A 72,089-nucleotide genomic window follows, 5' to 3' on the forward strand; every position below is an offset into this window, starting at 1 on the left:
GCATGTTTGTTAGCGTAGAGTGTGATAACAGTGCCAGCACTCGTGGCATCGCTGAAACCAAAATCTCACTGCTCCTGGGTCGGCAAGTCTGTGTAGCTCGAGGAATTATTCAATTGAACAGTGGGCGGACCAAACTTTTGTTGACCAATTTTGGTTCTGAACCACAGTTTTTGCCTGGCAAAACAGCTATAGCGTACCTCGAAGAACTTAGCGAATTCGAGGGACAGCACGCGCTGTCCGAAATCCCGGTATCAGTGGAGGCACCGACCACTCCCGTAAAAACCGCCGTGAATCCGAACCTTCCGTCTAATCAGAAACGCTGTCTCGAGAGGATTATTTAATCATTCCGCGACTGTTTTGCCTCGACCTCCAAGGTTGGGCAGACTCCGCTCACAAAGCATCACATTATAGTTGACGCCAACCAGCGACCGTTATGCCAACCGCCTTATCAAACATCTTCGCAGGAACGGGATGCCATTCGCCGAGAAGTTCAAGAAATGCTCCAAGACAACGTGATACAGCTGTCGACGAGCCCGTGCGCATCGTCTGTTGTTCTTGTGGCGAAGAAAGATGGAACCCTACGGTTCTGTGTTGATTACAGACGTCTAAACAAAGTCACCAAAAAAGACGTTTATCCTCTTCCACGCACTGATGACTCCCTGGACCGGCTACGCCACACCACGTACTTCGCGTCATTAGATCTACGCAGTGGCTATTGGCAAATTGAGGTGGAAGAACGCGACCGGGAAAAGACCGTCTTTAGTACACCGGATGGTCTGTACGAATTCCTGGTCATTCCTTTCGGCCTGTGCTCGGCTCTTTCCACCTTCCAGCGGATGATGGACACTATGCTTACCGATCTAAAATGGCAGTCCTGCCTAGTGTACCTGGATGACGTAGTCATCATCGCCGCTACGTTCGAAGAACACTTGAGGCGCCTGCGCGCTGTGTTCGCAGAAATTCGTTCGGCCGGTCTTTCCCTCAATCCCGAAAAGTGTCACTTTGCTTTCCAGGGAATGAAGTTTCTCGGCCACATTGTCAGCGCTAAGGGAATCAGCCCTGACCCCGATAAGACAGCCGCCATCGCTGCTTTTACCGTGCCAACCGAGAAGCCAGTGTGCGCCGCTTTCTGGGTCTCCGCGCCTATTATCGGCGTTTTGTGCCGAACTTCTCTCAGATCGCAGAGGCCCTGACCCGCCTCACGAGGAAGATGCCGAACCGTTCCTCTGGGGCCAGGAGCAACAACAGGCCTTCGAAGACCTCCGCACTCTTCTCCATAGTACGCCCATCCTTGGCCACTTCGATGAGTCAGCCGACACTGGACTGCACACCGACACCAGCAACATTGGCCTCGGTGCGGTCCTTGTGCAGTGGTAGGATGGTATCGAACGTGTCATCGCATACGCAAACCGTACCTTGTCACGCTCGGAGGCGACCTATTCCACAACTGAAAAGGAATGCCTGGCAATTCTGTGGGCAGTGACCAAATTTCGCCCGTATTTATACGGCCGCTCTTTTAGAGTCGTCAGTGATCAGCATTCGCTTTGTTGGCTGGCGAACACCTCTAAGATCCCTCTGGGCGGCTTGCACGCTGGAGCCTTCGCCTTGAAGAGTTCGATGTCACAATCGTTTATAAGTCCGGTAGGAAGCACAATGATGCCGGTTGTCTGTCTCGTGCTCTTACTGAGGACAACCGAGCTGATCCCGACGACGATTCTATTTTTCTCGGCGCCATCTCCATGTCCGTCCTCACTCAACACCAAAGGGATGACAGTGAACTACGGCCTCTCATAGAGTACTTGAAGGAAGCGCGGCGTCGGCCCGGCGAATCTTCTCACGTGGACTGTCGTCATTCTTTTTGCGCGATGGCGTTATGTATAAGAAAAACTACAACCCGACGGAAGCTGCCTATCTGCTCGTCATACCTGCGGCCTTACGCGGCGAAGTTCTGCAGGCATGCCATGATGACCCATCTTCTGGGCACCTGGGTTTTCCCGCACTTTGGCGCAGATACGCCAGAAGTACTACTGGCCCAGGGTTGCTGCGATTGTCCAGCGTTACGTCAGAACTTGCCTCGAGTGCCAACGTCGTAAGACGCCGCCGAATAAGCCAGCCGGACTACTGCAGCCTATTGATCCACCACAAGTCCCCTTTCACCAAGTTGGCATGGACTCGGCCCAGTTCCTGAGTCCTCGCTGGGTAACCGCTACATTGTGGTCGCCACCGACTACCTCAGCCTGTACTGTGGAAATAAAGCTCTCCCTTGTTGTACCGCTGAATAAATTGCGAAATTTTGCGTTCAAAATATTGTGCTTCGTCACGGTGCACCCATTATAGTTTTAACTGACAGGGGAACGGCGTTCACCTCGGCCCTTACGCAGGAAGGTATGCGCCTGAGCGGCACAAGTCACCGCAAAACAACAGCTTACCACCCTCAAACGAACGGACTCACCGAACGGCTCCACAAGACGATCGCCTACATGATTTCCATGTATGTTGGCGCAGACCACCGCAACTGGGACGCCATACTCCCTTACGTCACATTTGCCGACAACACTGCTCTACAAGTAACGACACGATTCACTCCATTTCGTTTAGTGCATGGTCGCGAAGCCACAACCATGCTGGACGCCATGTTGCTTCCGATTAGTAGTACCTCATCTGTTATGGGTGCTGCCCAATTCGTTCGTCACGCCGAGGCCGCCCGCCAACTCCCTCGACAGCGCATCCGGCACCAGCAAGCCCTCGCCGCTCGCCGCTATAACCTCCGCCACCGAGCTGTTAGTTACCAGCCCGGCGAAGAAGTCTGGTTTGGAGCCCAATCCTCATTCGTGGGCGCTCCGAAAAGCTTCTGCGCCGATATTTTCGCCACTGCGAGGTGCTCCGCCAAGTCAGTGAGGGGAACTATGAAGTTCTTCCTATAGGAACTGTTCGCTCCTCTAGACGGCCGACCCCCGAAATCGTCCATGTCGCACGGATGAAGCCTTACCACGCCCGCTAGCGCTTCAGGCGTGTCTACACCTGCCGCCGGACACATGTGCCGTCCCTCATCTTCGTGCTTCACATTGTGCTTCGTGCTTCACATTCACAGTAATGCCACACTGCAAATCATTCCAGTGGCGCCACACCGCGGCCGAACTGTTTTAGATGGGACTTGAAATGCCTTGCGCACTCGAGGGGATAGAAGTTTCGTCGTCTTCCTTGCTCGAGTTCCCTGCTGGCTTGCACGCCCAGCACGTCTAATTAAACCTGGTTTTGAGTGCTTTGACCGTTTATCGGTGACAATATTTTCCAGTGGCACTGTACGTAATAATTATCCCAGTTATGTTCCTGTAGCATTTTTGGTTCGTTATGCAAACGCATTTGTTCAGTTATGCAAACTTATGTTAACTGACACCTGCCACAGTGGGCAGTTTGATCGCAAACCAGTGGGCAGGGTGCGAAGTCGTCATAAGGTCACGAGGTGGCCTACCTAGGTTGCTTCTCTGGAAATTTTGCACTCACGCCGCCGCCGACAACGACGCCGGGTTTTTGCTTGAGCCGGACGCTTAAAGCAATCGCGTTAATACTCGTTCTTCATTCATTCTTCCTGAATAGATTAGATTACTTAATTTCCCGCCCTCCGTAACTGGAAACGAACGGTCAAATTCCGAGCTTCCCGAAGATAGTTTAGGATTTCACTAATCACAAAACCTTTAGCGTCCATTACGAGTGCCGCAGATTCTCCATTGGATTCAAAAATATTTATTGTCAGCACAGAACCCTAGGGGGCAGTATACTAGATAGCTACGAGCCCGTGGCTCTCGGCGACCTTTTGAGCCCACTCAGTGGCCCGGACTTGCGTCAACGGGTGTAAGCTGGTTAGCATAGCCTCCCACCGCTCTAGTGAATTTCTGTTAGTTTTCTCCCGATTTCTTTTCTCAAAAAAACATTTGCGACTGGTTTTGAGGAAAGTAAATGTGCGTTAAGGCCCAGTAACACTTGCGAGTCGCAGATGCTGTAGCGACCCGTTTGATCGAACAGCGACGGTGACAAAGGGCCACATATTTCGAAAAGATGCGGACCAAAGGCGGTCCCACGCTGCTCGATTTCCCTGCTTTCAAGCCGCGGGCTGCAAACGTTGCAATAAGCGGCACCTCTGAATTGAATGGAACCTTGTTCTACATCTGACATGTCGTTGCAGGCAACAGCGAAAAACAGCGAAAGCGTTGAAGGTAACACCTCTCATTCCTAACTGAATGATTCGGGAAAGCGATCCGCTGATAACTGATGTGAGCACCAACATTTCACGCCCGCTCCTTTGTAGAAATTATTGGTTATCAGGAAATGAAAGTCGCATTAACTATCTCACTTCTTGTTGGACGCCTCAACCGCGCTGTGAGGGAAGGGAGGAAGGAGGGAGTGAAATAAGAAAAAAAAGTGCTGTATAGTGGAGGGCCGTGGAATCATCTCCCGTACCTGGAGATCTTTAACATCACTCACATCGCTCAGCACACGAGCCCATTTAGCGTTTCACCTCCACCGAAACGCGGCCATGACAGCCAGGTTCGAACCCGAGCATTACAGATCAGTGGCGGCGCGACCTAACCACTGAAACACCTCGGAGGGTTTCCTGGCATTAATTTTAGTGGTTTTAGGAAAGGAAATGGCGCAGTAACCATCTCGCTACTTCGTAGAGACCTCAACCACACTGTGAGGGAAGAGAAGAAAGTGGGAGTGAAAGGAGGAGAGAAATAAATGTCATTATAGAGGACTCCGAAAATAACTTCAACCACCTGGGGATATTTAACGTTCAAATTGCCATCGCACAGTATACGGGTGCCTTTTGCGTTTCGCGTTCACTGAAACACGGTTGCCGCGGTCGGGTTAGAACTATGGTACCCCGGCTCTGTGGCCGAGCGCCTTAACCACTGAGCCGCCGTGGCGGGTAAAAACTAGTTCCTTGGTGGGAAGTCGCTGCCGGCCGCAGGCACTTCGAAGAGAAGTGAAAGAATCTAGAGATATTGGAGCAGTAGTCGTGAGTTTTGCATTAATTTCAACCACTTGGGGTTCTTTACCATCAACACATAGGCTACGGGCACTTTTTCATTTAGACTCCAGTGAAATAATTTGAAAGCGTTCATCATAGCGGACGGAAGCCTCTACGAATATGGGGGGGGGGGGGGGGGGGGAATGGAATTGTTGTAGACCGTCGTGCCACATGGACATGGCACCTTTTCGAAACAACAATGGCGCCATGGAGGGAAATTACTTCAGACAAGACTATTCTCGACTATGGTAATAAGAACCCTCAGCAACTTAATTGGTTATTTTTAGAGTTTTTGTTGCCCGCGCACGGACAGCATATGCGAGCTCCTCTTTTGAAGAGCACGAAGTGCCAACGCAGAAGGTGCTCCGCGTGCCAGTAGGAAGAAAGAAGACGCAGTTCATGTCGACGGTGGCCGGCCGTGATCCGAATAGCCTCATGCCAGAGGTGCCAAAATTGGTGAGCTGATATCTTTTACGACACCGCTTACAGCTCGGCAGTGCGCCATTGACGCGGTCCAACTCGTAGTAGGCTTTCGTTCAGACAAAACGGCTGACAGTTTAGCATTGCTTTGGGTGGAGAGCTCTTTATGCAAGCGAGTTTGGAACGTCCAAGGGCTCACAACCACCGCACAAACCTCACGCATGTGTCCAGGCCATGTAGAGCCATTGCACTGGCACCCCGATTCACCCAGCGAATTTTCGTGTCCGGGTCCTGAGATGCAAGTACGGCCTCCCATTCCTCCCATGATTCGATGGCGGGCTGTCCCTGCGGAACAGGTTCGGCAGAGCAGCGGAGAGGATGTGATCTAGGCTGGTGTGCGATAGTCCTCAGGGAGCGCACTCTGGGGAAACGGGACGGAAGTAGGATAGAAGCTGAGGGGTTGGAAGACTTCGGGTCTGCAGTCGCCTCAAAAGGGTTTGTTGGGGGTGGGATCGGCGGTGGTGGTGAGGGGGTAGAGTCGACGGGCAAGGCGCGCTTGTTGTTTTAGTTCTGAGAACGTGTGTGTCCGTTCCTTGGAGAAATTCCGGCTGGGGTCTCCATTTGCACAAGGAATAAGTCATTGCTAAGCACAAAATATTGTGCGAAAGCACGGTTTTTTGCAGGTGGAGACCACCGCCACATACCCCGCAGCGCAATTGAGGTGTCCACTGACCCAGGGATACAGTTATGCGCACTTCCTTTCCTCAAAATCAATGAAGTCTAAACCTTCCGCTAGATTTGAGAAAAGGAAGGCGCATAATTGCCTTAATTTGAAGGTGGACGCCGCCGCCCACTCAATGCGTGATTGAGGTGTCCACTAATTCAGTGACCAAGTTACACTTGCCATTCAGGCTTCACACAGACACCGCTGAAATCCGGGGAGTGCGAGTAGAAGTGCTTTCGCACTAAAATTGAGTTGAGAGTTCATTATTGTGTATGCAAAGTGCATAGCCGTGGGAGGGGGTAATGAGGAGTGACAGCGTGTGCAGTTTTCACGGTCGTCAGTCACTCCATATTGCTCTGAACAGGGAGCCATATCTTGCAACCACCATTTGAACATCAGAATCGGCTGCTGGAAAACAGCGGTAGCTCAGTAAGTAGGGTCGTATCTCGGAACGCCCAGTGAAGAAGCTAGGGCAGTCCCATTGAAGGTTGGATATGTCGCCGCGCGTTAGCATCGTGCATTGAAGGTACATATTAATTTCCTCTGTGTAGGGACGCCAGCGAGCCTAAATAGGGGGCGTATACGCTGCATGGGCGTGGAGCTTTTTCAAAAAGACCTCCTGGCATGGGTTGAAGGGGGTATTCCGCGTAAAAAATGAGGCGGGTGTGGCCGCTGGCATTCTACGCCGACTGAGGCTGCGAAGACAAATAAGTGTGCAGTTTGGTTTAGTTTGGTTGATGGCGGTTTAACATTCAAAAACGACTCATGCTATGAGGGATGCGGTACGGAAGGGCTGCGGAAATTTCGGCCACCTGGGGTTCTTCAACGTGCACTGACATCGCACAGTACACGAGTCTTTAGCATTTCGCCTCCACCGAAATGCGACCACCACAGCCGACATCGAAACCGCGTCTTCCGGGTCAGCAGCCGAGCATCATAACCACTTAGCCACCGCGGCGGGTTTCAAGTAAGGATGACTCAAGTGAGGTAGGATCTCTTAGATCATGAATGGCAGTTTACCAATATCCCAGAAGAGAAAAGTATGCAACAGCTGTATCTTACCGGAACTCACCTACGAGGCAGACACGTGGAGGCTAAAGAAATGGGTTCAGCTCAGGTGAAGAACAACGCAGCGAGCAATGGAAAGAAAAATGGTAGGTGTAACTTGTAACGTTAGGAGAACTGAAGCGACCAGAGTTGGGGAGAGAACAAACGCGGGTTAATGACATTCTAGTCGAAATCAAGAAGAACAAATTGGCTTGGGCAGAGCAGGTAATTGGAAACCATGATAACCGCTGGTCCTTAGTGTAACGGAGTGGATTGCAAGAGAAGGCAAGGGTAGCAGGGAGCGGCAGAAGGTTAGGTGGGCGGATGAGATTAAGAAGTTTGCAGGCATACGGTGGGCGCAGCTAGCAAAGGACAGGCAACCGCCGCGGTAGCGCAGTGGTTAGCGCACTCGGCTACTGATCCGGAGTTGCCGAGTTCGAACCCGACCGCGGCGGCTGCACTTTTATGCAGGCAAAACGCCAAGGCGCCCGTGTGCTGTGCGATGTCCGTGCAAGTTAAAGATCCCCAGGTGGTCGAAATTACTCCTGAGCGCTGCCCTGCGGCACCGCTTTTTTCCTTTTTCTTTCACTCCCTCCTTTATTCTTTCTTTTCCGGCGTGGTTAAGGTGTCCGCCGATATATGAGACAGACTGCGCCGTTTCCTTTCCCCAAAAAAACGATTATTATTATTATTAATATTATTATTAAACGACTGGGTTTATTGGAGAGAAATAGGATAGGCCTTTTCCCTGCAGTGGGCATAGTCAGGCTGATGATGATGATTAAGGAGAAGGGGATGTAAACGTTGGCATCCCTCCTGCAGCGTGTGCCGCCGCATTGCGCCCTGACTCGTTCGTGTGACCAGGAGTCCATTCAATGGCGACGGTTTTGGTGGCGCGTTCATAGTGTTGAACGATGCGCTGGATGGCCGCAGCAGCGGCATCTGCCGAACCCCGGAGTAGCAATCTCGTTGTACTGAAAGGCATCTTCGACAAGGCTCCACAGATCACGAGGAGTTCCGCATGGAGAGGTGTACCCTGTTGTAGGTTGCAGGCATAAGCGCCTGAGAATGAAGCGTTGTTTTCACATGCCCATTCCCTCCCCCCCCCCCCCCCACACCGGCGACTTCGTTTGCGATTAAACCGTCAGTATAAATGTCAGTTGTATTAGGGAGTCGTCGTCGTTGATGGGCAGCGAGGAGCTACCGAGGCGTGTCAAACTCATGGTGTATAGGTCGGCGATGGAGGCATGTGACCACTGGCATCTCACAAGGCGGAAGGGACGCGTACAAAACCAGGGCGGCGTCGTTGCGCTGTTGGTGCCAGGACGCTGCCCTTGGAAAGTTTTCTTGCCTTATTCGACGACGCATATGGGATTCTGAAACAATGCAAGGGATTCTAGGAAGATCGGCCAAAAGCTGAAGTTCAGGTATACTAGTGTGCTTGTGCAGAGCGGTACCAGTGCGTAGCGTTGCGTGATGAAGGCGTTCGAGATTATACAAGTCAGTCTCGTATAGTTGGAGCACGGGTGTGTCATATACAAGATCCTTCCGACGGCCGCTGCTTGGGCCAACGTACGCAGGCAAGCTGTTGCGCCGAATAGTGTGAAGAGGGGACGAATAGTGTGAAGCATTGGTGGCCAAATGCGTTGTAGCTGACGGACACATTTTAATGCCGCTAGCAATGGGCAGGCCAAGGGTGCAGATTTCTTTATTTTTTTTCTTAGACATTTGTCTAAGAGAGGGCTGATACTAAAGGCTTGGTATCGCCTGACGAGGCCTCAGCCCCCTGTGCATATATATATATATATATATATATATATATATATATATATATATATATATATATATATATATATATATATATATATATATATATATATATATATATATATATACGTATAAGAGTGCGGCTGGGCGGCACACAAACAATATCATTGGTCAAAAGTCAAAACACAAACGCATACAGTCCATACAAGAAACACAAAGATACATCTGTAAAAGGAAAGGGCACTCAGCATGAAAATTGCACTATAAATGTAGAACTGTTACAACATAAAAATGATAACAATCATGATAGATATGCAACATAATACACAAAATCAGAGATTTTCCTCTTTTTCCCCTTTCCTCTCTCCTTCTAGCACAGAAAGAAAATATGTCCATGAGCAAATATCCGCGCATATACGAACAGTACAGGCATCGCAAGTAAGAAAAATGGGAGTTGGCAAAGGGAACATGATTAATTGCAAAAGAGACAAAACATGTATACACTGCACTTCCACGAAAAAGATATTAGTGAGAAGAGTAGACAACATCACTGAACAAAAGAGCCCTCTTACAATCCTTTTTGAAGGCAGGGAACGGTTTATTGTAATTAACGGGAATATCTCTTCTATTCAGCATTTTGGTAACCTGAAAGGGTAGTGTTTGCCGGCCATAGTTTGTTCTAACTATTGGCATTCTTATTTTCGGATCTCTGATCTCGTACGGGCTTACACTCTCCGTAGGTACGTTATGCAGTCTGTTCTTATGTATCCATTACAGCATCTTGAAGTAGTATACCTGGTCTACCCTCAGAATATTGTACTTACTAAAAAGTGGGTGAGTTCTTAGTTTCCGTTTATCCTCATAGTAAGTTTCGGATATGCGTAGCACTTTCTTGTGCAAAGTAATTAATTTGTTGTAATTTGAGTCAGTTGTGGTGATACAAACTAGTGTACTATAGCTTATACTAGAGTAGAACAGAGAATATTATAATGTCAGCTTCAACCAAGATGGAGCTGTGTTGAATTCGGTAGAGGCAGCCTGTAAACCTTGATAATTCGGACTTAAGGCTATCTACGTGGGTGTTCGATGAGAAATCACCACTGAACCATACACCCAAGAACTTTTGCTCGGACACCTCCGCCAGCGGGTTGCCGTCGTACCTGATGTTGATGGGACTGTCATCTGACTTGCTTGTTGGTTTGAAAATTACGCATTTAGATTTTGTTATATTTAGGCTTATACGATTGGCTTGTAGCCATGTAGATAATTTAGTAAGTATTCATTTACAGATTTTCTATGCATGCTTTTGTTGTTCCCGCAAAAAATATATGTGTCATCTGCATACATGATTAATTGAGGAGTTCTTGGTATCATAGTTATATCTTTCACTTATATAACAAATAGTAAAGGCCCCAGAATGGATCCTTGAGGAACGCCGTACTGTAACTCTATTTTACTAGACATGCAGTTGTTTATAATTACATACTGGGACCTACCATTCAGATATGGTTCAAGTAGTCTGAGCGCTACACCCGTAATGCCACAGATATCTAGCTTCGTTAAAATATATAGTGTTGTACAGTATCAAACGCTTTCCTAAGATCTGTAAAGAGACACAGTGTTAGGAGCTTCTTTTATGTGTTTTCAATAATTTTATCTTTTATATGCAGAAGAGCCTGTTCTGTAGATATTTTAGCTTGAAAGCCATACTGAGCGTCAGCTATTAATCCATGTTTCTGAAAAAAAATCTAGTGAGTCTGTCATTGACAACGCGCTCAAATATTTTAGAGAAAATAGTCAAGATGAAAATGGGCCTATAGTTATTAATATTTGCCGGACCGCCGCCTTTTTACATGGGAACTACTTTTTCTATCTCCAGATCTGCAGGAAAATCTCCAGTAAGAAGCTTCAGATTTACCATATATGACAACACGTGACTTATGTGGCTTGCGATATGTTTAATTGGCAAAGATTTTATCCCGCCATCTCCAGATGCTACATCGTTTTCACACTCTTGATTATTCTGTAAATTTCTGATGGACTGCTAGGAGAAAGCGAGATGGAGCTCATTGGACCATTGGTATGTGTCGGCTCGTACGTACTAGCAAGTGGACCAGTCAGCTTTCCAAAGCTAATGAAACTAAGATTCATTTCTTCCGCTAGCTGCGCATCAGGGAGACGATCCTCATTCACTATAATAGCTGTTACGCAGGGATTCGGTCATTTTTTGTCTATAAATTATTAACCATCTCCCATAACCTTTTATTGTCCATTAGAGGGGGCTATGGGGTTGCCTTCGATATGGCGATTAATCTGCGTACGGAGGGTTGTTCCGTTTTTCACCTGTGTTGATCAGTTCTGTCTCATACAGGGCCAGTTGTAGGCCAATTTTGGTCACAGTGCCTAAAAGGCTAAGAAGGTCCGCCTGGAGTTTAGTCTGTGTAGAATATTTGTGCGCATAATCAGCTGCCTTAGTCGGAACAGTAACGTCACCTGCATATATGACGAATCAGGCGGTTGTATCGCGTTCATGGTTCTCGGCTACGCGTGTCATGTCCAAGTTAAACAGCATGGGTCCTAGAATGGAGTCCTAGTAAAATATTTTCATGCATATCATCATAAAGCGTTCCGTAAATTTCAACCACCTGGGGTTAAAGAACTCCAGGGGGTTGAAATTTCTGGAGCCCTTCACTACGGCGTCCCCGTAACCTCAGTTGCTTTTGGTACTTTTAACTCCCAAAAACTAAGGTAAGCACCACCATAAAGTGCGCTGAGAATGGTAGAGGCAGTTTTTCCCATACATACGGCTTTCATATATTCTATGGGGAGAAAGTGTTGAGATACCCGTTTGATAAGTGGCCTTCAATAGAGGATTTGGGAAATAATAGTGAGACGCGTGTCCTAGTTGCAATGAGTCATGGCTGCTATCACTCACGTTTACAAGCATGCCGCCCCAACTTGGTGGCGTGAAGGTAGTTTCTACGGGAGATACTTTATTGACAAATTGTTGACAGATTATTTTGTATTCTCGTCAGTTGCGAAAGAGGCCTAGCGATCCACGCTATTTTCGCGAATTCAGGCTTCTGACTGCGCTCACGTCATACTGACGGTTGTCCGTGGACGTAGTGGTCACCACGCGTTTGTCCCAAACGCGCTGCCAAGCGTGCATGACTTTCGTGTCCTCGAGCCATCTTGTCACTCCTCTTGTAATGATCCGAGTTTACCGATCGCCATTGCATTCTTGGTCTTTGAATGGAGAGCAGTCTCCATGCCACCCACACCATTCAGAATCTCATGACCACCAGAAACCAGATAGCTAGCATAATCAGCCGCATTACCAAGCATCGCCAAGGAATGCGAGAAGGAGGTACTCTTCGGCGAGTGCAAGCACTGGTACTTAGCCGAATCACATACGGGTACCCTTGGAGGTTTAGGTTTATGAAGGTTTAACGTCCCAAAGCAACTCAGGCTACGAGAGACGCAGTAGTGATGGCCTCCGGAAATTTCGACCACCCGGGGTTCTTTAACGTGCACTGACATCGCGCAGTACACGGGCCTCTAGAATTTCGCCTCCATCGAAATTCGACCGCCGCGGCCGGGATCGAACACTCGTCATTTGGGCAGCAGCCGAGCGCCGTAACCGCTCTGCCACCGCGGCGCCTAGGGGTACCCTTTGACAAGGTGACAAAAGGAGAAGGGCAACAAGCTGACACCATCATAAGAGGGGTATAGAAGACGGCGCTAAAGATTCCCCAATATACCTCGAAGGAGCTTGACCACCCTATAAATTTTAACACCTTTACAGAACTAACAGAAGCCATCCGTGTATCTCAAACACGCAGAAATGAGACCGCCTAAGCTGGACACGGTCTCCTACACTGAGTAGACGCAGTGGCGGACATCCGTGCACTGGATGCTCAATTCTCCCTAAAGAAACAACACAAGAACTATATCAACGTCATTCCGATAGCTTAAATACGTTCACAGAGGCAGACGACGAGCGCGAGTATGCTACCTAGACCGATGACGAGCCAGTTTCATGAAGGTGGCTTGCGTGGACGCCACAGCATACCCGGACGATAACAACTACACAGTGACAGCAGTGTGCCACCGCTTCTTCATTCTGTTCATTCCTTCTTTAAAGGGCGCCATGAATGAACAACACACGACAAAACAGCATGTCTCGAAACAGCGCGCAAAAGGCAGCACATCGACAAAACAACAGAGGGAAAAAACGGCACAGCGACAAAAAAGCAAAGGGGAAAGAACTGCATGGCGAAAAAACAGCCCAAGGAAGAAACAGCATGCCGGACAATACGGCACAGCGACAAAAGCGCACAGCGAAAAATCAACACGACGAAAGAAGAGCGGAGGAAAAAAAAACGGCACGACGACAAAAGAGCACATCGGAGTAAGGTGCAGCGCTTCTAAAGGGATCAAAAATCAGAGCAATAAACGAACGCTAAATCACAACACATACGGCAACGGCCTTTGGAGTTAGCCAGTGCTCGTTTTACAGACTCAGTAAGGAACAGAGTAGGCAAAAATATGTGATCTCAAATATCCACCATTTTTTTTTTCTGAGATGTAATGGAATGAACAACTCTGAAGAAGTTGTTCTGGAACCATTGCTTCTGCAGGTTCACCATCATGGTGCTGAATCCGAGCAAATTCGCCCGCCCTAGGGCTCCGGGTGCACCAAAAATTCTTATCCTTCAAAACTCTCGCTGTAAGCAATTGAATATTCAGCAATATTGTTTGGAGCAACCTACGGGGCCTTCAACTACTGAGAATATTCAGTATGCGATGCTTACTTTTAAAGTTGGCAGGATTGCACAAGCGGATATTTTCAGGTTTATGGTGTTTAACCAGGAAGCTGCACAGTGGATGTCTGAGGCTGACCGGCGGTTACTGTACTTTGCGAAATGGGCTATACAAAAGGCGTAACAATTCATGCGTCTGCAATACAGCAGTTTCAATTCGAACCAGAGACGTGTTAAGCTTTTCTATGCCTTGAAGCACTCGGCCATCGCAGCAGCCTCTCGCGGTCCTTGTTCTGTCGTCGCCGCGAATGTTAGCTGTAGCCGCCGAAGAACGGGCGATTGCTATGACACGTCAAAGGGCGAAATAATGCGAGAGACGCCGTGCATGCTGCCTAAAGCCCCAACTCCACACACTTGCGCCGCGCTTCACCACGCGCCAAGCGTCCCGCGCTTCAGCCAGAACCAGTCTGCGCACGCGCTCGGCGCCGGACGCGAGCAGCGCCAACGCTGACGCTCCCATCTGTCCCTGTCACATATTTCGCGCGCGCTAATAGCTCTACGGCGCGCGCGCGCTGCACACGTAGTTTCCGGCGCACCGACGGTTCGTCCGACTTCCGGTGCGAGAAAAGCAGTGTTCTGGCAACCTGCCCGCTCATTCGGCTTGTTGTTCACCAGTGTAGCTGAACGAAGATGGAGGCGATGCTGGACAAATAATTGTTGCTTTCTGAAGTAGAAAAGCGGTCGTCTCTATGGCTGGCGAGCAATACGATGCGATGCGCGGATGCGGGCACAGAGTGAAAGAGTGTCGATGTCGCGCAGGTTATTCAAGTGCTGGGATACGGGACCACAGTTAAAGGCGTGCTTCCCACATTCCAAACACATTCCACATATTTTAAAGTTCCCCGGCCATTTCATCTCTCAGTTGCCGAGATTCTCCTTACATAACACATTAAGAAACTAGATCATTGAAACCAAGTAAGCAAGAAGTACATAACCACTGCTTCTGCCATATGCACCGTTCAAGCAACGGTGTTGCTCGATGAATGTGGCAGCCCTGTCTTTTCATGAACCAGCTAAACCAGCACTCGCTAACTCCAAAGGTCACTACTGCATGTGTTGTGATTTACCGTTTGCGGTTATGGCTGTGATTGCTCACCTTTACAGCAGCGCTGCATCGTACAGCGCAGTGATGTTTTGTCGTCATGCTGTCTTTTCCTGCGCTCTTCTGTCATCGTGCTCTTTTTTCACTGTGCCGTTTTGCCTGCGTGCTGTTTTGACGCCCGCTGTTTTTCCCGAGTGTTGTTTTGTTCCCAAGCTGTGTTTTCTCCTTGTGCAGTTTTTTCCTTGTACCGTTTTTTCCCTGTGCAGTTTTGAGGCGAAACGCTGAGGCGCCCGTGTGTTGTGCGATGTCAGTGACGTTAAAGATAATAATAATAATAATAATGATTGGTTTTTCGTGGAAAGGAAATGGCGCAGTATCTGTCTCATATATCTTTGGACACCTGAACCGCGCCGTAAGGGAAGGGATAAAGGAGGGAGTGAAAGAAGAAAGGAAGAATAGGTGCCGTAGTGGAGGGCTCCGGAATAATTTCGACCACCTGGGGATCTTTAACGTGCACTGACATCGCACAGCACACGGGCGCCTTAGCGTTTTTCCTCCATAAAAACGCAGCCGCCGCGGTCGGGTTCGAACCCGGGAACTCCGGATCAGTAGTCGAGCGCTCTTACCACTGAGCCACCGCGGCGGGGTCGTTAAAGATCTCCACGTGGTCGAAATTATTCCGGAGTCCTCCACTGCGGCACCTCTTTCTTCTTTTCTTTTCTTAGTCCGTCCTTTATCCCTTCCCATACGGCGCGGTTCAGGTGTCCCCCAATATGTGAGACAGATGCTGCGCCAATTCCTTTCCCCAAAAACCAATGTTTTTTTGTCGCTGTGATGCTTTTGTGCGCTGGTTTGGCGCATGCTGTTTTGACGTGTGCTGTTCCTTTGTGTCTCCCTTTCCCCCACCTCATAGTAAATTAGACACCCCAGAAGCCTTCTTTTCTTGGCCGATACAGACGAACACATTTTCAAAGCTCCATAGACTACATCTCATGCACCTATTGTGTATAACCACCGACACATGTCCCTGGTGCCGGGCCAGCCCCACACTCTTCCACTTTTTGTAAAGATGTGGAGCGAAACCAAACAATTTGCAGACGCGAAACATGTCTTTGGAGCTCGGAGGCGCCGCTGACCAGCGATAACCTGGAGGACCAACGGGCCCTCAGACAACAGGTCCGCAGAGTAGCTCAAGCCAGTGGAGCCCTGAAATAACGACCTCACTCAAACTCGAAGAACTCTTTTTTTTCGTTAAATTTTTCCTCCCTCTTCTCCACTGCGGATTCCCCTCCGGCCTACAACCCGCCGTGGTGGCTCAGAGGTTAGAGCGCTCGGCTACTGAGCCGCAGTACCTGGGATCGAACTCGGCCTCGGCGGCTGCGTTTCGATGGAGGTGAAACACATGGCACACGTGTACTGTGCAATGCCAGTGCACCTTAACGTTCCCCCGGTGGTCGAAATTATTTCAGAGCCCTCCACTACGCACCTCTTGCTCTTATATCTTTCATTCCCACCTACGCCCGAACGGCGCGGTTGCGAAGTCCACCGAGATGTGAGGCACTAACCACGCCTTTCATTTCCTGATAACCAATCACAAAGTTTAGACGAGGACAACGCCAAGAATGGGATGGGACTGTAAAATGGAAACAGTGAACAGCGCTGGTTTGCCACCCACTATCCTCACTGTAAGAGCGGATATAAAAAGACGATGTCTACCACTTTCTTTCCCTTATCCACAAGTTGCATTTGAGCAGGATGCTACGAGCACAAGCGGCGGCTTCTACGACATACACCATCATCGCCCGTTTGCGCGCCATTTGCACACTGCTGGAAACTGTCGCCTTGCGTTCGTAGACTGCAGTGCAGTACACGGATATGCGAGTGAGAACAAACTAACCGGCCCCACACAGTCGCAGCTTTCAAGCATCTTCTGTGATACTTTTCTAGCCCGAAAATTGGAACGCATGGGCTTGCAATTTGTGTGAGGTTGTAAATCAATATTTAGATTGTTCTGCTCGTATGGCAACGGAACGTGTTTAACAGGAGGCGCTGAGGATCCATACTGCTCCCTAACTAGGAGCGACTAAATACTGCGCAGCTGGTAGCAGTGAAGACTCCGAATTTTCAGCTAGCCACATGCCGAATGAGCTCTGAAATATTCTGAGGGCACTAAAGTCTGCTTACGTGAAGGAATGCGAAAATATGTGTTTTGAGGAAAGTAAGTGTTTTTCACGAAAGGAAAGGGCGCAGCAGCTCTCAGATCTCGACATTTCGCTGGACACCTCAACGCCGCGAAAGCATGAGTTTTGGGGAATGCAAACGTTTTTACGAAGGAAAGGGCGCAGCAGCTCTCAGATGTAGACATTTCGGTGGACACCTCAACCCCCGAAAGCATGTGTTTTGAGGAAAGATTTTGACAAAAGGAAAGGGCGCAGTAGCTCTTACATCTCAATATCTCGCTGGACACCTCAACCCCGCGAGAGCATGTGCTTCGAGGAATGGAAACGTTTTTGACGAAAGGAAAGGGCGCAGCAGCTCTCATGTCTCGACATCTCGGTGGACACCTCAACCCCGCGAAATCATGTGTTTTGAGGAGTGGAAACGTTTTTAGACAAAAATAAAGGGCGCAGTAGCTTTCAGATCTCAACATCTCGGTCGACACTTCATCCACGGGAAAGCATGTGTTTTCAGGAATGGAAACGTTTTTGACGAAAGGAAAGGACGCAGCAGCTCTCAGATCTTGACATCTCGGTGGACGCCCCAACCCCGCGAAAGCATGTGTATTGAGGAAAAGTTTTTACAAAAGGAAAGGGCGTAGTAGCTCTCAAATCTCAACATTTCGCTGGACACTTCAACCCTGCTTTTTCTTGGGAATGGAAACGTTTTTGACTAGAGGAAAGGGCGCAGCAGCTCTCAGATCTCGCATCTCGGTGTACACCGAAACCCCGCGATGTCATGTGTTTTGAGGAGTGCAAACGTTTTTAGACAAAAAGAAAGGGCGCAGTAGCTCTCAGATCTCAACATCTCGGTCAACACTTCAACCCCGCCCTTACATTTTGCTTCCACATTTTGCGGACACCTTTTCTCCGACATAGCCTAGGAGTGCTTTGGCATTAATAACTTTGTATGTTTGTTGTAATGAGCTCCCCAGCGATGCTCGTAGCATATCAAAATTGTCATGCAAAGGAAATGGAGCAGCAGGCATTTTCACGTAGCTATTCAATTGCAGGACAAAAACGACGAGAATTACATCAAAAGCATTCTGAATTATCAACATGGCACACATTGCAAGAAAAACTACTGTTTGGCCTCATTTTTTTACGGCAGTGTCTATTACGTTTATCATTTCGGCCGTTTTTAAAAAAGGGAGAAGTTTTCATAAATGTTTTGGATACTGTAGAATAATGCAGAGCTGGCTAGCTATAATAGTCGTGCAGTCCTAATCAGTCGTCGAGGTCCAGGCACCTATGGTCGTATACAGCGGAAGTCTGCAGTGAAGATCCGCCCACATTCAGCCGCCGCGCACATAATTCCTCCGCGATGAAAAAGTAGTCCGCTGCTGAAGTGTTTCTCGTTACCTAAGCAAGAAGCTTATCACAACAAAAAATTATGAGCTCTAGAATTCTGATATTTGAATTGTTTGATACAGGCAAACATTAAAAAGTTGATTTCGTTCACTGCTGCGATTGGCCAGCGGAGTTATACAAGACGCAGCGGACGGCGGCCCAGTGTTACGAACTGCTGTTATTTTAAGTTGCCTCCTACTATTGTTTCTTTTCAGATTATTAGTGCATAAAAATTGTATTTTGTTTATTCATACCGCCTCCTTTTGCGCGTGTGCTGTTAGGTAAAGCCTTTCTTTACTGTAAGCACACTTGTATCAGAAAACTAGCAATAAGCATTTCAGTAATTGTGGTCTTTAAAGAACAAAACAGAAACCGTCAATGGCGGAAATCTTAATTCAGCTCCCCTTGCACAAACGATGAGACCCAATGAGATGCCGAACTCCCTTGAACGTCCGTCGGACGTCCTGAACTTCCACAGGACGTCCATGGGAGTTTTATGTACATTGGGGAGCGCTTCCTTCAGAATCCATGAAGACATTCTCTTGTAAAGAAACTTTTTGTCGATGCATTTTTGCATTATGTGCTGAAAATATGTTAAAAATTCAAGAACAGCATAATGATGTCGGTTTGTAATATCTGTGACATGATTCTTATTTGTAAACATAATCCTGTGAGATGCAAGCCACTCGCCGCCTGGAGCAGCCAAGCTCCGAAGCTGTCCGGAAAACCTGACGGGGTCCGCGGTTTCCTTGGCGCTTTCCTTCGGCAGAAGCACGGGGCGGGAAGAGAGCATTCGGCCGCGAGCTTGGAGGCAGCCAACCACTTTTCGAGCCCTTTGTAACTAAGTGGTTGAACATCTAAAATAAATGAATGCGTGCTCACATATGGCACATTCGACGCTCCGAACTACGGTGTAACCTGCCCATTCGTAGCCGCAAGCCACTTGACCGAAAGCCAGCCAAAATGGGTCGAGCACCAGCCGCCAAAGCCCGCCACCGCCGTCTCCGCCATGCCGCTCATTAACTAGGAAGAAGCCACGACATCGGGCCTTGCTGGTTTTACAGTAGACTTCTTGCGAGATGAACTAGTGCCACTCAGTTTGGACAATACATGTTCCAAGGACGAAATTATTCTCGCATCCTTGCTGACACTGACGCAAAACGAGCCCCGCCACCGGAATCAACTGCACCAGCCATCGAGACACAGCCCGCTCCTACTCAAGGTGACCAGTTCTTCCAACCTATGCCAGTGTTCAGCGCCGACCCCGTACATAATAGGCAAATTTTGACCATCTACCTTCAAAATAAAGTAGCTTTGACACTGTCACATGCCTCTACGAGAGCAGCGCACGTCACAACCATGTCGTACCTGTCATCAACGCTTCCGACGTTCGGTGGCGACGGAGGGTTATCCGAAACCCGATGGATAGGCGATCTCGAGCGCACCCAACAGCCTGCCTCGTGAGAACCCGCTACTCTGCTAGCCATCTCCTTATCAAAACTTCGTGGCCTGCCGCTGACTGGAAGGAAGCCACTGGCCACCAGCTAAAAACTTGGTTGCAGTGGAAGCACGCGCTTATAGCGCAGTTCGCCGAGCGACTGTCCTTTATACATTGGCAGGAACTTGTCGCTGCGCGTGAGAAAACCCGCGGTGAAAGCCTCGTTACCTATACTCTCGTCAAACTCAAGATTATTGCAAGGTGTCCACTTTCATTGACTGACAAAGAGCGCATAGAGTAGTTAATTCAGGGCATCCGTGATGAGCAAGTGGCTGCAGCGATAGTTGTTCTATGCCCGAAGACTGTCCAGGATTTCGTCAGCAATGCTTCAGAAGTTGATCGTGCCATGGGACACTCTCGCATGACTAGAATGACAAAACCATCCGAGCCAATTCCGAGTTGACAGCTCAGTCCTATCACCTCCAGTGCTACAGGCACGACCGAGAGCACTGCAGACATCCGCCAGCCTTCGCGACCTATATATAGCAGCTACCAACGACCAAACCGTACAAGCCTGCCGCCCCAGAGAATATTCAACCTCCCACCTGCTGACCAAGAACATCGGTACGAGGCAATTTCTACCAAGTATGGTGCACCTATCTACAGACGGGGGCAAGACCTAAGTGAAGTGGTATGTTATAGCTGCAAGAAAAAGGGCCATCTGGCTTGCAACTGCACTGAGAATGGACAGCCCTCCCGAGACAAGACGCAAACAATCTCTAGAGCGCCAACTGTATGTGTCGGCCACACTGAGCACCCTTTGCTTGGATCCATGCTCAGGTGTGCGGTGATAACTGCTCACGTCAAGGGCCTTGGAGAGATCAGTGCCTTTCCAGACAGTGGCTCGAACGTCACTATCCCCGCTGCCAGCCTAGCTGAAAATTAAGCGTAGAGCCGTGGACGAAGCCACCCCTTCTCGTTGTAGGACGAGGTTCCGTCGTGCCTCAGGGATCTGTTTTCTTGCGATTACGCGTAGGCCCCCTCTCTGCGATTATGTAAGCCTCTGTCCTTCAGAGGAATGCCCTTCCCCTTATCCTGGGAGAGGACTAGTTTTAGGTTGCTCAAGTGGAACATCATTTCAAGCCGCCACACATTCCTGTTATCAGCCAACCCTCTACAAACATTGTCGTGCTGTCCAAAGAGGAACTATTACCACGAATGTCGAATGCAGTGATACAGCACTAACCTTGTCTCGCTTCGACCCACCGCATACTACCAGCGAACCACTACAAGTGGATTTTGAACCTGACGAACAGGTGCCATTGTGGAGCAAGCTCAATAAGGCAGACAAGTCACAAGCTCAGCCAGCATACTACTAGAGCCCAGCCCAGCCAGCCTCATGCAGCGTATTCCCTTCTGAGCCATGTTCATCCACGCCCAACAAGTTTCCCGGTATCGCCATTGGGACCCAACTGAATCCCGAAGAACAGCAAGCAATGAAGCAAATAGTGCACCGCCACTCATGTCTCTTCGCTACCAGCCCTGCTCATGACATTGGTCAGTACGAAGGCATCGTGCACGAGATCACACAGCCAGCATACTACTAGAGCCCAGCCCAGCCAGCCTCATGCAGCGTATTCCCTTCTGAGCCATGTTCATCCACGCCCAACAACAGTTTCCCGGTATCGCCATCGGGACCCAACTGAATCCCGAAGAACAGCAAGCAATGAAGCAAGTAGTGCACCGCCACTCATGTCTCTTCGCTACCAGCCCTGCTCATGACATTGGTCAGTACGAAGGCATCGTGCACGAGATCAACTTATTGCCGGACGCAAAGCCTTATGGACGGCAACCATACTGCTTCACAGGTAGTTACCGGAAGTTCTTCGAAGCCCAAACCGCATCTCTTCTTCAGAATGACATCATCCGTCTTTCATCTGGACCTTGGGGATTTCCCGCCATTGTCGTGACGCAGAAGAAAAAGAGGTTATGCGTCAACTTCATACCTTTTAATACGATGACAATGAATGTTCTCCAACCACTGCCTCTCGCCGATAACATTTTGACAACCTTGCAGAAAGCTCTATCTTCGCAGTGCTTGACCTTTACTGTGCTTATGGGCAGATTAAAGTAAAAGATGAAGATAAAAACTACCTTCATCAGCGACTAGGGAACTTCCAAGTGGAGAATAATGCCATTTGGGTTGAAAAACGCACCAGCTACTTTCCGTGCACAAAGCGATGCATCAAATATTTTCTCGACTCAAAGCCCGACAGTCAAAATGTGGTGTACACACATATCTTGACGACAACATCGTATTCTGTGATAATATTTCAGAGTTGCTCGATCTCCTAGACGAGACTGTCACTCTCCTTCTACAAGCAGGCTTCAAGGTTTCTTTGAAAAAATGCAAGTTTCCTGTCCCCAGTGTGAAGTTTCTGGAATATATGATCTCGGAACATGGGAAACAGCCAGACCCGTCAAAGATTGCCGCAATCATGTGTAAGCCGACGCCACACTTGTCAAAGCATTTGTTATCTTGGCTTCAGACAGCTAACATTTGCAGGCACTTCTTTCCAAATTTCTAGAAAGTTTCCGCACCTCTGCAAGCCGCCATCTGAAAGGCTGACTTCGAGTGGACAGTTGAGTATCAACAAGCCTTCGAAGCCCTTCGCGCCGTACTTAAAACAGCACCTATACTGGGATAATTCAACAATGAGGCACCTACAACAGTCACCACAGACGCATGATCAACAGCCCTCGGAGCGATACTCACGCAGCACCAAAACGAAAATGATGTGGTGATCGAATACACAAGTAGGTCACTCAATGAGCCTGAAAGAAAACTTCACAGCAATGTTTGAGAGGCTTTGATGGTACACAGGGCCATTACTGACAAGTTTCGACACTATCGGCTGGGCCGCCGGTTTTATTTATTGACCGACAATTGGTCAGTGGCCTGCCTAACAACCAACTTCAAGCATTCACGGCGGTTCACTAGAATGCTGCTCGACCTTTCCGAGTTTGACTTTTCGGTTCAACACAGAGCAGGACGCCAGAAATTCGTGGCCGACATACTATGCCGGTACTCGTGTGGTACGGTCCCCCACAGAGCTAATCTTTCTACCATGCAAGCAGACGATGAAACTTGCAAGGCCATCCGCGTCAGGCTTGCTTAAGCAAAGACACGCATGACTTTTTCGTTTCTGACGACATTCTGTGCAAAGGTCTGACCCCGGAACTACGAACCATCGTCCTTCCCGCCAATATGCAGCAGCAGGTTCTCGAGCTCGTACACAACGCCAGTGGCCACATGGATGCCTCACGTACGTTGGCAAATCTGCAAGAGCGTTATTGGTGGCCGCGCATGGCAGCCACAACGCGGGTCTGCGTTCAGGCCTGCCAACTATGTCAAGTTTACACGCGCCTTACCACACGATCAGTTGTTCCTGTGTGTTTTAGGCCAACAACAGAACTTCCTTTCAGTGCAATAGCATTATAGCACATCACAATGACCCCAGCTGAGGAAAAATATATACTTGATGTCATTGACTTCTCGACGAGATATATTGTTTTCAGCTGTTGTGCCTACAACCTCTGCAAAAGAGGCGTTGAAACATCTCCACTCAATGTTTTACAGCTTCAGTGCACCTGATTGTTTGCGCGACCACGGCAATTCATTTCAATCACACCAATTCATAAACTTTATGCCTATGCATGGTGTGAACATAGACTTCTCAGTCGCTTACAGGGCAGCTAGCAATGGACTGGTGGTACGTGCCAATGCCACACTTGTGACTGTCCTCCGAAAACTGTGCAACAATGACCAGGCACTGTGGGTCTCCAAGCTCGACGAAGCAGCTTTCGCTGTCAATGTAACCCACCACAGAAGTACAGGATTGTCGCCATTCTAGCTTCTATTTGGATTTCTGCCGAAACACCTATGTCGCCGCACAGCGCAAGCCGCCGACATTCGTTACAGGCTTATGGACTTGCCAGACCTTCGCAACGGAAGCTGTGGGTAACTCCCAGGAAGCTCAAAGAAACCACAGAGAGTCTACGACCGCACCCACCGCAGCGCCTCATTTGATGTTGGAGACTGTGTGGGTGCGAAGGCAAGAGCCAGTACTTTGCGGAATTTTCGCGGAAGCAACGGCGGGAGCACGGGGCGGGAAGAGAGCCTTCGGCCGCGAGCGGAGAAGCAGCCAACCGTTTTTCGAGCTCTTTGTAACTCAGTGGTTGAACGTCGAAAATAACTCCATCCGTGCCCACAATCCATCGCGCTATTAACCTTCAACACGATCTGGTGGAGATTTTTTTTCCCAAATTCAGGACAGATCTTTATTTTTAATTAAAGGATTCCTGCAGCGGCCCATGCCATACACGCAACAAAAACACAAACACACTCGCGTACATTGAATTATGCAGTCTTAGAAAAAACTGAATATATTTATAAATGCATGAAAGGCTGCAATAGATGTGCAGTCAACCATGTTTTATGTCTGCTCTTAGTACTTTTATACCACTTAGTACGGCAATTAGTACCTGCTCTTGGTATCCTGGAATTACCTGGACGCCCATAGTGTGCAAAAATTTAATCAGACATGGTATTGACATCCAGGAGACGTTCGTGGCTCACTAGTTTATATATTTTCCTTTTTCTTGGTATCCACTCGGTTAACATGGCATTATCTTCCTTAAGCTGCTGGTGATTTTTTTATGGCGCAAAGACAGCTTCGGCCATAGCGTCATGGCACAAGTTTTTTCCTTAACAAAAGATGAAATCAGAGACCTATTGCTCAAGCACTTCACCCAAAGTAAGCCGAACACCAAGGTCCATATTCTATCAGCTGTCCACTTTACATTGTCGTTTTCACATCCGTTTGATACTCTGTCCTTGTACACTCAAACATAGCCGCAGATCTCCATGGAAAACGATCCCATCATTGGGTGGCTGGCGACGGGACCTTATCATTGTCGGAAATTGCATGCAATATGCAGCCGACGGTGGTGTGATGTGCATCGGAGCGTTCTGTCGACAGATGACCGTGCCTGACCACTGGTTTCCATTGGCTACGATATGCAGTGGTCGGCAAACACCCAATGGCCTGATCACTTCCTATAGATGCTTGAAAGCCGCGGGTATATGTGAGTGACCAATGACAGAGGACCAAACAGACGCGAAATAGACAATCAAAAGTGGACAGCTTTTATAATACGGCCCCAGGCCAGGGGAAAGCTTTTACCAATTGGGAACTGGCGGGTACCCAGCGTCACTGGGGATCGAACCATGCATGCTTCCTTCAGCGGTGTCCATGAGTTCATAACGCCTTGTAACTTCTTCCGCAGCCTTGAAGGGGAATCTGCTCGGAACTCCAGTCGGGACCCTTCGGGAAGATCTCCAGTAGTCATCACTAAAGGCAGCATGGAATTTCCACCCCTGTTCATGCCCGCAAAACGCCCGCCACTGCTCCTGCCCTGCACGAGAAGCGAAGACGACCCAGTGTGTCAGCTGACTCAAAGCATCGTGGAGTACAACGAGATTTTGTGGCACGTGGGCCTTGAAATAAGAGAGGAAGATGGCGTCGGAGATCTGGGCATAGCCAGTCCACCGGGCATTCGGCTCACAGGGCTGTGGTTACAAGAGCAGAGTGAACGTGAAATCCTTGCTGTTAATATTTTCAATGACATAATCGCGCAACACCTCTGCATCGTGTCCATAGAGCTAAATTTCATGCTCGCGATTAATCCACTTGTTCTCGGCATACTTGAAAACAAACGCAGCGTCAGTAAGCTGGTAATCTCGTACATCCCGTGCATCCCCTACTGGGAGGCGAATGTGGTTGATGTCCTTAGGAAGCTTGCCAGTCCCTGGGACAAAAATGACGCAGCTTTCCCGCCAAAATGCACGTCCTTGGTGAATATGCCGCAGTTTGAGGCCCCTGTGCAACGAAACAGAACGATTCTTACTACCCTGGATGTTGGAGCTCTAAAGATGTGCAGTGACTTCGCCCAGCAGTTGTTCGACATGCTGCTGCAGAACAACACTATCAGCGAACTGACCGTCGGAGCGTCTGTTTTTACAGCAGACAGCTTGGTCCTCCTCGACTGCTTCACCGCCTACTTGGGTAAGGAAGGCTCTTCACTCACGAAGCTGACTATGATTACGCCCCTCATACCCATGAGAGGTCTACAGTCTCTGGTGACAGCCATCCTGACGGCGAAGGCACTGGAGGAGCTGGTCGTTCACACCGATATCTACTCTATCTCTTGTGCAGAGCAGAACGCCCTCTTCGCACAAATAGTCGCTCGAAACTGCACTATGCGTGACTTCAGAGTCACGTGCCCACGCCGCCGCGCTTTTCCCTCTATGCCCGACCTAATAAATATTTTCCCCGGTGACGCTGCCTCTAGGATTGATCCCTGGATATCAGCACTAGAAAACAATACCGCGCTCTCGACTCTTGCTCTAGACCTCGTGGGGCTTTCGAACAATGAGTGCTGCGCCTTCTTCCATTCCCTGGCGCTGAACAATGCTCTGAAAAACGTCCACATTGGCTACCTTCCAGGGTGGGCTGACATCAAGGACGTATGTCGCATCATTCGTGAATCCCGCTTTGCCAAGGCAGTTCACATTGAAGATTACGTCGTGAGTGCCAGAAGCCTTTCTATGCTGCCCGAATGCCCAGAACTCACATCACTAACGATCAGCTGCTTGAGCCCGAACGACATTGAGTTTTTCTGTGGAGCCTTCGCGGTGCTCTCGTCGTGCAAGCACGTGGTCTCACTACGCGTATGCGTGGAACGCCGTCTCCTCAGCCAGGCTCAAGCTGCCATGGCGGCCTACGTAGCGCAAGCGCACACGCTGAAGAACATTACAGTGGTGGTCTTCATCAACTTATTTGACAGAGAGCAACAGCAGCACCAAGACCCTTTCGTCGACGGGATTCTGGCCGACGCGCTGGCGTCGAACGTTAGCCTCGCCAGAATTGAAGTGAAAGACTTGGCACTGAGCGTAGAGAAGTCTCGGGTTCTGGCGAATGCCTTCATCAAAAGCCAAAACCTCGCCGAGCTATCGTTTGCTGCACGCGGCTGCGAAAGTAGTGACGCCTTTCTCACCGCGCTGGGGTTGGGCATCGAGAAAAATTACAGCCTTCTCCGCGTAGACATTCCTATGTATAAGTGGCGGTACCCCGAGGTACGGGTCATCCGGAACGTGACGGCACGGAACTGCAGTTTGGTCGCCCGAGCAGCTCGATTCGTAATGGGCGACCACAGTGATTACAATGCACAAGCCATCGAGCTCGTGTCCGGACATGCCAGCGTTCTGAACACTGTTCAGGAAAGCGCGGGTGTGGAAGCTGGTCAGGCGAAGGAGATGATCCGACGTGCCCTGCGCCTCCAATGCCTAACTGGTCTGGACGAGTACATGAAGTTAACAGGGGTAGTCAAGAGAAGGGTGGAATGTGTCCGCCGACCTTGCGACGCACGGCAACTTGACGAGCTGGACTACGAATGCTGGCTGCACATTCGCAAGTTCCTAATCGTGGCTGACGTTTTGAGAACCGACAGCCCATTGAAAATTTGATCCAGGCTTCATGGCACTATGAAATTAAGATTTCATTGTGGTTTGCGGTTCTAAGCACAAACATGAAAATTATTTTGAGACTGAAGCGTACTCTCGTAATAAAAAATTCTGGGCGACTCGCAGATAAAACCACATTTATTTATTGTAATGAGTTGAGCATCTATAATATTGGGGCCATAATGCATTCATCAGCTACCCCATTTTTTAGGAACGATTAAACGACCTCTCTCCGCACTGGCCAGAACCGCTTTTTGCCGTAACTACAGTAAAAAAACACATCGAAAAGCGTAGCCTATTACTATATAATTGTGATAATGTGGAAAACAACTTCCCCTGGGAACCAATTTTTATGTTTGTGCATATCGATATTCAGACGCTTTTCTGTAGCAAACAATTTAGTCATATGATGCATTTTCATGTGTGTTTTTCTTTTGACTTGTGTACGCCGTATGTTTATGAAAAAAATTGCTTCTGGATTTCCAATGAATGCTAAGCAATCCTGTTATTTTTTAGTTCTTGTAACTATTATGGATGCTTTGAATGTACTGATGCCGCCATTGGTATATTTGGGCTTTTCAGGTGTATGCATCTGCTGTTTTAACTTTTTGGATTAAATCTTGCAGGGGTTCTTGACCATATGTTCTTTTTTATTCCGCACACTTGACATAATGTCATAATTTTGGTTCGCTGTAAACTATATTAAATCACGTAAGATATTTTCGTTCAGGAACCAGAGAAGGCTCCTGCTTTTATTCTTATCGGTCAGCCACTTGGAGAAATCCTCCTCTCTTGTCGCCGTTAGTTCCACTTCCTGTGGAATCCATGTTCTTAAAGCACTTGTCTCTGCACAAGTTTACAGTAGGTAGCGAATATACACCTCTGCAGCTGGTGTGCAACACCTCGGGCAGGTGATGGGACATGCGTCTTCTTAAGAGCACCATCAGTATATGACCGACATGGTAAGGGCTGCCCCTGCCCTTATCCTTTTAAAGGCTGGTTCACATGCAAGCGACTGAGCGATTGAGCGGCTTGTCGCAGAGAAAATTTCCACCTTTTCGGAACCTCGCCGCTTATCGCAGCGAAGACTCGAAACATGTTTTTCCGCCGCGGCGGCAGGATTCGCTAGCATTTTCGCTTGCATGTGAAACAACCTCCTTCAACCTGGTTAAGTTATGAGGGAGTGGGAAAGTGCACAGGAGAATGAGGGCACGAGAACTTTTCCTTAAAAATGATACCAAGATGGGGAGAGTGGAGCAGGCATGAAAAGGTAGCCTGGTGGGGGTTACATTAGTGTCTGGATAATGGTGTGTAAGGCTATCTACTATTCTCTGCTCAGCATTCTCACCATTGTCTTGTGCCCGGTGTGTCTGGATGCGTATCTTTGATTTCATATTGAGTTCATCGTTTATGGCTTATGCGGGTTTAACATCCCAAAGCGCATCAGACTATGAGGGACGCCGTAGTGAAGGGCTCCCGAAATTTTGACCACCATGGAGTTGTTTACTGTGCACTGTCATCGCACACTACATGGACCTCCAGCATTTCGCCTCTATCGAAATGCGACCGCCTATAGCCGAGATTGAACCTCCGTCTTTCGGGTCAGCAGCCGCCAAAACTAATAAGCCACCATGGTGGCTATTGGGTGCGTGGATCTCCTGAGTTACACATAGTGTCCTTGCCAGCCTTTTCAGTTGTTTTATGGCGGCTAAGGAGTTTGTATAGATATAGGCTCCTGTTATTGACTGTTTTATTTATAGTCTTCATAGCATCACGAATTGCGTAAAGTTCCATCACAAGTGGGTCTAGGTGATCTGATACGTTCTAACATGTACGTTTAACTCTCTGTGTTTTGGGCTTGGACGAACTCGTGAGCTACTTGATAATGTATATCTATTTGACCACAGCGCACAATAAAAGAACAACTACAGACAAAGTAGACACCGCAAAGCACTGATTGCTACTCGTTTATTGCCGTGCAAAGCGCCTCTAATTATACAAATCAAAGCATATACGCACGCAGAAAAAATACCAAAAACGCAGCAAGGCTCACCTAAATAGCAGCAAAGAACCTCGTGCAAAAAAAAAGCCATGACAAAAGGAAACAAAAAGTTAAACCTGTACTGCACTCGAAATGGACTCAGCCAACCAAGTCAACATTGTTTCAACGTTGTTTCAATATTGCTGGTTCATGAGCTCACTTGGCCGGCTAAGTCCGTTCAGAGTGCGCATTGTTTCTATTTTTCTTGCGGCTTTGTTTTGCGCGAGATTCTTCGCGGCTATCGAGAAGAAGCTTGAGGTTTCCCATTGCTGTGGGTTTTTTTTGTGTGTGCGTGGATATGCATCGAATTGTATAGCGTATCTACAGGACTGTAAGTTGACCTCCCCATATTTCATTTCAGAAAAGAAAACTTGAACGTCGTTAAACTTTGCCTTTAATAAAAGAATGCACTAGCATTAACCTGCGGCCGCTGCTTATCGCCAGCCGCTATCGGCTGCCGCGCGCGGGCGTGCTCGTGGGCACACATTCCAGAACTAAAATGTATTAGTCACTGGACTACTCCTCCTCACTAGCGATGCCGTTCTCATCGCTGCTGCGGTCCCACAGCACGTCGTTCTAACGTCGTCGTGTAGCGAAATCTGGCGCTTCGCAAGCAGCCACATCACGATATCGCTTGGAAGAGATGAAAATTTTGCCTCGCAGCAGGCCTGTGTCACCCGATGCGAACGTCGAACTTGCGGCCCGGCGCGCAGCTGTTCGCTTCTTCCATCCCCAAGATTCCGGTCCATGTGCCTCCAACAACCGGTCGCGCCATCTCGTGACAGCCGGCGGCGCGGCAGCTCGCAACTCAAGGGCGATGAAAAATAAAAATTAATACCTCGTCGCGCATAAAACTTAGAGAATAGCTCTCTCGCCAAGATGTTAAACTCTTCTTAAAGTTTATTTTAGTAGAGTTTCATCAATGTAGCTTAAATGCTGCGTTTACGATCCGCAATAACCTGCGATATATTGGAGCCTACGGCGAGGCCCTGAAAAATACCCCACTTTACTTTATCGCTCACCACAGCACTAATTTACAATATATCGACAAGCTCTCGGAGCTTCTGGTAGCGTAATGTCCTACCGGTAAAGAAATAAAAAATATGTTACATTTCAATGAAGCTAAAGATTTTCTCCGCTTTTTTTCTATTGCTCATGCATTCTAAACATCGGCAAGAAGCGTGTGGCGACCTCTCTCGGTGTTTTGGCAAGGCGCACGTCTTTGCTGCAGTGTCCCTGTTTTGGTAGTTTGCTTTGGGAGGTTGAGCCGTGCCGTACGAATGCGCACTTTTATAAAAAGCGCCCCCATCGGAGTGAGGCTATGATGATGGGCTGCTACTTAAAATGCTACAAGAAAGCGCATGCCTTCAATGAGGAATATAGAGGAAACTATAAGGAGACTCTTTTGCTTGACAGGTACACTTTTAATTAGGAGCGTACAGTGACCACACGGGCATTGGTGATAATGGAATTTCGTGCGCATTAAGAGTGCAAAACAGTGAAACTCCGAAACTCTGGGGGATTGAAATTCCCGGACGCTTATACTTAGAGCTCACTCACCAATACTTGTATATAGGTCTTGCACTGTGCAATGAAAATATCAAAATCGTGTATTAATGACTACATTTGAACAATAATAATATACGGCTCATTAGCAGACAGCTCTTCGAAAGTTTTGTCGATTTGGAGAAAGTGCAGCACGGATGCCTTGAAGTGAATGTTGTAAGCGCCAGGCGGCAAACCTGATGATGCGTTTTATGGCAGTAGGTGATTTGTCCAATGTAAAAATTAGTACTGTGGTAGTTCACAAAATTTTTTCAAAGTTGGTAAAGTACATCCCATGGTTCGATTGTTCGTCGTCGATAAAGGCTTTACCATTGCTGTAATCGATGCTAGTTTCGGCAATTATATCAATGGTGTACGTAAACTATGAACCGCTAACGAAGACTTCATAGAATGGCATGCTGGGAAGTATTCTGAATACTGTGCCATTTGTTCGGCATGCAAGTAAATACGTTGTTATCCAGAGCAGCAATCAAGACTGCAACTTTAATTAAATGGTCTGATTACGATTTAAATTTGCTGAGAAATGAACGGAAGTTATTGTCGTATAACACGAGGTTTCCAAGTTTAGTGGGTTTCTCCAGCGTGGCGGCTTGGCTGTCCACCCAGGCCGCTTGTACAATGTGGCGGTCGCATGATTAATTAGTGACAGGACGCTACGTGCGCGCGGCCCTGAATATGCAGTGAATTTACCGTGTTGCGAATATGTGCAACAGCACTTATAGGTACTCTAGGGCGAGTGGCGCGAACATATTAATTTTTTTTTGCATATGGGGTGCAAGCCTACTCCCGCCTGTTTATTTTTTTTTTGGCTGTCGCTCTCCTATATACTTCTTGGTATCCTCTCTCTTTGCCTTTAATTCTGCCGGTTGCAGTTCGGGTACTTGAGAGATTAGATAGCAATCGCCGGGCCCGAAACATTTTTAGAGTACTTGTATTTTCGTGAGCTGTTGTCTATGAAGCGATTGGCAAACTATTACTTCTTCGAGGATCGGCTCCGTAGGAGTTGCCCCGACCGCAAGTGTAAGAAGAGGGTGCCATTTCCAGGGAACCATTAACATCCTTTCGCAACTTTTAAATTTGCCTTGATTGGTTTTCACAGCCTACGATACCAAGCACTCGAAGCAGGTTATTTTCCATACCACGCCTTAGGCCTTTTCTGTAGGATGACTGTCTTTGAAGGGGCAGAGGAGGCTTCCGATAACAGTGGCCGGCTTGTGTGTAGTTTGCATTCCTTCCTTTCTGAGAATACTGGCCAAGCTTTCGCTCACACCTTTCGCGTGCGAACTGCATGCACGTTTTTGCCACTGGCGTGTCCTTAGCGTAAGCATATAGAGTTGTTTGCGTTGCTTCCTTTTCGGTTTTGGATGATAAATCGAGTGAAGAATATTGGGTATTCATTTCTTAGAAATGTTTTTTTTTTGCTGATGATGAGTTTTAATAGTGCAATGGCAACCTCGCACCAAGCGCAATGGGATGAAGATTTTTCTTCAACACAAGGTTAGGTAAAAGAGCATTTTCCAAGCACTTTAACTCAAAGGAACCAAGCGCCAGGCTTCGAGAAAGCTTGTGCCCATTGGAAACCAGTTGGTACACGGCGGCACGGGGGAACGAATCACACACCGTCCTCGAGCAGCATGCTTAAAGCGATATGTCATTGCTGTTGTCGCGGATTTTGGAACAAATAAGAAAGAATTTGGAATCGTCTTAACCAGAACTTGCTTGAATTTCACCCTACCTTTCAGACACAATTTTTGGCAATGTTCCTCCCACAAAAGGTAGGAGAACAAGACCCACTGTTCGCTGCATCAAACGGATGAAGAAGGGTGAGGGGCGGTAACGTGAAGGGCCAAGGATGTGAGCAGGTACATAGGTAGGGGAACATTCCTTTTCCAGAGCTACACGGACAGCCGGTTGCAGGGTGGTAAGGGGGAGAAGAAAAGGACAGTGGGGAGGGGTCTTCTGCTGTACCTTTGCCTGCCTTTCTTTTTTTTCCTCCTTTTACTTTTCCTCGAATCGTGGACGCAGACCGTGATTGCTTGATGAATCAAAACTGAGCATTTTGACAGATTTGCCTATCTGGTTTGGTTTCATGACTTGTATAAAGTGTATGTCTCCAACCAAAAACTTTAATTTTAACGCAAACTTTCGAAGCTGACTCGGCTCCTTCATCAGGAGTGGCTGATACCTCTGTAATACGGGCAACGCAAAGGCCTTTAAGAATCAGGTCCTCATATCCAAAGGTCGAATTTCGATGGAGGCGAATACTTGAGGCCCGTGTACTGTGCGATGTCAGTGCATGTTAAAGAACCCCAGGTTGTCGAAATTTCCTGAGCCTTTCACTACGGCGTCCCTCATAGCCTTAGTCTATTTGAGACGTTAAACCCCCATAAACCAAACCTTATATTCAAAGGCTTAAGGTGTGCAGCTATATGCCACAAATGTTACGCCTTTGCCGCTGAGGGCCTTGGAGGCGAAGGCGCTCGTCAGAGACATTTGGAGCCCAAAGGCGCGGCCGTAGAGAACCTACGATCGCAATGTTATCCAACGTCAAAAGTAAAAGTGATAAAAAAAAATACAGCCAACAATGCTTGAAAATATTTTTTTAAATACGAAAGGTGTGCCTGGCTTTGCTTTTGGTGCGGGTGTTTATATTCTATGCGCAAATTTCAAGACAGTGAAAGTGTTGCAGCAAAACCTAGTGCTCTTGGTGGCCAAGGCAATACACAATACGTGCTGCTGATGATGAGAGTAGCTCTTGCAATACTTTTAAGGAAGCTATCAGAATAAAAAAAATTGTCTGAGCTCAACGAATGAAAAGAATACCCCACTTTAATTTTAAAACACTTACTTCAGCCGCCTCGAGCACAGCCGCGGGTGCTAAGCCTGAACGACGGATTCACCTTTGGGCTGCACAATGTAAATGCGTCGCTGCTGCTTTAAGCTTTCGCTCCTTTGGTGAAAAAAGGTGCCTTTGCTGGAAAGGCCTTCGAGGAATGCCGTGTGACAGGGGTATGAGGGAAGTCGCTAGCTTCTTTAAGTATGGAGGGGAGGAGGCGGTCAAATGAACGAAAGCTGTGATGTGAAAAGCGTGGGCGAGGGGGTGAAGGAGGTGTTAAGTCTGTGAGTGACGTTGTCGCACTGTGGCGAGGCGGTCAATGGCGACTTGTTTTCGTTGAGTTGAATAAAGAAGTCCCTGGGCCTATACTGGGGGCAGGTTTCCTTTTGCGCGGTTAATGTTCTTCGGGGTGGTTTGGATATGCCAGGATTCGAGAAGGAGCCTTTTTTGGTAGTTTGTTTCGGTTCCGAGCATGCTGGTTTCTTCGAAGTTGATTATATGGTCTGAGTCCGCGGAATGTTCGGCTACAGGAATACCCTCTCTTCCGAAGTTGTGGACGTCGTTTCTATGTTGCCGAATTCTTCCTTTGAGATTTTTGGTCGCGCCGATGTAGCTTGCGTCGCAGTCGGAGCAAGGAATTTTGTAGACAATGCCTTGGCCTTTTTCTCTCGGCGGCCGGTCTTTGGGAACAGGTAGGCAAAGCACAACAGTGTTTGTGTGCTTGTGCAAAACATGGAGACCCGCTTTTTTCAAGATTCAGGCCATGGTTTCGGTGATGCCTCCGACATAAGGTAGAGTGACGTATTTCAGTGGTGGCGCCGGTCCTTGTGCGTTGATTTCTTGGCCCATATTGTAGTGTTCTTGAAGTCGAATGGTTTTTTTCATTAAATTTTTTGGGTAGCCGTTCATGATGATTTCTTTGAATATCGTGCGTTGCTTCTGCGCTATGTTTCTCCTCCCTACGGTGTGAAGCACGACGAAGTCGGTGCCTTTGCGAAAACGGCGCGGAAAGGTCAGGGACACACTCTTGTCTTCAGATTGTCGAAAAAAAAATTTACACCCGCTAGTGTGTCAGTCCCGGCAAAGGGTCTCTCCACACACGTACAAAAATCTCCCAAAAATGACATCAGAGCTTGTGCAAAAGATCAGTTACATTCTTTAATGCTTTCCACCAACCTAAGGAATTCCACCAGCTTTGTTAAAACCGCAGCGCATCACACAGGTAAACAGTGGCACTAAAACAAACTTCGGCTGGTTTAGCGTGGTTTCGCCCAATACAACTAGGAGCGCTAGCACATCGGTTTTCAGTGCTGTTTCGGTGGTCGGTTCCGTTGAGCACGAATGCAGTTGTAGAAGACGACGATATCCAAAACACAGCGCAATAGACTGGAATTTAGGACGCAGAATGTGCGGCTGTGGCGGTGTTGCAGTTGTCTAATGCAGTAACCAGCAAAACTGATGTGTTCTCGCCGCCCCGGGTTCGAGACTCACTCACGGCCGTAAAATATTTCCGATTATTTTATTTCAGGTCAAGTAAACCTCAGACATACAGACATACCACGTCAAAATCCAAAATTGAAGCCTCAGTGCCAGAATAAAAAATGCGACCTTGTTAGCCCGCTGTTGTTCTGCCAGCTTGTGGAGGTAGCGGTTGGTACCAATGCGGCCGCTCGATGGAACCGCATCATCGAGTGGCCATGGTTCTCACCTGCTCACTCAATGAAAAAGACTGCACGCTGAAAGGCTTTTTCTTAGAGCCTTTACTTCGTTCCTTAACATGCAACGTGAGTGCACTGTGTAGTTATGGCCTGTGTACAGTACAAAATAAAGCCGACCCTTGTGAATGGGCGAGACCCTTCTGCGGCCACGTAATTGGCGACAGCTTCAAAAAGCACGTGTTCTAGCCTTGAGTGGCAAGAAATGAGTCGAATGGAGCAAACTGCCCATTTCACCAGAGATCATTTGACGACGAAAGGGGTCGAGCACGGTGCGTCGCGTCTCCAAATCCACTATATCAAAAACAAAAGAACACCGCTAAGTACAACATAAAAATCAGGAGACTCGGTCAAGAAAAAAATTAAACATTTTGATAGATTTGCCTGTCTTGTTTTGTTTCAAGACTTATAATAAACGGCACATCTCAGTCTCAACTGCAGAACAAGCACAGAACTTAACAGAAGGAAAGAGCAACGCACGATATTCTAAGAACTCTTCATGAACGCCTAGCCAAAAAACTTTATTCAAAAAACCATTCGACGTCAAAAACACGACAACATGCGCCAAGAAATCAACGCACGAAGACCAAAGCCACCACTAAAATACGTCACTGTACCTTATGTCGGAGGTGTCAGCGAAACCATCGCCCGATTCCTGAAGAAAGGGGGTCTCCAGGTGGCGCACAAGCCCACAAACACTGTCGCGCTTTGCCTACCTGCTCATAAAGTCCGGCCGCGGACAGAAAGAGCCCAAGGAATTGTCTACAAAATTCCTTGCGCCGACTGCGACGCAAGCTAGATCGGCGAAACCAAAAATCTCAAAGAAAGATTTCGGCAACATAAGAACGACGTCCGCAACTTCGCAAGAGAGAGAGAGCAATCCTGTAGCTGAGCATTCCGAGGACTCAGACCATAGAATCAAATTCGATGAAACCAGCATCCTCGTAACCGAAACAAATTACCACAAAACGCTCTTTCTCGACTCCTGGCGCATCCAAACCATCCCGAACAACATCAACCGCACAAAAGGGTGGACGCAAAGAAGGGTGGAAAACGTCCATCGTCGCGGCGCTATCACGAAGCACCCTGCACGGTTTCCCGTTAACGTGCAGCTCGTGCAGGTATGGCTTAAGGAGCTCTAGATTCTAGGCGTTATCCTCGACGCACGAGAACACCAAACGTTGCTTTGTACACTTGGCTGCAAAGTGCCTGACACCATTGCAGTTGTAGCAACGAAATGGCCTACTAGCCTCAAACTCTTTTTTCGCGGCTTTGTCTGCTCCCTGTCTCTTTGCCTGTTCTTCACGCTTTTCTGGCGCTACCTTCGTTGCCTCTGATTGCTCCGAACTTCTAGCACTTCGCGTCTTTCTGCTAGGCCCTTTATCTCGCATCGCGTTTCGAGCGTGTAACGCACCCTCTTCAGTGCTCAACCTTCTGCGCGAAACGTACTCCTCTGCTAGCTCAGCGGCCCTTTCAACTGTGTCGACTTTTTCCCTGTCCTGAACCCACAGTTTCACCACTTGGGGAATGCTTCGGTAAAATTGCTCAAGGCAAAAACAATCAATGATTTTGTCTCGGCTTTCATAAACCTCGGCTCCTTTTAGCCACTCTAGCCGATTCGTCTTTAGTCCATACGCGAAATCCGGATAGCCCTCGCTATCGTTTTTCATTGCGTTCCTGAAGCGCTGTCGGAAAGCTTCGGCTGACAGCCGGTACCTTTTTAGCAGGCTGGCTTTGACTACTTCGTAGTCAGCTGCGTCTTGTGTGCTAAGTCTCGCTATGACTTCAGCTACTTCACATGGCAAGAGTGTCAGAAGCCGTTGCGGCCATGTACTGCGAGCAAAGTTCTCCCTTTCGCAAGTTCTCTCGAAGTTTCCCAGGTACAATCCTATGTCCCTTCCACTTTCATAGGGCTGCATGAATCTGTTCATTCTATATGATTGTACATCACTTGCTCTTTCAGGAGACCCGGCTCTCGAACTGTCGCCTTTTTTTCGATTTTCGCTTTCAAGCTGCAATCGCTTTAGATTTCTTTCTTCTTTTCCGGCTTCCCACTTTTGCCGTTCTTTCTCTTTTTCCCATTCCGCTTCCCTTTTTCTTTTTTCTTCCTGTACCAAATTCCACGTATCTACCAGCTGATCGTCATCTACGTTCTTTTGAATTGTCTTGCATATTTCAAGTTTTGTAAATTTTCCCTGTACTTCTATTGAAAGTTCCTCGCATAACAACAGCAAGTCCGACTTTGACAATTTCATAAGGTCCATGACAATGCTTTTTTCCGCTTTGGCAATGCTATCTTCAAAATGTCGTGAGATTATCCTTTCTCAATTGACATACACTTCCCAATGATTCTAGATTATTCTCTCAAAATCTGAAGCCTGGCGAATCCTATAGCAAAATGCCGAAACGCTTACCGGTTGAGAAATCACGATGTCGCACGGTCCATCCCAGCTGCTGCCAACCAGTTGTTGAGCACGAGGGGTCCTTGAGTGAGCTGACTCTTTCAGCGCCGCAGGTCCCTTCTCCGAATGACGTTGTCGGACTTGGTTAAGAAGGAAACTGTACAGGGGGTTTATTTTACTTTATTTACAAGATTTTGGAACCCATTGGAGGGTGATGGGGGAAGGTCGGAGGATCTGAGAAGATCTGAGGGTGATCGAGGATTCTCTCTTCACGGCACTCGTCGTCCGGTTTAAAAAGGGTCCGGTCCCTAGGATTCCCCAGGTTCGAGGAAGTCTTCGCCAGGTTGGGCGTGGCCTAACTTGCGTTGTCGTACACACACACACACACACACACACACACACACACACACACACACACACACACACACACACACACACACACACACACACACACACACCACTTCACATAGGGACACGCCCCCGTCACATGCCTCGCCGGAGAAAGAGGGTGCCGCTGGACAATCGCCCGCACCAGAGAGAGCGTTGTCTTCGCGTCCGAACGACAGTTCTCACGCTCCAGCCGGACACGTCTTCCGGGAAGTCCGAATGGGCGAGGCGCCGGCGAGCAGGCATAGTTGAAGGGGTAAGTCACCCCTGCTCGGTTCTGGCGGTCGCTAACGGCCTCCGTGCCGCACGGTAGATCGTCCGGGAACAAGGTTTACAAACGGCAGTGGAATCCTCCGTCTCGAATCCAATAAACCACGTGAGGACCGGTCGTGGGAACCCAGATGCCTATCGCCGTGCAGGGACCCCGGCTGCAGGTGTCCTGGCAGAATACGCAGCTGAATCAGACCACCCGGCTGTCGCCAGAACCTTACACTATGCTAGACATCGGCGCCAGCTAACGCGCGCTCGCGCACGCGTTGGAAGCGGGGTCCGGTTTACGACAATATGAGTACTTTTCTTCATGGCTTGAAGCTCTTCCAGGTTCCCAGAACTTTTCTTCGCGGTTAAAGTTGTCCTTTCAATGACGCCTAACCTCTTTTCTTCACGGCTCGAAATTCTTTCGGTTCCCAGAAAGAAGCACAAGAGTAATAATTGGTTTTGGGGGATCGGACATGTCGCTGTATATGTCTCATATATCGTTGGGCACCTGAACTGCGCCGGAAGGGAAGGCATAAAGCAGGGATTGAAAGGAAGGAAGGAAGGAAGGAAGGAAGGAAGGAAGGAAGGAAGGAAGGAAGGAAGGAAGGAAGGAAGGAAGGAAGGAAGGAAGGAAGGAAGGAAGGAAGGAAGGAAGGAAGGAAGGAAGGAAGGAAGGAAGGAAGGAAGGAAGGAAGGAAGGAAGGAAGAAGTGCCGTAGTGGAGGACTTCAGGATAATTTCGACCACCTGGAGATCTTTAACGTGCACTGACATCGCACAGTACACGGGCGCCTTAGCGCTTTGCCTCCATAAAAACGCAGCCACCGCGGTCAGGTTCCAACCCCGGGAACTCCGGGTCAGTAGTCGAGCGCTTCGGAGTTCCCGGCTTCGAACCCGACCGCAGCGGATGCGATTTTATGGAGGAAAAACGCTAAGGCGCCCATGTGTTGTGCGATGTCAGTGGACGTTAATGATCCCCAGGTGGTTGACCATAGTTTTTTCCTCCTCCTCCATTGGCTCGAGAGGGGGACCAGCCAGCACGAAGATCATGGACTGCCAAACATGCCTCTGAGTCCGTTCTGTTCTGCTCAGGCAACATGGTCTTGGCCCGCCTTCACAGCGCGTATTGGCGCCTGAGAGGCTAAGCAAGGACAGAATTCGCTTTAATACCCCTGCTACACGGGCGTTTGGAATGCATTCGGACCGAATGTCATTCGGCTCGACTGCAGAACTTCCGCTGCTACACGAAGTTTTTCAACGGCAGTCGGTTCAGATGACATTCAAGTCGACGGAGCGGCGCCTAGACGTTCCAGAATTTGGAATGCCTTCGAAACGTGAACACAGCCCGAACCGACCAATGGGCGTCGCCGCCGTCATCGCTTCGCCCCGCCCACAGCCGCGCGTCTGCTTTCGGCTCTGTGGCTGCTCATTTCGATACCCGCTGCTCGCTTTTTCCTGCTGTTTATTTAGCAAATTGCCCCTCTTCTGTCTAAGTAAGGGCTTGCAGATAATAGTACACCAATGAACATTTACCGCGTGAGCATGAAATTTCCCCAAGAGTGCGCCGACGAACACGGTCGGTTACACTCATACTGTTGTCTACATCGCTGCGTACGAACAGCTAGCTCTCGTTTGCATGACATAAAACGCATTCTGTGCTTTATTTCTATTAAATAATCTCTTATTTAGTACCGGTTGTGCCCGTGCTTGTGAACTCAGTGCGACAATCTGTGGGATGCGCCGATACGATCGCTCGCCTGAGAAACACTTGACAGCCGAGGTGCTGACATCGTGTGTGACCTGCGCTTGTCGCTAATTGTCCCGACTTCTTCCGGCGTGACCAGTACTTTATTTTAACCTACTTTGTCCAGAAGCATGAATGGGGACTATTCATGCTGTTTTAAGCGCATAACTGGTTATCCACAAAGTAGCAACGGCGACGACTGCTGCTGGCCCTAAAGCAGTGCTCGGCGGTATGGGTAACACCGGCGCTTCCCGTTCATCGTATGCGCGCCCTGCGATGTGAGCAATAGTTGATTTCAGGTTACTGTGGTCAAAACTACAGTCGTTGATTATTTGCATTCGCTTAAACTTGTGAATTCGCTGTTCACGACCGCCGAATTGACAGACGTAACCCTGCGGACTCGCTAGGCCTAGTCGTCGCAGAAGGGAAGGGAGTCGCCGTCGAATACAGTTAATTTGGCAAGCGCTTATCGCTGGTGAGTGTTCAAGTGTACACATGTGAGATATACCGGCTCATTTCGCTTGTTTTCAATACGGATAAGGCAGAAGCGTGAATATATTCACACCGTCTGCTCATCAGCGTGTTCTCGCTCAGCCGCCGGCCTGCCAAAAACATCAAGGCTGACCGTCTGCCGATCGGATTCGTCGGTGTCGTTAATGAGAAAACTTGTCCCACTACAATTACATGCTGCTGTTGACCGTGACAGTGTCGTTGTCGCACCAGTGTGGCCGCAGTGACCACCGCCATCGTCATCGTCGTTGTACACTGAAAACGAGCTGAGAAAATTTCAAATGCGTTCGGAAAGTGTCGTGTAGCACCGCAGGAGTCCGAGGAGTCTGAATATGCCCGTGTAGCACAGGTAACAGAAAAATGGCTATTGGGCAAACTAAGAGCGGAGGCTTACGAAAAAAAGCGAGAGACTTTTGCTCTTTTTGAGCCAGAATCTTAGGATGTGCGAGTATCAAATGTTTGCTTGCGAACTCAATATTTTCGAACCTTTTTGAATATAGGCAAACAAAAAATGCATGTTGCTGGTAACGGCTGAAATGCGCTAACAGACGGGACAGAAAATAACACATACACATGCGCTGGTGTCTCTGTTCTGTACCGTTGACGCTGGCCAGTCGTTTACATCAACATTCACCAACCAGCCCGACTTAGCCCTCTTCATTGAACAAATTATCGACAGTCTGAAAAGTTTTCCCACAACAGAACCACCAAAAAAAATATGTATCAGACCATAACTTTATTTCACTCGTTCTCGTGGTGGGGCGATTCACTCGCTTGGTTTTACGGGGTTTAACGTCCCAAAGCGACTCAGGCTATGAGGGACGTCGTAGTGGAGAGCTCCGAATACTTTGGAGCATCTGGGATTCTTTCACGTGCACTGACATCGCACAGTACACGGGCCTCTATAATTTCGCCCCCATCAAAATGCGACCAACGGGGCCGGGATCGAAGCCGCGTTTTTCGGGTCAGCTGCCGAGCACCACAACTACTCAGTTACTGCGGCGGCTCCGGGATGGCTTGAGTAATGGCAGCAATAAACTTTAATTTGTATGGCAGTGCTATGAAAACAACTCGTTGGATAAAATTACTCGGTTGAGTTTAAAATTTAAGCCGTCACGTTCAAATAATGCCTGCATCACAAAGCTCACGGAATGCTGAGCTACTATTATGGACTGAATCTTGAGAAAGCATTGTAAGGTGGTGAAATAATTTCTTACTGGCCCAGCGACATCAAATGGTGCTACCTGAATAGCACAAGACGCGAAAACATGCCTCTGAAAACAAAGAGAACAAACTTGCGGTTGCAACGCGGACAGGACCATTCCCTCGACGCTCCTCCACAACCCCTATTTATAATCGAGCACCTCCGCGCCTGCGACAAAAGTGAAAAAACGAACCGCTCAACTGCTATGCCCAATTTCTTTCTGGCTCACCTCCCAACTCCAATATCTATCAATTCCGGCATTCACTTTCGCTGGCCTGTTATCTATCCACTGACAGCGGCTCAATGTGCTAGCTGTTGTCATAGCCTCAGAGGGACGAAACTACGTTTCCAAAACCTCAGATTTAAAGGTAAAATTGATTCGAAAAGATACTTGTTGCATAGCTAGAGCTATTTCTCGGCATCCTAGAACTGAAGAAGTGTCGACAAATTCAGTCAGGCGTGACTGCGCGCAGGCATGGCACAAAGCCGTGTGGCGGCACGTCGCATGCGACCTTACACATCACGTGACAGGTGAGGTCCCCCGAGACGACACATTTTGTACAGCGTCAAGTCTAGGTGGGATTTTCGAGACAGGCCACCACATTAACGGTGTCATGCATGTCGCCAAGCGGTCACGCATGCCTTGCAATCACGAAGTGCTATTTAGAAGCTTTGGTTTAGGTAAAGTTAAATTACTGTTTCTGTCTCAGGCAGGTGTGCATTCTAGTAGCTGGTTAGCTGTGAGAATGTGAATGTAGAATTCAGGTCTAGAAGCTGTCGTGCTCGATAGAGAAAAATGATTAAATAAAGCTGGCTCAGCATTGCAGATAACGTCGGACTAAAAAAATTCATGGAACAAATACACGGGAGATGAAGAAAGCCGCCAAACGAGTTCGTTATATTGACATGAAGATCCTTTCAAAAGTCAGCAAAACATAGCAAACGTTTAGAAACTTTTTATGCTAAGCGATAATTCGAAACGCTAGGCGATGCTTAGGCTAATGCTGACAAGAAAAATCTGCAGATATTGCTTACTTCCCCATCATTGCGAAAGCACGGATTTGTGTTCGGCTGTGGCGATAGCCTCATTTGTAGCATCACAGGCTACAACTTAGGACGTTTACGACAGAACAGACTTTACACCGGACTGGTTTCAGCTCTTGAGGCCGAGTCTATCTTTACCGCCCTTTTAGTTGTGTCGCCTTTTATCAAGCTAGTTCTGTGCAGCCACTAGCTGAGTGCTTAGTAAATAATAGGCATATATCTTCGTTCTATACATGCAAACCTCGTACAGTAAGCGCAATGTGGAAAAAAAAACGGTGATCAATATCTAAGTAGTCTGGCGCAGCGGCCTTTTTTCGTGTCTCTGTGGTCTCTACTCCCATTCTTGGATATTGTTTATTTCCTTTTCGTCCCATTTTTTCTATCTTGGGACGGAGTAGACACACGTCGGCAAGATACGGTCTTTCTAGGCTCTGAACTTCCCGATTTGTGCTTTTGCACTTGTACATGCGGACGGAATAATTTTAGACAGCCCAAAGGACCGCTCAAACTGAGCATTTGTAACAAAGTACCTTAATTTCCTGCTCCTTAATGCGAAAGAGTTATATATTCTGCATTCTTCTTTCATAAAATCTAGTTGTAACGAAACTGAAAACGAGGCAGCTGTGGTTGACTGCAAGCGAAGTTAACTAGTTTCTTTTCGAGTTGATCGATTCACGGACAAGTTGGCGTCACGTATGATGTTATCTAAACAAACTGCTGATATAGCCACAGCATTTTTTTTTATTTTAAAGTTCTATAATTTAGCTACTAATGAGCGTAGTTCATTATGACGCGGTTGCGCCTGAGCCCTGCTAACCAGAATGTGTTGGGCGGAAAAAGAGAAGACAAATTATTACGGGTTTCTGTATTGTGTAACAAAAATAAAAACAGCGCTAATTTTTACACAAACCACACAGAAAGACCAGACAGTACGGACGCTGAGTACAACTATGTTTAGTGAAAGCCACATGTTGCATATATATAGCCCGAAGAAGGTGAACGCTTGCGCATTTCTTACATGGTAAAAAAGAAAATAAAAGGGAAATAAGAGAAAAAAAAGGATAACAACACCAAAACGCACACACTCAAACCAAACCTACTCATTATGGCGTATTCTTTAGCAATCTATGCTCACTTTCTCGTAGGGAGATAGAAGTGGCGCTGACGCACATGCCACATCTCTCTTTGATAAAAAAAGGCTTCTGCCAGTTCCCGAGCTAATCTATCTTTGCTTCTAGCTCGAATTTTATTCACGCCATGTCATCGTTCACGTGTTTTTTTTGGTTTTTACCAATGCAGGAGCGGCAATGGGCGGGTAGGTTTTCGGACAAATTTGATGCGTTCCCTAACGACCTTTTACGTTCCCCTGCAGGATCGTTTACGCAGCGTCCAGTCTGGCCGACGTACACCTTGCCACATGCAAGGGGATCTCGTAGACCATTCCCGTGGCACACCTTACGTAGGGCTTCGAGTGCATCTTTCCACACCCAGATTTAGCATTGGCACCGCTGCTAACCTTGGGGCACATCTTGGCCAATTTGCAGTGGGCGTAAAAGGCCATGGGGACTCCGTACTTGTTGCCAACTCGTTTTAAATTGTGGTACACCTTGTGAATTTACGTTATCACCGCTAGTTTGGCTTCGCCGAAGTCTTCCGGCGCTGCCCCTTTGACTTACCCATAAGTTTTTGCAGCTGTGCCTCGGTCACGGCAGCCAAGACGTGGTTAGGAAACCCTGCTTTACGCAGTAAATTCACCTCACCCTGGAATCTCGCCCGCATCATGTGAGGGCACGACTTGAGGAGTGCTGATTCCATACAAATGGTTGCAATACCCCTTTTAACAGTTTTGACTGAGCCGAATCGAACGGTAAAAAGTCTTCCTTGGCCCTAGGAAGGTAGCGCCAGCAAACGCCTCCGTCCCCCCGCTTAATGTTAAGGTCCAAAAACTGAAGGCAGTCCTGTTCAGGAAGCTCAAATGTGAAAGAGAGCCCCTTCCCTCGTTGTGTGAACATTTCTAAAATTTTCATGGAGGTCTCCTCATAGTGGCCTGTGTCATGTCTCTTTAAAATCACTAAAAAATCGTCAACATATCTAAAAATCTTTAGGACAGTTCCATCGTCAGTAAGTGATGCGAAAATGTTGTCAATGGATGCGTGAAAAATGTTACATAAAACTGGCGCGACACATGAACCGATGCAAATGCCCTGGCGTTGTAGGAACCGCCGGTTGTCAAACTAGATGGAGGTGGACTTCATATAAAACTCTAAAAGAGACATAAAATTGTCGACGCTTACCCCTGCCTTGTTTTGAAATTCAATAGTGCAGCTTGCTTCTATACACTGTCGAACAGCAATGAACAGGACGCTATGGAGCACAGAGTAAAAAAAAAGATCTACACTATGTACAGAGAACGCATAACCAATCTCCTCTTCCCTCTCCAACACGCCGGCTACATAGAAGGAATTTTTCGCAGAAAAAGGGTTCGAAACGTGCAAATCCTTTAAGTGCTTAAGCAAAAAGCGGCTGATGTGCTGCTGCCAAGTACCTTTCTCACTAACTATGGCCCTAAACGGTGCCTCTGGTTTATGGGTCTTAACCGTAAAGAAGATTGACAGGTTATTCTCAGAAGAGTTCAAAACAGCTCTCACCAGGCTCTTCGGCTCCAGGGATTTGCACAGGGCAACAGCCTTGCCTTTTATCCTGGTGGCGGACGGTTTCATTTCCACAGAATTATTCGAAATTGCTTGCAAAGCTTTCTCGTTGTAAAGGCCTGAAGGCATGAGAACAAAGTTCCCTTCTTTGTCCGACTGCGGCAGGGACAGGCTGTTATCCTTAAAATATGCGATCATCTTGTCAGTCAAGGCTTTCCCTCTCGGAGCGGGTTTCTTCTGGAGTGTGGTCCTTGTCAAACTGTCTATGCCGTCGAGAACGTACCTTACTTGATTATCTGCTTTCCTTGCTAAGCGCCGATTAAAAGCCAACATCTCGTGTGCCGGTACGGAAGGCTCAAAGCTGTATTTTGGTCCTTTTGCCAGGATGTTCGCGATGTCTTTTTTCACATTCACGTCGCCTAGAACCAGAGGTCCGCTCTTGTTCTGTTCCTTCCTAGGAACCTTTACACCGGTGTGTAGGGTCTTATTCAGTACGCAGCTCCATATTGCCTCCGTAGTTTGGGCCGCTTGATTTCTTAGGGATTGCAGCTTCTTCATAGCTATCCATTCCACATCTTCACTTAAGCACACCAAGTCTATCCAATCATGCAACAATCGCACTTACCTCCAGATTTCCTCCCTTAAAACTTTGCTAACTCACCTTGCGTGTCCAAAAGGAGGTTGAACACTTCCAAAAAGGGCACTCACTTCCGCTGGTACAAGTCCTTTATTGAGACTAAAAGCGATGAATCTTGCTCTGTAGGTGCAAAATGCAATGGCGCTCACGATCTTCAAAGTGTCGGGCTTAACAGGTGGTACACAAAAAAAAAGCGCCCATTTAAGAAGAAAGTTCGTTTAACAGTACCTCTTGCTGGGCTAGTTGGTGTAACATTGTGTAACAAAAATAAAAACAACGCCAATTTTTACACAAACCACACAGAAAGACCATGCCCGACGGGCGCTGACTCCAACTATTTTTATCGAAAGCAGCATGTTGCATATATATAGCCGGAAGAAGGTGAACGCATGCGCATATCTTACATGATAAAAAAGGAAAAGAGTAAAACAACACCAAAAAACTCACACTCAAACCAAACCTACTCATCATCGCGTATTCTTTAGCAATCTATGCTCACTTTCTCGTTCTGTTGCAGCAGTGTTTTATGGAAAAGCCTGAGGCCTATACGGCAGTCTTGTAATAAAGTTGGCGTTGCTTGCGTGTGGTCTATAGTGTTCACATAAGCATGTCTCTCTACGGTTACGAAGCTATAGGACGCGAAGATAAAAGTCTAGCATGTGTTCTAGAACTCTTCGAGGACAAGTTGTAATCTGCCTTTTTCACGACGCCACTGCGCATGCGCCTACCCCTGGCGGTGGTGTCACGAAAATATTGGAAGGGGCGCGCGCTCCACTCGAGACCGGCCGTGCAAATGTAAACAAACCGGCTTTTCAAACGGGGTGCTTTGCTGCAGCCGTAGGGCGTTCAGCGCGACGCATTTGGCGATGCATACGACATGTGTTACATACGGCTGCAATGCCCAATATGTAAAGGGAAGCAAACTCGGATTTTTTCGCTTTCCGAACGCTTCCCGGGACCGCCTTTGACGCAAAGCGTGGATAGAAGCAGTTCGCCGATCGTGGCCGCCCTTGGGCACCGTCAAGCACGTCAAGACTGCGAGGATCACTTTGTGATAGGAACGGACAACGTACTGCGTTTAAATGCATGTGCAGTCTATCACGAAAGGAGGCAGGAAGGCCTCGAATGTCACCGGGGCATTTAACTTCGTTCCGACACTTTTTGCTTTCTCAAGCAAGAAGGCCGAATGGGCAAGTGCTGTGAGCCGCTTTCAACGCGCGATGGAGCGGACAATGAAAAAGAAGCTACGAGAGCATTCACGCATGGTGCTAAAATTTTGTCATAATCTCCTATGTAAATTTCCTTGTTTATGCCCCTACACCCTGGCCAATCACCCCGTGTGGGTATGTCCCATGTATTAAGAGGCAGAAGAAAAAGAAGGTGCGCTATGCGTGTGTTCGCATCATATCCATGATGAAGAGCGCTGCGTGGTATCGCCGGAATGACTCAATGTGCGCCCCTCGCGCTCGTCTTTATTGACGCGCATGCTTGTTCAGCCTATGGAGCGGTGTGCTGTGAGAAAATAAAGTGAAATTCTAGCAGAGCTGCCATGTTGCGAGTACGCTTGTGCTTTTGTAGTTGATGTAGCTATTCGGCAGCGCTTGAGCACAACGATTGCTTGTGAAAACTGTTGTCCCCAGTCGTTTTCTGTACTACGGCGTGCCCGATGTAGTATCCAGCTTTTAATGAATGACAGGCATATACAGCGGAAAACACCGATCTCACTTACCGGGGATATTTATTTGAACATTACGTTCCGAATGTAGCCTTCATATCTGAAGCGGCAGCCCTTGCTCAGCTGGCGTTCGCATCGCATGCCGGATGATCGGAGATACTGAAGAATATGCTCTTCGGTGGGCACAGCTGCCTGCTTCGTACTTCGCACCTAGCCATCAGTCAATCCTAGAAATCATCCTGGTACCAGGTGCTGCCCAGGACACGCCATCGTTGACAGATTCCAACAAAACTTGCTCCACAGCAGCACTCAGTCCGGCCGGGTTGGGCGCACAGTACTCTTCCAGTGGGCTTCCGGCGTTGTACGCGATGTGGCAGCACAGGAATATGAAAAAGGCGGATTCAGTAAGAGATCTGTTGGGGTTCAAGCCACCGATTTAAAACTTGGCCTAAGTGTTACATTGTTGTCTGGGCTAGTGTACTGAACTCACAAAGAAAATTATTTGGTGATCCTAAACATCTTCCTGGAAATCAGCGTCGAAGGCGCAGCTAGGGTGTCTGCATCGGTAGAAGGGAGACAATTTTCGATTCTTTTTTCCATTCTTAGAAAATAAGAATGATTGGCTGGGGCACACAGACATGTGCATGGAACTATACTGAGAGAAGTGTTAAGAACTTAAAAAACCCCTCTATCATGGCCGAGAGGTGAGACCCCATCGCTTTGTTCCCCTTCGCTTACTGCGTCCCCGAGCGGACTTCTCGTGGAGGCAGGAAGCGTTTGTGACGTCTTAACAACGTACCCTCGAGATTGCTGGAATTCTTGCTCTGTGAATTCCGCATAGCAAAAAAAACAAAGGCTGCAATGCATAACGAGGTCCCATTAAACGGCAGAACAGAGGTGGTGGAGGAGTGTTTCCTAATCTGCTCCTTGGGGAAAGCACTTTTGCACATTCAGTTGCAATCCCTTGACGTCGCGTTGTTTAGACCGGTGGAAGGTCTTCCTGAAAGCACATGTGCACTCGGAACAGCGCTGAGCAATGTTCGAACGAGAATACAGACTTGTTATCTTATTGGCTGAGAATTTGTGCAAGAAAATGCGGCGTTTAAAAAAAATAAAGGAAATTTAGGATTGGCCGCGTCATGTGTGCGTACACAGGTTGACTCATTCTCATGTATAGGTGTGCAAAAGAGCGGCTTCCTGGCTAACAAAACTAGGAAGTGTGTCGCCGCGCACGGAAGCGTGACTTTTTTGAAGATAAGCGATTCAACAAGCATAATATGTCTCTTTTTTATGAGAACAGGACCTAATGTCGGATCGAAATGGTCCTGTTTCCTCGAGGTGTCCGCGTCGGAGGAAAACCACGTCCTTAGTGGTGTTTGCGGCTGGGCGGGCAACCCAATTTAGGCCGGCTTCGTTCAATCGAACACTCTAATTGTTTTAGATAACTATGCCCGCATCTTACAGTTAGAGCAGTGGCGCCGAAATCAAATTTTGCCACTTTAACAGAAGGATCAGCGTCGCTGCTTTGGCAGGCCTTCTCGCTTAGCAGTGCTTGTCCCTCGTTGATGACATTTAGCTTTAGCATTGAGCGATCCCGCACGTCGCTTTTTTGCTTTATGTATCTCCAGCTGAGCGTCGACGCGTCGCGGCGCTCTCTGCCTCGCAAAGTTTGTCGGAAAAAGCGTCGCAGTCTTACAGCGTCCCGATATTTTATTATTTTGTTTTAAAGACTGACCGTAATGAGCTTCCGAATACAGATTTAGCGCTAAAATTGATCCAGCTCCCACATTCAGCAGACTGATGCTAAACCTTCCGAAATTCGTTTGCCGGTACTAAAAAAAGGAAACTTTGCAACCACGAGCACAGAGAGGGATTGTGACCAACGCCGCCAAAAATGGGCATTCTTTGTTTCCGTACGCTTCATACCACTGAGCCACAGCCGTGGCATCCCGCGCTATGATAAGTGCTTGTTGGTAGGAGTTACCTATATCGTCGTCATCATCATATTTCATCGCTTCGTTCTCTGATTCGCAGGGGTCGTGCCGTGAAAGCGTACGAGTGATTAACGATAAAGTGAGACTCGTCTTTGTCACCCACACCAGCTTTTATGTAGCAGTAAAAATAAAGGCGAGAAGCGGACCATTTCTTGTGTAATGTGCATACTTGCAGTAGTTTTAAGAGCGTGAGCTTTTACTCATCACGTTTCTCGATTTCTTAGGGTCGGCTACCAGCTGCCTTCGGTGTGCAATTTTCTAAGTCCGAGGAATTCAAGATGGCAGCCTCCTTAGTAAATCAATTTTGCAACCAATTTTGTGATTGACTGGCAACATCTTGAGTATATCGAATTGTTGATTGATTGGTTACATCAATTATAAATGCAAGATGTCAAATTTGTATTTTCATTGGTGTCCCCTCACTTTAATCTCATTCATATCAATTCTAGTAAACCACACAGCTAAAGCGCAACTCGAATCGCCGTTCGTTGGCGTACGTGCTCAGAGTCGGCGCTCTTGGTTTACGCCAAAACCTGCCTGCGCATGGGCACTGCAGAAGACGCCAGCGATTCTCGGCGATGCGCCGATATCTGTCCGTAATAGATATCGTCCGTGCTAGATGTCTGTGCTAGCAGGCCAGCGCCAGGAACATAGAGTTGCATGCCCCTTTTTGACGCCCGTTCCCGCGTACACCAAGAGCGCCGACGCTGGACGCGTATGCCCAGGAAGGGCCCTTGGAGTAGGCACTTAACGCTGGTTACTTCGTCTTCCAGACAGTGACGGGCCGGCATATTTTTTGACAGATGAGCGCTCAACGTCGGACAAAGACGACGCGGGTATGCCGCGTTAGCCGCGACCCGACTGTTCTCGTTTTCTTACAATACAGCCAAGGAAATGAGCAGGGGAGCCGCACAGTCTTTCCCCCTTGAACACGCTGGGTGAGAAAAGTAAAAAGTAACAGAAATGTAAAGCCGCCCCCCCCCCCCCCCCCTGCCCCCGCTCGGGAAGCTCCCCGGTGTGAGGGGACGACAGACGAAATGGACAATGCGCGAAGCTTATCGGCGTCTCTCTCCCGAACCAGGGAGGGATAATGTAAGAGGAAAAGGAGGCGCTCAACTTCATGCGGCGCGTGGTGGCGGCTTTGTTAACTAGCGGCGCATGAACCAGAATCCTGGCCATGAGCCATTCCCTCCTTTATCCCTTCCCTTACGGCGCGGTTCAGGTGTCCAACGATATATGAGACAGATACTGGGCCATTTCGTTTCCCCAAAACCAATTATTATTATTATTATCATGAGCCATCCTCGGGTCCTGCGGGCACATTGGTCAGCCTTTCTCGTGATAGGTTCAGGCTGCTTGAAAGAAGTCCAACCCTACCTTACTGCGCTTATAGCGAGAGCTGGCAATCTTAGAGCTTTGGCTTCTGTTGATGGGATGTATTCACAATGAAGCAAATTCAAATCTTTGGTTAGCCTAATGTGCTGTGGTCGAAGCAATTTCGTTGGAACCCACCCTCAACGCTGTCACGCTGATAAACCTAGATTTGTCCGACCCCAAACTCCGCACTACTCGCTGAATTTGCAGTGTCAGTCCATACCTCCATCATATGAAAGCAACACCAATCTTCGCTTCCTGCGGAATCTGGCACCAGTGGTCGCTGGTAGTTGCAACCTCCTTCGAATCCAAGTGTCCTGTTGTTACAGGCCAAGCGAAAACAGTTCACAGTGCAGGAGGTAACGAGATGCAACACCAGCCTTCTCATCCGTGCAACCAGCTTCATGCTGTGTGACAAGAAAAGACATTGCGCGCGTGCCCTGGAGTTTTGTCTGTACATCTGACTGAAGCTAGCAGAAGTGATAGCCGATAGGGCGGCCGTGAAGTGCGACGAAGCAACGGCAATGATAAGATGGGCGCTGTACAGCATCGCCGACATGAATGGCTTCTTAAGGGCGGCCTGCGTGGTTAAGTGCAGGGCTGAGTGCAACGCCTGCCCCTACGGCCAGATGCAGCTGGACGAATTGATTGCGACTGCTGGTTGCATGTGAGGAAGTACATTTTGGTTGCGGATGCTCAGAGACCGTAGCTTCATCACTAATCCAGAGTTCAGAAACTATTGCAAAGCTGTGGAACTCCGGCACTTTTCTATGTATTTTGATATCTACACAAACATACTGTACTAATGTCTTCCTTCCCCCGCACAAAGCCAGTTGCGAGGTCGAAAGTAAAGCGTGTTTTGTATTTGCCTGTGGTCAATCTCTGAAACTGCCGGCTGGTATCCAAGCTCTCTTTGGGCCAAGTGGCCAATGACTTCATTGGCCCCTAGAATTCGTCAGAGTACATTGTTTTAGTATTGCGTGCAGTTGTGCGACTAATGCAGCAGTGTATTTTTTTCGCTTCACAGAACGCAAAATTCTCATAGTATTATGAGGAATGTATTGGAAAATAGCATGAGACAAGGGCCTGCCGCTCTAGCGCTGCTGGTGCCTGCCCAAGAGCTCCAGTCCTCTCTTTACAGCCACAGCCTTTCTCTCTTCAATAGCCATGCGTTCCCTGTGCAGCTGGAATTTGTAGTCTTCAGCCACGTCAAAATGGCTGACGGCATTCTCGAGTACTGCATTGGGAGTGTCGGTCCTGCTCCTCTTCCTGGTTGGGCCTAATTGCTGTTGCAGGTAACTGCGAGTCTCCTGCAGTGCTGCCCCCGCTCGTGCACGGTTGTGAGCTGCCGGGAACGGGGCTCGCCAGGCTGGGGTTGGCTACTGGTTCAACCTGGTGACTGGCGGCAAAATAATGTTACGGCATTATGCATTCCTTTCACTTAAGAACAGACTTTTGACTACTAGTCCATATGTGAAAATAATTACACTGCGTTTACTCGGTAGCGGAGTTTAGGAATTTAATTTTTTGCATACTTCTGCCAACAAAAACTCAATTTAAGCATCTTTTAAACTTTTTGGGAACCCGAAATTAAGGTGCTCTGATAGGATTTTTACTTTCAGCCATAATTGCTTGTGCTAAGAGCAAAAAGTCAGTTTCATCTATATTTTGACCTTTTGGGACCCAGAAATTCACATGCTGTCATAGTCATCTCAATTACACTTAGTTATATAATGTATGTAACAGGTTCTTATGCCATTTTGTTGACAAAGGTTTACCCTATGAATCATTAGTTTCTCTTTGTGCCTTTAGTGGCAAATTAAAAAAAAACCATCTTTACTCGAAATGTTAGTGCTTCGTTTATCTTTACAAAAAAAAATTTCAGTACAGAATTTCTCAGGAGTGCAAGCAAAGTTCAACAGCCTTAGCGTACTTCCAAATGTCTCAATGTCGATTTTCATTAACGAGCATTTTCATTGTTTTTAATTCTGAAATTCTGAAACGGCTGACTAACATTTATGCTCAAACATGAAGCTTTAGATTTTTTTCATATTTATTTAACAATACTGCATACGCAGCTGACTCCAGAGAAGAGTAAGCATTAAAAAAGTACATAAACCACACACAAAGCATTAACCACATCAAATCAGGGCATAAAGTGAGGCAAGTGAGAACGGACCTTCATGGGCACGCTGAGCTCATCTGGATGCCTGCGCACTCGGGAAATCCCGGCAACGAGGCCGCCGACTCCTTAGCCCGAGGGTCTAGAAACCGGGCGCAGGCGGGCCTCGTGGGGGATTTCTCGAAGGAGCATATGCACCCTTTTGCTTAGGTCACTGCAAACTCTCGCGTTGAGTGCCTAATGTATACAAGCCACCCCACCTATCCCTCACTACCAGAGAACATTCAATGTGGCGTCGCCTACAGACGGGAACGCTGCCTACACCAGGCAATCTTTCTGAATTTATGCCGGTACCTCCACATGAGTATTTTGTGCTCCCACCCGAAGGCCACCCGACGGCCACCCTTACCCACATCCTCCTATCATGCCCGGTGTCCCCTCCCTCCACCTGGCCGGTGCCTCTCCGAACCTGAGAGGGCTGGCAGACCTCACTACAGTTAGCATACCTGGCCAGTTAGAAGATCGCTATCAGCCGGGCTTCATTCGTTATGTACCAACACCACATGAACGTTTTGACCGTGAGTGGGGTCGTGCGGAGAGCCAGGAGGCCTGCGGGCCTCGAATTTTTTTGCTAAATAAAGTTTTTCTATCAATCCACCTGTCCGTCCATCCATCCATTCATCCACACGGGCGCTTTTGCGTTTCGCCTCCATCGAAACACAGCGCAGTAGAAATAACAAATAAGTTGCGAGCTAGGTAACAGTAACAGTGCATGGGGAGAAGGAAGAGAAAGAGCGCGAAGGTGAGGAGTCCAGTGTTTGCAGATGAAGCCGGCGCCCGGGCGGGACATTCAAACTTGTCACCGCAGGGGGGCATCTGCAGCTTGCAGGCGTTTGTGAGTGGCGACACCACGGGTTCCCGAGCATCCGCAGGGACATCCCTGAGGGGGAATGATGGTGAACACTGCATCATAAAGGACCCGAGCACCCGCGCTTCACCTTGCGTGGCATCGCCGTGTCCGGGGAAAAGACGATCCTGGTGGTTGAGCCTATCCCGGTCGTTTGGACCCTTAAGGCCCCTCCGCGGAAGCAACACGCCACTTCGGCCCCAGTTCCCTGTAGACAGCACCTCCGGCCGGACCCGACCGGGGAAATCGGCAGTCGCCTTTTCCTGTCCTCCCCTTCATCTTTCCGTTTCCTATCCCTTCACAACTGTCATGTCCTCTCCTCTCTTAATTACTTTTTCTTCTTCCTGGCAGCGAAGGTTCACCCTTTGTGAGTAACTACCTTGAGTTACTCCAGATTGGGTAATAGCGGCGGTGTACAGCTGGCGTGGACAGGACTTGCTTCCAAGTTCCTGTCCCGTCCCCTTGTTGGGCTCCATGGTAGGCGGCTGGCCCCTTGGCCGAACAACATTTTATGGCTCCTTCCCCATCACAAAATGGTCGCCATCCTAAAAAAAGGCAGACAGCAGATGTGACATCACAGTCTCTGAACAAAAAGGAACCTCTTGCCAATTCCGCATAGTGCACAGCGAATCAAAAGAAAAAAACAGCTAGAATGATTTCTCCTTTTCTTGTTGAAAAGACACAGAAACTTTGGGCCCTGGCTACAAGGCGATCAAGTTAGCCAGTGGTGACCTACTATTTAAGGTACGCGATAAAGTCCAACTGCCCAAACTCTCAAATATTACCGCGTTTGGAGAAATTCCAGTTTCTGTAACACCCCAATGGTCGCTTAATACTGTGCGTGGCCTAATATCGGACAATGATCTCATCTACCTGACCGAGGAAGAAATATTAGAAGGGCTAAAGGAACAACATGTAACAACTGTCCACAGAATAAAAATCCGAAGAGAAAACAAGGAAATCCCTACAAAGCACCTACTTCTCACCTTTGCCTCGTGCACACTGCCTGACTCAACAGACGTAGGCTACACAAAGATATCAGTCCGAACATGCATCCCTAACCCTTGATGCTGCTTCAGGTGCCAACGATTTTGTCATGGCTCACAGAGCTGCCGTGGTCAAGAAAACTGTGCAAAATGTTCGTCCAACAATCACATCTCTAATAAATGCACAGCTCCTCCACAATGTGCAAAGTGTGGCGAGGATCACCCAGCCTACTCATGATCATACTCAAAAAGTAAATTATAAAAGGAAACAACTCTCAAAACAAATGAAATCATCACATTCAAGAAAGCAAGGTGGCGCGTCACAGCCAGCAAATTTTTCCTAGCTGCCAATACTAACTTCGCCGATGCGGTGCGATGGGGTGGTGCACCACACCGGTTTTCAACGCCTGCCCAGGCCTCACGGAGTGAGACCGCGGCAGAGCAATCCAGCCCCTGGCAGAGACAGTGAAAGCTGCCCCGCCAACTCCGAGAGAGGGCCTGTCGACGTCCGAGTCGGGAGCTGACAAGGCCTCTTCCAACCGTGAGAGGCCTACCACTCGTACACCCGTAGCTTCACGGGTGTCCAGCGCCTCCAGCCAGGCGATGGATACCACCCCCAGCACTTCTGTGTTGCAGGGGCGGCGTAACTCTTCTCAGTGAAAAGGAAAGCCGAGGGTAACGCCACCTGAAAGCTTATCTTCTCCAACACCCAACACACTAAAATATGGCATTTTTGGTTCAATGAAACTGTAGAGGAATTATGAAGAAATACACAGACATTACAGACATACAAAAATCAACATCACCTATAGCTCTATGCCTTCAGGAGACAAACCTAGGGCCAAAACACAAAAACATCTTGAAAAATTTCCAAATTTTTCGACGAGATAGACAACAGAAGAGCAGGCTCTCAGGTGGTGTCGTAATTATAACGCAAAGCGGCATTCCTGCACGAGAAATGCCATTGAAAACAAACATTCAGGCTGTATCACTCAGTGTAGTTACACACAAAACAATAACAATATGCTCTGTATATATACCACCACACCTCACAGTTACTATCCTCGATTTGGAAAGCGTTTTCCATCAACTACATTAACCATATGTGCTAGTTGCGGATTTTAATGCGCACTCCTTCTTTTGGGTAGTGAGGGCACAGACACCAGAGGCCGAATAATTGAAGACCTGATACTTACAAACAACAAATGCCTAATTAACACAAGAAAAACCACATAGTGCTGTCCCAGCTCAGGAAAAATGAGCTGCCTTGAATTAACTTTCGTATCACCATCAGTTTTCAATTATTTTATTTGGGATGTTTTAAATTATCCCAGAGGAAGTGCCCATTTACCCACAGTTTTAAAACTATCATCCTCAATCCGAATCATTCCAGCACAACCCAGCACTGGAAACTTCAGTTAGCTGATTGGTCGGTCTATACCACAAATGCCACATTACATGAAGAATTCGGTGATAGACTTAGCATAGATGAAATAAATGAACAATTTAACACCTGCATGATTTCTGCTGCAAGAATAGCGATCCCGCAAACATCAGGACAAATCAGGAAAAATCACAAGTTGTGGTGGACACAGGAGTACAGACTGGCAAGAAAAAAACAAAACTAAGCATGAGGAATATTTTGAAGGCACCCCACAGCAGAGAACCTGTTATTATATAAAAATGCCCGGCCTAGTGCACGTCGTATTCGCAGAAATGCCGAAAAAAAGGTCGTGGAGGAAATATGTATCTAAAATAAATAGTTCACCTCCGGTCAAGAAATTGTGGGATGAGGTCCGCAAATTCAGTGGTGACTATTCTCCTTACACTTTTCCACTTCTTTCCACCCCTGGTAAACAAACAACATTACAAAAACAGGCAAACATAATAGGTGAGCACTTAGCAGCTGTTTCCAACTGCACAGAAAGTTTTCAAAAATACAAAACCATAGCAGAAAAACAAAAATTTCCCATAGGAGCAGGCATGAATGAACATTATAACATGAAAATTACAATAGAGGCACTAAATTGAGTACTGTCGGCAGGCAAACAGACAGCAACAGGCCCAGATAATATACACTGCACCATGCTTCCACATCTATCTGAGGTCGCCGTTGCGGCACTTCTAAACTTCAACAAAATCTGGATTTCAGAGAAAATACCTGATGCATAAAAGAAAGCCATCATAGTACCTTTCTTGAAGCCTGGCAAACCATCATCAAGTCCTGGTAGTTACAGGCCGATTGCACTCACTGGCTGCCTAGCAAAATCATTTCAAAGTGTGGTGAACATCCGACTAACATTTGTTCTTGAATCTCGTCACCTTCTTGGCATACATCAGTGCGGTTTCAAAAAGCATGCTTCACTATAGATCATTCTGTCCGTCTGTAAAACACAATGCGGAAGCATTCATACACAAACAGCATTGTCTTGCGGTTTTCTTTGACATGGAGAAAGCGTACGACACGACTTGGAGGTCCGGTATACTCCGTGACCTAGCAGATCTAGGCATCCGAGCCAGGATGCTGAACTGTTCGAGTGATTTTCAAGCAGACCGTTCATTCCAAGTACGCCTAGGTACTACCCTATCAGCGAATTTCTTCCAGGAGAACGGTGTACCTCAGGGGTGTGTTCTGAGTAGTACACTCTTCGTAGTAAAATTGTACTCAATAGCAAAAATAATCCCCAAGTCAATTACGTATTCAGTATGCGTAGACGACCTTTAGATTGCATGTACATCCTCCAGCTAACCAACATGTGAGAGACAGTTACAAATGACTATAAATAAATTGGCTAATCGGGAAGATAGAAATGGATTCAAATTTTCTCCACAAAAATCAGTGACTGTGATTTTCTCGCTCAAAACCAGGATTACAGAGCGACCCTACCCTATACCTGAATGTTGTTGTGTTACCCGTAAAGCAGCAAAACAAGTTCTTGGGCATAACTTTTGACAAAAAGCTCACATTCACACCTCACGCAAAATACTTAAAGAAGAAAGCATCTCGAACCTAGAACATAATCATGGTACTTTGACAAAAAACTGGGGTTCTGATATAACTTTTCTTTTGAAGATTTATCGCTCTCTAGTGCGCTCCCGTTTAGATTATGGATCTGTGGTTTATGTTTCAGCCAGGCCGTCATACTCGAAACGACTGGACTCAATTCACAACTTAGGTCTTCGTCTTTCAAGCGGAGCATACACGACATCTACCATAAATAGTCTTTATATAGAAACAAATGAACTATCCATAGCAGACAGAAGAACAATGCTCACAGGCGCATATGTACTGAAAATAAGATCTCTAGCGAAACATATTTGTTATCGAATTGTTACAAAGTGCACCTCCAGAAAAATCCTGTTCAACAATAAACCGCAATCAATACGACCTCTGCTTCTCCGTTTCGAGGATAGTTGCCAAAACTTGGAAATACTTAACACCCTTCCTGATCTCGCCTCAAGACACGACCCGCTGCCCCCCCCCCCCCCCCCCCGGTACAGCCTTCCCAATGTGTGTGACCTCACGTTAACACACTTCCGAAAAAAACAACGAACATATGAGCACATATTACAGGAATAGCGTGCACTACAAGAAAATATGCGAACTTGACAGAATTTTACACTGATGGCTCAAAAACAGCAGAATATGTCGGAAGCGCGGTTGTACAAGGAAACTGGCAAAAAATAGTAAGACTCCCTAACTGCGCATCCATTTTTACTGCCGAATGTTATCCAGTCTCTATAGCTGTAGGCAGAATAATAAATAATAGCATTCCAAACAGCATAATAAACACAGATTCTCTTAGCATGCGCACTGCAATACATTGCAGAAAAGCAGGCGAACACTTACTGGGCAACATATTACACAACATAAAAAAAAAGTCAGAGCACAGGGCATATAATAAAATTCTGCGTTGTGCCGAGTCATGTTGAAATTTACGGTAATAAAAGAGACGACCATTGTGCTCCACAAGCTCGCAGTCAAGAAATCAAGAAATTCAGCATACGTCATAAAGATTGCATGTAACTAATACACAGAAATCTCAAGGCTAAATGGCTGGAAACCTGGGACCATGAAGTAAATAATGAACTGCATTTGGTAAAGCCCGTACTGGGACAGTGGAAAACCTGCAGTCACCAGAAACGTTTTATAGAGGTAATATTATGCCGTCTCCGTATTGGACATGCACACCTTACACAGAATTTCATACTAACAAAAGAAGACAAACCTATTTGTGAAAAATGTAGAGATGAAATTACAGTAAACCACATCTTATTCTCATGCACAGAAATTGAATCACTGAGGAAAAAGTATATTACTCCATGCTACAAAGAACACATTCCTTTTAACCCAATGCTGATTTTAGGTCAAGACGCACTTATTGATATCTCAAGTGTTTTCAGCTTTTTAAGGGAAGCAGGCCTCCTTGAAAAACTCCGAAACCTTGCGCCTAGCTACATATGGTGATACACCTCAGCAACTTTCTCATTCAGAGAACAGGACTGAGGTTTTTTTTTATTTTTGATGGGTTGGCAGCCTCGAGATCCTTGCCGCGGCAATGATGGTTGCTGAGGTTACCCGACTCTCTTTAAACCTTTTAATATCCATTTTTAAAGATTTTTCTCATTTACAACAAGTACGAACTAAAGCTTTTAGGCCTGCACACTACTGAGTTTTCACGTACGTTAGTACGTGAACTAATTCCAACACACCCAACACAACAAAAAACAAAAGTTAAAGCTTCCGGAAATTTCTGCCGCGTGGGGTGCATGTTAGAAATATACAGGGTAGACTCACCAGCCGCTGACACTGCCGTCGCCCCTTAATCTCTTGCCGCCGCCTCTCGGCCTGCGCGAACTCAAGCATGGTGCTGTCCAACCTCGATGTCTTAAAAAGCGTTCGTATCGACACACCTGATCCCGCACAGCCGTGATCCGCATCCGCCCGTGTAGAAAATCCCCGCTTTCCCAGTGCAGTGGCCGGTCAGTCGCGACTTGCCAGCGCCGGTCTGTCGTCTCGCTCCGCCGGAAAGCTCTACTTGATATATGACCTATGCTCGTTGGCTTACACGCTTTTTAAAGCAATATTGCCGAGGAGCTGTCTGCTGTGTGGTTTTTCATCCTTCTAAGCTGTCGGCGCGCAGCTTTATCGCTTTGTGCGCAAGACGCGTCCAGATTTATCTATAGATTGATCACATCCACGCAGAGCTATTTTACGTTGTTCCAGAATGTTGTGATACTTTCAATCATTCAATCAATCAATTTATTTTTTCATCTTACAGTGCAGAAGGAGGGCTATCTCTAAAGTTCGCTATCAGCTTTAAATTGAGCGCGGCCGAGAGCGGCGGGCATTCTGTTCGACGACAGCCTGGCATGCTTGTTGCTGTGCCTCCACCGAGTGATTTAGTCCCTTGTGGGCGCATGTCAGCCCAAGTAAAGAGTTCTTGTTTAGATCCCACTTTCGCTGTATTTCTGCTCTCCGGTTTGCAGTCACCACTGCGTGACATCTGGTGGAGGTGCGGGGTTGCCGTCCACGTACCAGACACCCTCTTCAAGTCATGACGCCAACCCTCTGCGCTTCGCACCGAAGGACGAGCCACCAGTTCACTGAGCCAGCAGAATCCGGGGAGAAGAGCCTGAGTTCGGGACACTGCCGGACCGCGCCCGACAGAGAAATGATGCTACTACGAACACCAGAACCTCGCCAAAGGTGTCGACCCTGATCATACTGCAGCAGCCCCGGGTGCCGCCCACTTTCAATGCATTCCTAGGCGAAGTAATTTAACCCATTTGAGCCCGTGGCATCATTCAATAATTGGGATGATGCGGCGAAAATTGGGACACGTACTTTTCTCTCTGGGGGACTCAGCACATACGTGGTAACGAAAAGTACAAGTCGTCTCTAACGACATAAGAACTACTCAAAATAAAACTTTTAATATTCATTACTGTCGTAATGAAAAAAAGGGCCAAACGACTCCTCGAGCCCAAGATCCAGCTTCCGAATCAGCCCGTCCGCGGTTACGTGGAAAAAATGAAGCGCCTCTTTCTCAGGGATGACCCCGACATGACTGATGAAAAGAAAGTTCAATTATTTATGCGCGGCGTAAAATAACAACTCTTTGCCTGCCTTGTCCGCCAGCCGCCAAAAATCGTTGAGGAATTATTGCAAGAAGCCTGCACGATCGAGAAGACCCTCGACGTCCGTAATCAGCAGTACAACCGCCACGCTTATACCTTTGCAATTCGTCCGGACACGACGACTACCACCAGCGACAACTTGTGGGAAGTTACCCGCGTAACCGTCCGCGAGAGTGCTGGCAGACCTAAGGCGGCAAATTTGTCTGGTATATTTAGATAACGTTGTCGTCTTCGTCTCGAACTTTGAAGAGCACCCAAAAAAGGCTTCGACCAGTACTAAAAGCAGCCAAAGTCTTCCGGTCTCACCTTGAAAGCAGAGAAGTGCCACTTTGCCTATGAAGAGCTGCTGTTTCTAGGCCACACCTTTAGCAGTTAAGGAAAGAGTGCGCCCAGACCAGCAGAAAACAGCTGTTTTGCTGCTTTGCTGTTTTTCTGCTGACCATGGTTTGGCGTGTGCTCGCCGTTCGAACCACGTTGGCCGAAGGGGTACGTGCCACCTTTAGCAGGCTGCGATGTCGTTCTAAACTTCAAGGGGCGCAGCGGGGTTTACGGAGCCTCTCCCAAGCAAACACCCACAAAGAAAGCCGGGCGCCAGGCCGGGGGCCGCTTGTACCCATTTTTACCGGTGGGTGTCCGGCGGTGGGTATCGAACCATCCACCTCCCGAAGCCGTGACGGGCTCCCAACCAGCTAGGCTGCTATCGCACAGTTTCCACCGCCGGCAAGTAATAAAGCTGTGCGCAGATTCCTCGGACTGTGCGCATATTACCCACAATTTGTCAAAAACCTTTTCGCATATCGCCGAACCATCGACCCAAATGGCAAAGGCAGACGTGCCATTTAAATGGGATTCGCCTCAAGCAGAAGCCTTCAGGGAACTTCACCGTTGTTTACAGTCCCCACCGATCCTCGCGCACTTTGACGAAAATACGAAGACTGAAGTTCATACCGACGCAAGCAGCGTGGTATCCTCGTTCAGAAAAGCGACGGACTGGAGAAAATCATCGCATACGCTAGCCGTCCATTTTACAGGGCTGAGGCCAACTATTCGAACACTGGGAAGGAGTGTCTTGCCATCATCTGGGGTACGTCGAAATTGCGCCCTACCTGTACGGACGACCGTTCAAGAAGGCCAGTGATCACGACCACTGTCCTGGCTTGCCAGTTTGGAGGAGCCCCCCGCAGAGGGCGTCTGCAGCTTGCAGGCGTTGGTGCGTGGGGACACCACGCGTTCCCGAGAATCCGCAGGGGCATCCCCGCAGGGAAATGACGGTGGTGAAAAGTGCAGCACCACGGACCCCAGGACCCGCGCCTAGCCGTGCGTGGCATTGCCGTGCCCGAGGAAAAGGGGCTCCTGGTGGTTGAGCCGATGCCGAGCGTTTGGACATTTAAGGCCCCTCTTCGGTGGCAACACAGCAGTTTGGCCCCGGCTTTCTGTAAACGGCACCTCCGGCCTGAGCTGACCGGATGAAATCGGCAGTCGCCTTTTCTTATTGCCCCCAATCTTCCACTTTGCTTTCTCTTTCTCACAACTCTACTGTCTCCGACTCCTTCTTTTTTTTTCCTTTTTTCCTGGCGGCGAGCGTTAAGCTTGTGTGACCAACTACCCTGAGCTGCGTCATATTTGGTTATAGTTGAGGTGTACAGCTGGCGTGGGTAGGACTTGCTTTCAAGTTCCAGTTCCGTCCCCTTGTTGGACTCCGTGGTGGGTGGCTGACACCATGACCGAAAAACTAAACTTTTCATGTCTCCCCTACTTTCAGAACCGGAGCGCTCTCTCAAAAGGCGGAACGGGGCAGACGACTTATTTCAAAAAGAAAAGTAACTTTTTCCAAATATCACGTGATCCACAGTGAAGAAGAAGATAAGCAGGCAAGAATAATAACCCCCTTCCTTGTGTCAAAGTGCTTGACAGCCTTAGGCATTGGCTATAAGCTCTCAAAAATGGCCAGCGGTGATTAATTGCTCGAACTGTGTGCCAATGTCCAACACTCAAATTTCTCCAACCTAACGTCCATAGGGGAAATCCCTGTCTCCGATACTTCCCATCGATCACTTAACACTCCGAGGCGTAATATCCGTAAATGATTTTGTTCACATCACCGAAAAAGAAATGCTTGAAGGGCTCACCGAACAAGACGTCATAGATGTCCACCAAATAAAAAACCGGAATGACAATAAGGAAATAGACAAAAAACACACGATCCACAAGCGCATTGCCCGACACATTCGTCGTCCGACATTTGAAAGTCAATGTAAGAAAATACATACCCAACCCTCGCAGATGTTTCAGTTGTCAAAGATTCGGCCATGGCTCACATAGTTGACGCGGTCCAAAAACATGCGAAAAATGTGCTTCGAATGATCACCAATCTGATGGATGTGACGCAGCCCCGCACTGTGCAAACTGTGAAGGAAACCATGCTGCATACTTCAGGGCGTGTTCGTCCTGGAAGAAAGACATAATCACCATGAAGACAAAGGAAAACATTTCACTTAAAGAAGCGAGCGGCGTTTTGCGCTCACGAACACATTCTTCTTCACAGAAAAACAAAACTTCGCTGATGTGGTGCGCAGGGACGTAGAATCACACAACACTCCGGCACTTGCCAAGGCCGCTTTCTAAGAGCTTATGGCAGGACCATCCACGCCCCAGGCAGGGTCAGCGAAAGTTGCCCTGCCATTGCCAAAGCAGGGAGCGACAGTCTATGGGTCGGCATCCCGAAGGACTTCCCCCGCCGGGAAAGGCCAGAAACTAACACAGCCGAGGTGCTAGAGGACTGCGCAGCCGCAGTTCTCCAGCGCCTATGCGAGGTGATGGATATAACTCCCAGTCCGCCCGCTTCCCAGCGGCGGAAAAGCTCTTTTGAGCGAAAAAAAGACAGGCCCCTCATAACGAGCCCACCACATCAGTAAATCCCCTTTCATTTCCTCTCAAAAGCATAAACATGGCTTGTTTAATTCACTGTAATTGTAGTGGACTTATTCGGAATTACAGTGACATAACACATTCAGGGTCAAAGTTACCTGCACTTTTATGTCTTCAGGAGACGAATCTTGGTCCACAACATGTGCATATCCTGAAACAACTTTTATACGCGATCGAGAGCAGGCAAATAGATTCTCGGGAGGCGTCGCGATTGTCGTTCAAAGCGACGTCCCTGCTCAAGAAACCAAACTCAATACAAAACTTGAGGCGGTTGCAGCCAGCATCGTCAGCTACAAAACGCTAACAATCTGTTCCTTATACATTTTTCTACATTTTACATTAACAGTCCATGACCTACAAGAACTGATAGATGAAATTCCAGAGCCATATCTGGTAGTTGGGGATTTTAACGCTGACTCCCCAATTTGGGGAAGCGAGCACTGCGACTCGAGGGGGTAAACAATCGAAGATTTTATTCTCACTAACAATATGTCTTTTAAACATGGAAAAGGCCACATACTGCTCTCCAACCTCGGGAAATATGAGCGGTTTAGATTTATATTTTAGCTCACCATATATTTTTAACGATTTCAAATGGGATGTTATCTACAACCTATATGGCAGCGATTACCTTCCTGTAATAATAAGTTTGATATCTGCACCAGAAATGATCCGAACTAATTCGCGACATTGGAAGCTGCGTTTAGCAGACTGGGAAATTTTTAGAGCACAAGCCATTTTAGAAGATATAGTTTTAGAAAACCTCAGTATCGATGAGATAAACGAAATGTTCACGAATTGTATAATTACTGCCGCACACTTAGCTATTCCTCAGTCTTCAGGAGTGGTGCAGCAAAAACACAAAGTGTGGTGGACAAACGAATGCAAGGAAGCAACAAAACAACAAAATAAAGCTTGGGGCAAATTTCACAGGTACCCTCCACATGAGAACCTCGTACGTTTTAAAACTGCAAGAGCAAAAGCTCGGTACATCCGTCGCAGTGGCGAGAAAGCCTCATGACAGAGTTACATTTCGTATATAAGCTGTCAAATAACATAAAAAAATGTGGGAACAGGTTCTGAAATTAAATGGAAAATTCTCACTGTTCACAATTCCTCTTTTCACGACACCTGGCATAAAAACAAGCATAAGGGAACCAGCAGATATTTTGGGGGAACACTTCGCTGCAGTTTCTAGTTCATCTCACTATACGCAGTCATTCCTTAAAAATACAAAAGCATTGCAGAAAAAGAAAGACTTTCAACAAGTGGAGGTGCAAACCAACAATACATGTTAATCACTCTCCAAGAAATCAATACTGTGATGTTTGCCGACAACAAAACTGCTCCAGGACCCGACTAGATACTCCATAACATGCCTGCCCAGCTTTCCCAGCCTGCCATAGAGACACTCTTGAATTTATTTAACAAAATATTCGCACAAGGAAAACTACCTAAGGAGTGGAAGAAATCTGTCATAATGCCATTCCTGAAACCTGGAAAACCACCGACTTCACTAAGTACCTAAAAGCCGACAGCCCTTACAAGCTGTCTCATGAAACCTTTTTAAAGTGTCTTTAATATAAGATTAACATTTGACCTTGTATCCCGCGAACTTCTGGATGTCCCTCAATGCAGTTATAAAAAGGGATGCTCAACAACAGACCATTTAGTTCGCCTCGAAAACACAATAAGAGAAGCTTTTATACAAAAACAGCACTGTCTTGCCGTTTTCTTCGATATGGAGAAAGCGTATGATACAACCTGGAGGTTTGGGATCCTCCGCGACCTGGACGACCTAGGTATCCGCGTTAGGATGTGAAACTGCCTCAATGACTTCCTATCCGACCGCTCATTTCAAGTACGCCTGGGATCAACCCTGTCCTTGAGCTTCGTTCAAGAGAACGGGGTTCCCCAGGGATGTATTTTAAGCACAGCACTTTTTATTGTAAAGATGAATTCCATAAGTAAAATAATCTCAAACTCCATCCTATATTCAGCGTAAGTCGATGCTCTTCAAATAGCCTGCACATGCTCAAACGTCGCAACATGCGAGAGACAGATGCAGTTGACAATGAACAGATTATTGACATGGGCAGATCAGAACAGTTTCCAGTTTTCCACGCAGAAAACAGTCGCCATCCTTTTCTCGCTGAAACAAGGCATACAAGCGGACTGAAAAAGAAAGCCTCCGGATCCCTAAATATACTCAAAGTACTGTCACGAAACGTTGGGGTACTAACAGGACATGTCTTTTACACATTTATCACTGCGTGGTCCGCTCCACCTTAGACTATGGATGCATAGTTTACGGGCCAGCGACACCTTCGTTCCTGAAACTACTAGATCTAATACATAATTTATGTTTGTGCCTTTCCTCTGGTGCTTACAGGACGTCGCCCATAGTCTTTATGTAGAAATCAACGAACCGCCACTTCCAGATAGAAGAACAATGCTCACATGCTCATACATTTTATAAATCCGTTCACTGCCCAAACACCTATGTTACCCAATAGTCACAAAGTGCCCATCTAGCGCATTGTTTAACAAAAAACTGCTCGCTATCAGGCCACTCCTCCTGCGTTTTCAAGAGATGTGCCAAAACCTTGGCGTAATGGATACATTGCCGTGCATTGCTCGGGGACGAGATCCACTACCTCCATCGTACAATTTTCCTGCAATCTGTGATCTCACTCTTACTCAGTTCCATAAAAGCAAACTCCGCAACAACACATACTACAAGAATTTATTGCACTCGAAGAAAAATACAATAGTTTTACGCAGTTTTATACTTATCGTTAAAAAACGGACGTTTACGTAGGAAGCGCAGTGGTCCGAGGTAAGTCAGAGAAAACAGTACGACTTCCACAGTGCTCATACATCTTCTGTGCAGAATGTTATGCAGTCTCTGTGGCCGTAGAAAAAATACAAAACGAGAACCTCACCAACAGCATTTACACAGACTCCCTCAGTATACTTACGGGTTTGCACTCTAGAAATGCAGTCACTCCTATTCTTGGTGACATCATGCACAAGATAGTTACAGCCACAGCTCGAGGAAAAAACATCACATTCTGCTGGGTTCCCAGTCATGTCGGAATAAGAGGCAACGAGAGGGCAGATTTCTGCACTGCAAAAGCTCATGGCAGGGAAATAAAAAATAAGTATACGTTAAAGGATTGCATAAACTTAGTACTGCGTAAATTAAGAGAAAAATGACTGTCGGCATGGAACGGCGAAGTGCATAATAAACTACACTTGGTAAATCCGGTTTTTGGGGGAATTTAAATCATGTGTGCACCAGGAATGTTTTAAGGCAGTGATTTTATGCAGTCTCCGCATAGGCCACACGCACCTTACGCACAACTTCGTGCTAAAAAAACAAGACAAACCTCTTTTGCGAATGCGGAGATGATCTTACAGTTAATTACATTTTATTTTCTTGTGTGAAACTGGAAACACTAAGAAAAAAGCATTTCACTCAGTTTTATAATGAATGCAGTTCTTTTCATCCAGCGCTGCTCTTTGATGATAATGCCATTGTTAACATACCTTCCGTTTTTAGCTTTTTAAAAGAAGCAAGGGTACTTGAAAAACTGTAAATTTTGAACCACTGGTTCGCTTTATTACATGATACACTTCAGCCGCTTTCTCATTCCTGAGAAGAAGGCTGAGGCTTTTTATATGATAGGCTGGGAGCCTCAGGATCCTTGCCCAGCGAAGGATAGCCACTGAGGCTACCTGACCTTCTCTGGGGCTTTTACCATATTAGCTATTTCCAGATTTCTTCTCTGTTACTTCTAGGCAGTTCAATACTTTGGGACGTTAAGCCCTCATAAAGCAAACCAAACCAAACCATACTTTGTGGGTTTCTCAGTAGGCACAGGCCACTACCCACCGCGGGTTCAAGCTTCGCGCGAGCCAAGGGCCCCCAATCAGCGGTCACCACCCGCACCCTGGGGCACCGCTGCGGCGGCGTTCAACCTCTGCAGAGAGGAGAGCGGCTCGCCGTTAGAAACAGGCCTCCAAGTTCACAAAGGAGACGTTTATTGACGTCGTCCTCCAGCGGTACACACACACACTCAACAGTCACCCCGTCCCGGGGCGCGCTCAGAGCAAGGCTCCGGTGCGCGCTCGGGGCAACAAGAGAAATGCGTGCCGCTAGCACGCCGCTGCAGGAGATTGTCCCCGCGGTAGTGCTGTGATCTCTCTCGTGTCAGCCGTTGGGCCGTTTGCGAGAGAGAGTGGGCAGTCAACGCAAGGTGCGCCTGTCAGAGGTCGTTGGAACCCTGGACAGGCTCTAGCCGAGGCGGATCGAGGACCCCCGCTGGCGAGCTCGAGTATGAACTGGTCCGAACGGCAGAGGCCCACCCGGACGAACAGCAACGTAAGTACCTTACGCTGTCTCGGAGGGGTCTCTCTCTATCTGGGTCCCACTCGGACGGTCGCGCGGCGCGCGACCACCCAAAACGGGTCCCGAATTCCCGCCAAAAGTCACCAATGGCAAAGGCCCTTGGGAAGCCGGGGGCGGAGCTGCGGCCGAATGACAGCTATTAGCCACTAGCCGTCTCTCCGCCGCCCGAGGCGGGAGAAAGGGAAAGAGAGCGACGCGGGATGTCGCGCAGACGCCACGGCGGGAATCTAGCAGGCTTCCCACAACTTTTAGGTCTGTCAGGAGCAACTGTAGATGCACCGCCGCCGGACGACGATGAGGACGCTTTCCTGAGACCCATCATCTCTAGCTCTTTTCCACAGCAGCAACTCTCAGATCCAGACTTAAAACACCTCATCGAGTACTTGGAGACCAAGATTTCTTAACCTCCCGCCTCGTTCAACCGAGGATTGTCGTCGGTCTATGTACAGAATGATGTCCTCGTGAAGACCTTCGCCGCAAACAAAGCAGCCTACCTCCAAGTTCTACCTGCGAGTCTTCTCGAAGAAGTTCTACAGGCTTCAGACGACGAGCCGACAGCTGGACATATAGGGTTCTCACGCACACTCCGCTGCATATAAGACAAGTATTACTGGCCCCGACTTCCGCCGATGTCGCACATTATGTGAAATGTTGCCGAGATTGTCAGCAACGAAAGGTACCTCACACTCCACCAGCAGAATTTCTGAACCTTATTGACAATCTTCTCAAAGCCCTTCCCGCAGGTCGACATGGATCTGCTTGGCCCTTTCCCAAAGGCAACGTCTGGAAATAAGTGGATCATTATAGCGACCGACTACCTGACCCGCAAAAGCCGAGACAAAAGCCCTGCCGAGCGGAACAGGTGCAGAAGTCACCAAATTTTTTGTCGAGCCCATTCTTCTGCGACACGGCACCCCCGATGTGCTCATCACAGACAGAGGAACAGTGTTCCAATATTGCGCTACCTACGCAGGCCATCCTGTGCTACAGCCATTAAGAAAGACATCGCAGGACAACTGCGTAACCGTCCGCAGTAACGGACTCACGGATCGTCTGAACAAAACCATTGCTCACATGCCCACCATGTTTGTCTGCGCCGAACACAAGACCTGGGACGTTATCCTGCTTACATCGCCTTCGCCTACAAACACCGCAGTACAGGAGACCACCCATATGACGCCTTTATTCTCGTTCATGGCAGGTAGGCCACGACCGGGCTAGATGCCATGCTGCCCAACGTTACCGAAGAAAACCTCGAAGGCGCCGCCTACCTTCAGTGCGCAGGAGCCCAAAGACTTGCCTGATTACGTATCAAAGGCCAGCAGCGGACGGACGCCAGACGCTACAGCTTACGAAGACGCAGCGCGGAATACAAGCCAGAAGACCGAATCTGGGTTTGGACGCCCATTCGCCGCCGCAGATTGAGTAAAAAACTTCTTCGCCTCTATTTTGGCCCGTACAAGGTTCTTCGTCGACTAGGCGAACTGGACTATATTGTGTCTGAGGAAATGACTGCATCCCAGTGACGGCGCGTACGAGAATAAGTTGTCCATGTCGTCCGACTAAAGCCGTATGGGGAACCTGCGCTGCCAAGGTGGCACTGCAATTGTTCCATTCGGTGACTGAAAACTGCTTTTGTTAGCCGCTTGGGCCGCTGCAAACGCGAGAACACAACCTGTGCGTTTAGACACCCGCTTTTAGCTGACAGCATTCGTTGTCTAGTTTCTCTCGGCGTAGGCCAGATAGCTGACGCACGGTACGTGCTCCTTCGACAGAGTGCGGAGGCTCACGCTAATAAGCGCCTGAAGGTGGCGCACGAAAGTACTAATAGTACTGCCCAAAACTTATTGCTCTTCTCGCTAGGCAGTGTGTTATGGCGCTGCAATAGGCACCGCAAACTTCAGCGCAAGTTCCCCATTATGCGCGCTAAAGGACGCTGTGTTTCCTTTCGAGGTGTTTATTGTGCACTGTACGTTTTGTTTTCTAGTCGCCTCGTTTGCTTTATCGGGTCGATGCTTCTTTGAGAGGGGAGTAATGCGGCGAATCTGTGTACTGTGTGTTTGTTCATTCTTCTAAGCTGCCGCCACGCTGCTTTATCGCTTTGTTTGCAAGGTCCAGATTTATCTAGATTGATCAGATCCAGGCAGAGCTGATTCTACGCTGTTCTAGATTGTTTTCTTAACTTTACGCGCCGTATTACGAAAGTTCGCTATCAGCTTTAATTTTATTACGTCCGAGAGCGGCGAGTATCCTATCCGACGACCGCCGAGCAGGCTTGTTGCTATGCCGCTGCCGAGTGATTTAGTCCATTGTGGGCGCAAGTCAGCCTAAATGAAGAGTTTTGTTTTGACGCCATTTTCGCTGTCTTTCTGCTTTCCGGATTGCAGTCACCACGACGTGACAATACTTGTTGTCTCGGAACACAAAAAGCGTACCTGATGATGGTTGACAGAGAAGGATGGCGAAATGAATAAAAAAGGTTGGCCGATTTAATGACACCCAGAAGTCATAACAGCAGTCATAACGGCAGCGTACTTGCACGCAAAACAGAGACTTCCAATATCATTCGGATCAGCTCTCGTGCCGATTTTCTAAGAATGACGTAATATGACGTCATTACTAATCGCACAGGGCTTATTCCTTTCTTTCTCGCCCCTGGAAGATAGATTAGGTACCAGACCTCTTTTCACACCCTCACAGCTTAATAAATACGCTGGTCTATATGAAAATAAACAGCTAATGATAATTCATTTTAACATGCAGTCTGCCGTAAAACCAAATTGACCAATTGAATTATTTCTTTGCTAACCTAACGAGCCCGCTTGACTTCATATGTTTAACCTAAACATGGTATCGTCATGATACTGACGTTGTGCGAGTACCTGGGTATAATTCTTTTTATATTGTTGCGGGAAGGAAAATATTTACAGTTATTTACAAACACGAATGAACAGCTACGGGCGGCACTCGGAACACAGCCAGAGATGAGTTCTCGTCTTCTTCCTCGTCCACTCGTTCACTCGCTCAATGTCGTCGTCGTCGTCTACCCGCTGCAGGACCCCCGGCTGATGAAACGCCGTGTCGGCGTTAGAGTGGTGGCGTAGGAGCGTCGT

General features: G+C 47.9%; 1 protein-coding gene and 1 non-coding gene across 2 annotated transcripts; one reads left to right on the plus strand and one right to left on the minus strand.

Annotated features, from left to right (window-relative positions):
* Positions 1 to 5,413: 5,413 nt before the first annotated feature.
* LOC144134890 (uncharacterized) lies at positions 5,414 to 27,859 on the plus strand. Its single transcript, XM_077667695.1, has 2 exons — positions 5,414 to 5,485; positions 25,206 to 27,859. Exon 2 carries the CDS (start codon positions 25,282 to 25,284, stop codon positions 27,442 to 27,444), a length of 2,163 nt encoding a protein of 720 aa, XP_077523821.1. The 5' UTR covers positions 5,414 to 5,485; positions 25,206 to 25,281; the 3' UTR covers positions 27,445 to 27,859.
* Positions 15,424 to 15,495, minus strand: TRNAS-ACU (transfer RNA serine (anticodon ACU)). Its single transcript has one exon. It is a non-coding gene; the product is annotated as a tRNA-Ser (tRNA).
* Positions 27,860 to 72,089: the final 44,230 nt, after the last annotated feature.

Source organism: Amblyomma americanum, chromosome 5 (genome assembly GCF_052857255.1).
Source record: "Amblyomma americanum isolate KBUSLIRL-KWMA chromosome 5, ASM5285725v1, whole genome shotgun sequence".
Taxonomy (NCBI): Eukaryota; Metazoa; Arthropoda; class Arachnida; order Ixodida; family Ixodidae; genus Amblyomma; species Amblyomma americanum.

What these genes read in the sequence shown, in the direction of transcription:
- LOC144134890 (XM_077667695.1), top strand. Translation starts at nt 25,282, where the DNA reads ATGGAATTTCCACCCCTGTTCATGCCCGCAAAACGCCCGCCACTGCTC.